Here is a 72,089-nt window from a genome sequence, read left to right as displayed (position 1 = left end):
ACCTTATTTCTGTTGCCTTTAGTCATTATTGTGTACTTTCACTACAGATAGATGACACACAAACCATGGAAATTACACACAAAAACTATGATTTAAATGAGAAGGTCAAAAGCTGAAAAAGACAGGAAATTCTAATGAGTACCACTGCCCACTTCACCCATACACTACCAAGGTTTTCTAGCAGACTGCTTTTTTGTACCCATCCTTTGCTTTAAACAGGTGTAGGATCTTAATTTGACCCAGTATGCTACAGCAGGAAAATAATCCTGCAGCAACAGGAAATGTGGATTATAATTCATGGACATTTTTTGTAGGGGTTGATACAGTTTAGAAGCCTTTTTAAACCTCAAATGCACTATAAGTTTGCATTTCCTGCTGTGCAGGAACATTCTCAGTAACAAAAGAGTAGCTGAGAATTTGACAGAAAATCACAGTGTCAAGAGTTTGACAGAAAAAAAACTATGCAGTATCAATTAACCCAAAAACAACACACACAAACAGTCCATTTCCCCCTTGACATGAATATCACATGAGTGTCTTTCCCACAATCACTTGGCTGTGCATGCTGGCACACATGCGAGAGATGTACTGCTTGGATTCTTTACCTACGATAGAAATAAGTTTAAACAATTTTATGTAATTAATTTCATTACTCTTTTGGCCGAATTTCATATTCACAAATGTAAATTTACAAACAAAACACCACATTTTCTTAACTTACACAAATAAATTGAACTATATTTTAAGAAAATGAAATATTCTACCAACAAAAAAGCTGTTAGAATTATAAGTGTGTGTATGTCCTTATGGTCCTTGTGTAATGTGATATTGTACCACCTAGCCCAAATGTCCTTTGTATATTCTTTATATATACTTGTGTTCCCCCATGTACTTTTTAAAAATGGATTTGTTGTTAATAACATTTTTAAAATGCTAGCACACATGCATATTTACAAATCAAATCTGCTTGCTGTTTAGAGCATAGTTCAGACGCCACCCTTATCTTTGACTGGCCCAGCAAATTGAGTGTGAAATCAAACCACTGTCACTGTCGGGAGGGACTTTGGCTACCCCTGATTTATATGTAAAAGTTGTCCAGCTACATCTTTGAGCAAACAATGGCACTGACACACACAAGGGAAAACCATATAGATTAAATTAATCTCACCATTAGATTCACTTAGCTATGCATGATGATACATAATGTTATTACCCCGAAACTTTCAACGGTGTTTTCCTGATACCGTTTTGTGTTTACTTTCACTTTCACTGGAGGAGGAGCTGGAGCGATTGTAGTCCAACCAGGTGCACCCTGCACCCTGTAAAGCCACATTAAACATTGGCCAACACGGTTGCATTTTTTAAACTAAAACAACAGAGTTGTTAGTTTTTGAACTATCCAACGGACTACGTTACCATGCCTCCCACAATGCATCCCTTGAAAACGGTTCCTAGCTGGAAATACTACTTTGCCGCACATCATCCAGACGTCCATTTACATCACCTAGCCTCACCTAGCTACAGATTGCTGCCATGGCTCGTGTTAAAAGTTGCCTTTCTGTTCTGCTGCTATTCCTTGCTGAGGGTGAGTTACATCAGTTTTCAGATGAACTACACTACATGTATAGGTGCATTATGCATCAGGTGTAACTGCAAATAGACCTTAAAGGTATACAATTAATTTGAAACATTGTTTGAAGCTAAGGTTCCTTTTTACTGGTGAATGGCTGGTCCGGTCACCATCAGTATACAAACATCATCATCTTCCTGTTCTATACTGTAAAAAAATGCAACTTAGAGTCCATGTAGCTTAAATATCTAAGTTGACTGGACATTTGAATTGGGAGATTGTTGAGCTGACATGGAATACTTCACTAACCCAATGATTTTTGCTCATTGTGAGTTGAATGAAACAATTTCAGTTTGCTGAAAATCTCAATTTAAAATACTGTGTTGGCTCAAAATACAAGTGCCTTATTAACATATATCCCAATTTGCCTCTCTGCATGATGTATTTTACTTTATTTTAGTACATTTACTTGTCAGGGACCAGTTTACAATTAAAATATATATTTCAGTAGCTGACATATGATGCATTACATCAGCTATAGCAAAAAAGTGGATTTGTTGTCAGAATACAAAAAGAACACTGCCCAGTCAATTAATTGGATAATAACTGAAACTGGAACGGAGTCAAGGGAGACTCTAAGTACAACATTAACATACTTGTCTCAAACTTAATACAAATATATCAACCTACAATTTTTTTTTATTAGGATCTCTTTTAGCCCACCAAGGGCTAGTCTTCCAAGAGTGCTTTGAAATGTACAAACATACAGAATGGGATTTCAACTGATTGATACAATGCTGCATATACCATTAAATATATTTATGTAGTTGTTTAATCCCTTCACAGTGTGCACTGCAGATTACTAAAATGTAACGCTAAATTAGATGTGTGTACTAACTAGCCTGTAACTGTCTTCATGCAGGGCTCTCTCAGCTGGTGAGAACACAGCAGGTTGTCACAGCAACCCTGGGAGAGGACGCTCACTTCAGCTGCAGGCTCATGAAACCCAAAGACGTGCTTCAAGTCACCTGGCAGAAAGTGACACCAGGGGCGATTGAAAATGTGGCCACCTACAACAAACGATTTGGACCAGTAGTCAACCCACCTTTTAAGGGGAAAGTGGAGTTTGAAGACGAGGGTCTGCAGAACTGCTCTATCATCATCAGAGGAGTGTCAAGAGGAGATGAGGGCTGCTACAAGTGTCTGTTTAACGCCTATCCAGATGGAGCTATCAGTGGCAGGACCTGTCTCCGAGTTAATGGTAAAATATGAGGGGTTAAAGGGACATTACACTCTAAAATCAAAATGGTATAATGTGGATTCACCTTAACACTAGACTACTTTTGAGGTCTTAAAACAATGTGTTATATCCCTTTAAAACAGGAATAATGGCCTCCAAATGCCTTCAATCCATTGTTCAACCTTGACCTGTGTGCAAATGATTAACCCAGGAACAATTCCCTCAAATCATCATGCATCCATTTGACCTTGATGTACATGAAAACATTATAGTATTTACATTCACTGTGATCTGTGTCTGTTGTTGTTCTGTAGAGCTGTATGGACCCTCACTCCTCATTACACAAACCAACAACAGTCACACCACTCTGTCCTGTTCTGCTACTGGACGACCTGCTCCTATAGTGACCTGGGAAGACTCAGAAATTCTAGAAAATTCCACAATTGCCGATGTCACCCATCCCAATGGAACTGTCACTGTCACCATAACTGCCGCGGTGGCAGCATTCAGTCTCCCTGACAAAGACACCATGGTTAGGTGTGTAGTGTCATCCGGCGGTGCCATCAAGCAGCGTTCCATGGTGATTCCAGCTAGGGATCAAGCTTCATTTGCAGGTGAGAAATGGTTAGGGTTTATACCACCATAATATATTGACATGATCAGGAACATGATGTCATGATGATGTACTGCCTGTGTTCATGATGAAGTACTGCCAGTGTTCATGGTGAAGTACTGCCGGTGTTCATGATGAAGTACTGCCTGTGTTCATGATGAAGTACTGCCTGTGTTCATGATGAAGTACTGCCTGTGTTCATGATGAAGTACTGTCTGTGTATTTCTATGTTAGGTCAATCTCAGGTTTCTGATGATGACTGGATCAGTGGTAAGTGGTTGTTATTCTAAAAATGACAAGTCATAGTCAACCTATTGTCTTTGCTCTTTTATGATTTAATTTTCAGGTGTAGTGTACCTGTGAATTTGACATACGTCTTCTCTTGTCATCTCTGTCATTCACAGATGCAGTGGCTGGTTCAGTGGTTGGTGCAGTGATGGGTTCAATGTGTCTCATTGCTGTATTCTGTGTAATACTGTGGTTTCTTAAGAGGAGAAAAGATACTTCGTCCAGGTAGAGATACAAATATTACCTTGAAACTGAAAACAGTTACTATGATTTTAATGTGATTTGACTGCCAGTTGTTTACCAGTTGATCTCTAATTTGATGTACAGAAAAGCCCCAGCGTCTGACCCTGAAATCAGTAGGACTCCCACAAAGACACCAACTGAATGGTGAGACTCATTCTAAAGAACCTTTAAGGGGTCAATAGGTCCATCAAATCTATTTGTAAGAACCTGAAACATGCTAATGTATTGTAAAAAAAAATGTGTGCCACACAGGTTAAAAAAAATTATTTGCTCATGTCAGTACATTGACATGTTTTATTTATTTCAGGGACACACCAACCTCCAGTCCACCAACCAGGGACACACCAACCTTCACTCCATCACAAATGTGAATATTTGTATAACTTTATTTTATTATCTTGATAAAGTGCTTGAAACAGGGGAGACAGAGAACGTTCCGAAAGATTTTAGGATAAATTACAATAACCCTAAAAACAAAACTGAAAAATGTACTTTTGTTAGTCTGCCAAGCGCAGGATGCAACCAGCTCAGGAGGCTGTAAAGAAGAAGGTTTCCATCTTCATTCTCTCACTGTCTGCTGTAGTCTCTCTTCTTCAGGAAGAAGCTCTGAAATGATGTACTGTTGTGGTGGTCATAGAGTGGTCATGTTGTCTGCATCATGCAGTCAGCTGCATGTTAGTATTTGTTCCGCTTTGTTACTCATCATGTCACTAATGCACTATATATTCTCTCAACTTGGGAAACTTGGGAAAGATGTGTGTTTCTGTGATCAAAGAGTGGTCATGTTTATTATGTCAGTGTTTACATCACTGTCTGCCCTTGGGGGCAAAACATTTTAGTGGCCCTCCTCTTGGCGGTAGAGAGAAAAATGTGCAGCTTAAAAGTTAATGTCCTGCAAATCAACAGTATGTTGAGACCCCGACTGACTTCCTAAAACATATGATATATACTGTATATAAAAACATTGTTTTGGTTGGGGGCCCCCTAGTGGCTGCGGGGCTCTAAGCAGCCACTTATGTCACTTACGTCTAGAAACGGCACTGACTGTCTGTTACCACAGATAATATGGTCCTTATCAACACATTGACGTCTTCATTTCTTTTCAGGACCACACCAACCTCCAGTCCATTCCAAATGTGAGTATTTGTACAGCCTTATTTTTATCATGCTGGTAGAGTGCTTGAAACAGAGATGATTGTGAATGTTATAATGTGTCACAATAACCCCAAAATTCAAAACATCACTCCAAAATGTACTTTTTGTGTTTCAGGTTACACTCCCTCAGCTCCTCAGCCAAGCGTAGGATGCAACAAGCACAAGATGTTGTAGAGAAGTAGGTTTAAGTCCTCTTTTATTTTATTCTCTCAACAAGAAGCTCTGGAATGATGTTCTGTGGTGGTAGTCATGGTGACTGAATACATGCAAATGAGTTGCATTTGTTGCATTGCTGCATTGTTGTTATGTTATGTAAATCATGTCACTAATATAGGATACTCCATTCAGTCGATATTTAAATTACCTTATTTTATACAGAATATTTCTTGAGAGACCAGATGACCTGCAATGTAGAAGGTGAGCTGAAATAATCATAAATAATTACAGAAGTATCTTTAAAAAAATAAAAAATATCTATGCCATTCTGTTGTATCTTATTTAGGTAAAGATCTTGGCATTGATTGATCCCTTATCAAATATCAGTGCTTGTTGCTGGATGTACAGTAGAATGATCACTTTAATTGTATTTTAAACACCTTGGTCAGCTATTTGTTTGTATTAGACCATAGCTGTCAACACTTGACCGTTTTTACTTTTCTATCTTAGGAAACTTTTAGAGGGTTACGAGAACTGAGTGACTACCACACTGCCTCACACACATCTGTGTGGTTCGGAGACCATTTCTATCCATAGGCATTATGGCTACTGAATAGTGGACTGAATGGATGACACACATAGATAGGCCTGCTGGTTACTGTATATGTAAATACAGTGTGTATGTAAATATATTTAGCAGTTGGGTAATGATGAAAAATGATAAATCCACACTAGACTTGTGTTTTGTTTTATTCTTCACTTTTTTAAATAAATCAAATGTTGTAATATTATAACCTACACAATGTCATCATGTAGACTACTTTCATGGTGTGTGTTATAATATTATAACCTACACAATGTCATCATGTAGACTACTTTCATGGTGTGTGTTGTAATATTATAACCTACACAATGTCATCATGTAGACTACTTTCATGGTGTGTGTTATAATATTATAACCTACACAATGTCATCATGTAGACTACTTTCATGGTGTGTGTTGTAATATTATAACCTACACAATGTCATCATGTAGACTACTTTCATGGTGTGTGTTATAATATTATAACCTACACAATGTCATCATGTAGACTACTTTCATGGTGTGTGTTATAATATTATAACCACAATGTCATCATGTAGACTACTTTCATGGTGTGTTATAATATTATAACCTACACAATGTCATCATGTAGACTACTGTCATGGTGTGTGTTAAAATATTATAATCTACACAATGTCATCATGTAGACTACTTTCATGGTGTGTGTTATAATATTATAACCTACACAATGTCATCATGTAGACTACTTTCATGGTGTGTGTTATAATATTATAACCTACACAATGTCATCATGTAGACTACTTTCATGGTGTGTGTGTGGTTCTCTTCTTTCTTCACTTTTTATAAATCAAATGATGTAAGATACACAATATTGTAATGTACTTTGTTTTTGTGTGTATTGTTTTTGTTCTACTTTTATAAATAAAATGTTTAAACAATGTTGTAATGTATGTTGTGACATTGCTTGTTATATGGTGTCATAAATCTGCTAGTGGCAATACTTCAAAAATGAATCGTCTTTGATTCTTCTACCAGTCAAGAGACCAGCCAAAGTTACAAACAATTGCCACTAGGGGTCATCTTAGGGAGAGAGGTGGTAGAGAAACGGTTTTGCTATTTTTGCAGTGCCCATGCAACTGCGCGCCACCGATTGTACACTCGATCCACAGTTGACTAGACAGACTCTCTGACGCCACTCATGAAGAGGCAGAACGCATCACACCCGGTGTGTTCAGGTGAAAGACTTTTGAAACATGGATTTGATATTCAGTGTACCAGATTATGTTTTACACCACACAGATGACTGAATTTAATAATTCTCACTAACTCCATGCACTGCTCAAGGGGTAAGTAGTTGTTATAGCAGTATTAATTTGTTAAAGGGCCCAGTTAAAATAAAGATGTATTATGTTGTATATTTAATATCAGCTAAATATAAAAAAGTTAATGATAACGTTGTCGATATTGTATTATTTTCTAAAGGTGAGACAAACCTATAGGGTTAGCCTATAGGTCCTACATTTATAATAATCAATGTTTGTATATTTTGGGAGGGGAATTGTATAGCCTACTTATAGAGATGGCTTCTTTTTGTAGGCACTAACTCCGCCATGGTTCGTTGGGCAAAGACTATGGGAAAATTAATGGAGTTTTTGTAGAGTTTTTTGATAAATGCTGAAAATAATGTCTGTGGTAAAAACAGGCTTAGGAGATCTGATACGTTTTGTTCTATGACATCATCTTCATCAGCTAACATCATTTTTTTTGTGATTTTTGAAGCATTTATGTAATAATAAAGAACACATAAAGCACATAAAGGCTTTATAATTCATAAAGGTCATGTTAACTGACTGATATTATCTCATAGAACAAAATGTATAATATCTCCTAAACCTGTGTTAACCTCAGACCTTATTTTCGGTGTTTATTCCAAAACCCTATTCTTTCTCCATTCATGTTCCCCATAGGAAGGGCTGAACGAACCAGAGGTAACACATGCATTCGGTTTTTAGGACTACAAGCTGGCGAGCTCTATAACCTGGAAAAACTCCAAACACTTACCTTTGACAGAAATACTGAAATGCAAAAGATGTGTTCCTCCATGATGTGAACACTCACAGGTGTAGTTCCCTTCATCAGATGGTTCACGAGTGCTGTCTGTACGTTTTGGGTCAGATCGATATGACACTCGACACTCATCACTCTATTTAAATTACATATAATTTGCGTAATGTAATTAAGTGTTTGGTTTTGGCAGATGAGAGTGATATCTGCTCCTCCTGTTCACAATGTTTTCACTTGAGTCTCTGCAAACAGGAAGGGAAGTGGATTGTGAGAGTGTTTTTTCATAGGAAAGGTTTGATTGAGCATTAGTAGCTATAGTGAAGTGAAAAGGAACGTTTATTCTTATTTACTAACTGCATTAAAACTGTAGTGAACAATTTGGTTACACTTTACAATACAGTGTGCTTATTACTGTGTAGGCCTAACTCCTGTAAGTACAGTGTAACAAGTACTGTCATTACTCGTTGTTACCCTGTACTTAGGGTTAGGGTACAAATTAAATAGATCATGCAATATATCTCTTACCTTCAACAGCTGTGAATAGACCCCACAGCACCAGAAGCAGAGCAAGTCTGGATACACTTCCACACATACTGACCAACTGCAGAACCAAACGTTGACCATCACTGCCTGCTCATATGGACTACAGATATGATGCATTTACTCAGTAGAGGAACACAAAACTTAAGCAAACCAAAGTGATGCTCCTTTGACTGGGTCCTCTTGCACAGGGGATTCTGAGAAAGATAACATATTATGTTCAGCTCAACAAATATTGTCTTGAAACAAATTAGTTTGTTTAATTCTGTCAACTGTAACATTTCACACTAGTTATTTTAGAGGCGTCTTCAGTGGACTAAGCAGTAGTTTGTAAATGTAGCACACTGGGGTCGCTGTTGAGTACATTTGAGGGATGAATGTAGCACATGGAGATGTGTGAAAAATCCTCCTCAGCAGGGTTATTGTGGGGTCAATTCCATTTAAAATCCAGATCAATTCATAAAGTAAACAAATTCCAATTCTAAATGTTCCTAATTGCAAGGCATTGAAGAGAATTGGAATTGGAATTTCAGTGTACTTCCTGAACTGACTGGAATTTAATTGGAATTGACCTCAACCCTGCGCCTCAGTTTTAATTGTCCCACTTGCGTCGCCTCATTAACTTTTGAGGTGGCGCGATCAGCTAAGATGCTTGAGGGAGGACGGTCACGTGTGCTAACAAGGCAGAGGTCCCGAGTTCGTGCCAGGTATGGGTCAGATGGGAGGGAAGCAGTACTCGCTAAACAAGCAGTATGCCGTCCTTTACGTAAACAAACAAAAACATTCCGAGTAGATAAAGATGTGACTGAAAGTCATGTTAAATATCATATTGGATGAGATCTATCCTGCTGAATAAACTCTGATGTTGTATTATTGCGCTATCACTATGCTTGTGATGTTATCTTTCTCGCTCAGTTTATGTGGCGGGGCTCCCACTGGGCTGAAACACAAACTCCAGATTGTAGCTTTATCAAGACAGTAGCACCCCCTACTGTTTACTTATTGAAAGACCAAAGAGAAGAGTGGAGTGTAGATCATGTTCACTTCTCTTACAAAATATCAAATCAAATCAAACCACATGCGCCCAATACTACAGATGTAGACCTCACCGTGTAATGCTTACTTACGAGCCCTTAACCAACAATGCAGAGTTATAAAAAGTAAGTAAGAAAAATGTGCTTGGAAAAATTGTAACAATAAAATAACAATAAGAGGCTATATACAAGGGGTACCAGTACCAAGTCAATGTGCAGGGGTACTTATTTTCTGTGTCTGCAATACATGATCCTTCAATTATTCACCTCAACCCATTTCAAAATGATAGCAAGTGTTGCATTTTTGTTGAGGCAAGGTTTATTGGGTCTTGTGGTGATAAAAGTGATAAAATAATAGATGAAGTGGTGGAAAAAGTACTCAATTGACATACTTGAGTCAAAGTAAATATACCTTAATAAAAAATGGCTCAAGTAAAAGTTAAAAGTCACCCAGTAAAATACTAGTCTAAAAGTATCTGGTTTTAAATGTACTTAAGTACAGTGGTGGAAAATGTACTCAGTGTTCATACTTGAGTAAAAGTACAAAGTAAAAGTAAATGCTATACATCAAATTCCTTATATTAAGCAAACCAGATGGCACGATGTTCTTGTTTTTTAAATTTACTGACAGACAGGGGTACACTCCAACACTCAGACATCATTTACAAACGCAGTATTTGTGTTTAGTGAGTCTGCCAGATCAGAGGCAGTAGGGGTGACAACACGTTATATAGATAGGTGCTTGAATTGGACCATATTGCTGTCCTGCCTGAGCATTCAAAATATAAAGTGTACTTTTGGGTGTCAGGGAAAATGTAGTGGAGTAAAAGTAGTCAAAAATATAAATAGTAAAATACAGATACCCAAAAAAATTCCTTAAGTAGTACTTTAAAGCATTTTTCCTTAAGTACTTTACACCACCCCCATTTACTACTAATCATTAGTATTTTTGCGGTTCCTAATCTAAAGTGAGTGCTATTTATACTTTATAAATACTTATAAATGTTTTCAGTTACCAGTGTAATTTCTCACAAAAAGATGGGCTGGCCATTGGTAGACATTCTTTCAGTACCTGGTAATAGAACAAGCACACAACACAGGATGTTTAAGGAAATATATATTTACATGTGTGAATAACTACTTACTAACATTTATGTGGGAGTAATGATTAATAAAAGGTGAGCAAAAGGTTTGTAAATACCTTATAAAGGCCTTATAAATGGTTTATTATGGACCCTTCAAATAAAGTGTTACCCTAGGAGGATGCTGGGCCCAGACAGGCAGTGTGGTCCCCTGGTCTTCTGGTCCCAGTGATGCTAGGCTTAGCAGCACAGACAGCTCAGCTGCTGCTGCAGCAATTAAGGGGAGTGGATGTACAACGCACTGTGTGACCCATCCAGAACCAAGACACCCTCCGTGGGGATAGAAAAGAACGATATGCAAGTGAGTCTAGCACAAGACCCAGAAACAGAATGCGCTGAGATGGAGTCAGACAGCTATTTTTCTGGTTTCTTATGAAGCCTAGAGACTGAATACCGGACAGTAGCATTGATGTGTGTAACTGCTTGCTCCCTCAAATCTGCTGCCACCAGCCAATCAGCTGTAAAAGCCGGCGGCTCGTGAGCATTTTGAATTTGTAGACTCTGGACGTGCTTGCTGAGGGCACGATGTCTAGAATGGGACGCAAAGTCCCCGTCAGCTTCTTCGAACCAGGAAATACCAGCTGTACCAACCGTCCTGGATCTTCGACATAGGAACCATTCTGATTGCCTGCTTCTGGAGACGGGAGGATATTTCCTCCCTCAAACGGGCATGAAAAGCATTGAGCTGGAGACAGACAGCTCATGTTCGGAGTTCATACGAACCACAGAGACCGTGTGTGGGATAATAACCCTGCTCATTCCCTCAACTTCGCTACCAACAACCACTTGCGGGCATAGGGGGCTCCGGCAACGGCTGGCGTAGTACCCCGTTTGAACTGTAGCCAAACATAGGGGCACTGTTGCCACAGTAACGTTTTTGTGGAGGGGTGCATTGGTCGCACAGACCCGATGCCAAGGCCCTCGCTCTGGGGGTTACCCGATTCCAGAAATTGGAAATAGGAATTGGGTTGCCATAACGACGGGGAAAGCTAGGAAGTTTAGCATGATAGCCGACGTTAGCCAGGAGGCTTTTTTAGTGTAATTGAGACTAGCTAGCCTCTTTGACCGCAGTATGGTCCGGTTTAGAATAACCAAACAACTTAACACTACGTACACTAAACAAGAAAGCTAACCAAGCAACTCCACTGTGGGGAAGCGGGAATAGCTAGTAATAGCTAGTTCGCCTTTGCGAGTTAGTCAACATGGCTAGCACGCTATGCAAAAGGCTAGCCCGGTCTCAAAAGTCTACGTATGACCGGATCACAGAGCTGGGACCGGACCCTTCATCAACAAGTCTAGGAAGAAAGGCAATCGGTGCTTGCCCGAGACAGGCGCATACACAACGTCCAGGCAGACAAGACATTTGCTTCGACCAAAGACCCGATCCATCTCTGCATCCCGCCACTTGGACACAGCCAAGGTATCCGCACGAGGGAGAGGAAGTCACTATTGGAAACACCAAGGCCCCTCAAGAATGCTACGATTGTCAAGAGAACCTGTGCCCATTACTAGGGAAACAGTGCCCGCTGCGGGCAAGCCACTTTTACCAGCACCGTCCCCTAGTCCCGCACACAAACTGATTTGAGTGAGGGCAGCCAGAGCATGTACAGAGCCGAGACATACAAGGTTGCGACCCCGAACCCGGCTTGTTAGCCTTTTTCGTTGCAATTGCGTTAGCCATCTTACTCATTGCTACAGCCAGGCCAAGCAATCCGAAGAATAACTTAGTGGTTTGTAGTTAACCAGGAGAACAAATCCAAACTCCAGCACACAACGTCCAGGGGTGAGCGCTCTACCACAAAGGGACAGTTTAGTTGGTGCAGAAGGGACATTCTGAACTTTGAAGGCCGAGCCTAGGCGCTATGACGACAAGAGATTGACTTGACTTTACTTAATGGACCCCCAAGATTTACTCAACCAAACACACCATAAGTCAATTTTTTTCATCACTTTTTACTTTTTCAAGACCTCATACACCTTACATCAATATAAGTGCAACACGTCTACTATCATTTTGAAATGGATTGAGGTGAAATAAATGAAGGATCAAATATTCAGACAATATTTCCTAAGAGAAGTGAACATTATCTATAATACGTTCCACTCTTCTCTTTGGTCTTTCAATAAGTAAACGGCAGGTGTGCTGCTGTCTTCATATAGCCACAATCTGGAGTTTGTGTTTTAGCCCAGTGATAGCCACATTAGCTCAGGGATGGGGATGGAGATAGGTGACATTACAAGCATGGATACTGCAATAATACAAAAACAATGAATATATTTGCGGTCAAAACTACAAATGTGTACACATTGGCCGTTTCATTGTTGATTGAAACTAACCAATACCTGCATCTGTTCTACGCTTGATAAAAAGCACCTATAGCCATATGGTGGTGCAGAATCTATCATTGTTTGTGTCTAAAGAAGGAAGTGGACCTGTTGATGTGTCTGTGGTTGATCAAAAGACCTCTCTGTGGTGAGTGCTTTACAAAGACCTCAGTCACAAAGACCAAGATGCACTAGCATGATTAAGACAGGTAGAAGCTAGAAAACAGCAAGCTCTCAAGGTCCATTATAACTAGGTCAACCCAGTCAAAGGAGGGTCACTTTAGTTTGCATACGTTTTATTTTGTTCCTCTACTGAGTGAATAACGTTGCATTGACGTCATATCTGTAGTCAGTCTGATCAGGTAGTGTCGGGTCAACGTTTGGTTCTGCAGTTGGTCAGTATGTGTGGAAGTGTATCCAGACTTGCTCTGTTTCTGGTGCTTTGGGCTCTATTCACAGCTGTTGAAGGTAAGAGAGATATTGCATGATCTATTTAATTTGTACCCTAACCCTAAGTACAGGGTAACAATGAGTAATGACAATACTTGTTACACTGTACTTACAGGAGTTAGGCCTACACAGTAATAAGAACACTGTATTGTAAAGTGTAACCAAATTGTTCACTACCGTTTTAATGCAGTTAGTCAATAAAATAAACTTTCCTTTTTACTTCACTACCAGTAGCTACTCATACTCTTGATATTTGTATTTATTTATCACAAACAACAACACAAAAACAAAATGTCAACTATACAAAACATTCTCTAAGATGGTGAACATAACATTTCCAAATTCTGTCAAATATGTCTGGTTTATGTTTGATTTTCTAAGTCTAATGGGATGTAGCTAGATAGTTCAATCCTCCAGTTTGTTATTGAGGGTGGGTACGGGGCTTTCCAGTTGATGGCTTTTACATTTCTTTGCAGCAATTAGACCTAGATTACAAAACCTTCTCTGATATTGATCACCAATATTTACATTTCCCAACAAACATAATCGTGGAGATGAATGGATATGAATTGCTAGACCCAATGAATTGATAGCACATACATTATCCCAAAATGGTGTCAGTTTGTCACAGGACCACAGCATATGTAATAGGGTTCCTTTATGCTTTTTGCATCTCTAACAGAGATGTGACATTTCTGGGTGCATTACATGCATTCTGGCAGGAGTGTAGTAAGTCCTATGAATTATCTTAAATTGCAGTAGTTCATGTCTTAAGTTGTAGGAGCAGATATGAACATTTTCATATATTCTCATCAAGTTCTTCATTTAGATCTGTTTCCCATTTGTTCCTTATAGGTTCTGAGTCATCAGGTAGAATTTCAATCAACCCTTGATATAACTTGGCAATCAACTTCTTTGGCGTAGCAGCTACTTTCAGCATTTTTCTATGCTAGATGCCTTAGGTTCATCCAGATTTTGTTGAAGCGATTGAATATGATTTCTGAGTTGTGAGAACTTAAAGAAATCGGCCCTTGGATAATGTAATTGATTGAATGACAGTAGAGATCCATCATAGTAAACATGTTCAAAATTCATGATGCCACTTTGGGAGCAGAACTTAAAGGTGTCATCATTAAATGCTGGATTTAAGGTGGGGTTATTCCAAATGTGTGCCTGGCAATATTGGTTCTTTCCACCTCATGAATTTATATTGCCCCAAATACGAATGGAATTGAGACTCATTGCATTGTCTGTTTTTTCCTTCAATGTCTTGGACCCGAAGTAGTGAATATATTTTAGATCATCATACGGTTTTACATTTGTGGCTTCGATACTCTTCCATGCCACAAGGATATTCTGCTGTCTATTGTATTAGTGAACACAGTTGTGCAGCCCAGTAATACATCTTCATATGAGGTAGTCCAAGACCTCCAGCTTTATAGGGGAAGTGGAAACAGATCAATTTGGCTCTCAAGGTCTTTCCATTCCAAATAAAGTTGGAGAGCAGGCCATTTATTTTATTTAAAAGGTTGGATGGAATTGAAACGGGCAAGGCCTGGAATAAATACATCAACCTTGGTAATATAATCATTTTAAATATGTTGACCCTACCTAACATAGAGATAGGGAGAGATCTCCATCTCTGAACATCAGAATCAATCCTATCTATTAAAGGAGAGTAATTGATTGTATATACCTCCTCCAGACTGCATGGTATCAGTACACCCAGGTATTTCATACGTGTCTTTGCCCATTTCACTGTTCTGTATTAACAATGGATCATTCTCTTTCCTTTGAAGGAGGGTGATTGTAGCCAAACATAGTGACTGGGGAAGTTTATTTTTCTCTAGAGCTGCTGTGAGCATAAGTAACATAAGCTTTAGTAATTTGGGATGAAAGTGTCTATAAAATTCCACTGGGAATCTATCATTACTAGGAGATTTCCCAATCTGTAAATTATTGATTGCCTCCAACAGTTCACCAGGGGTAATATTTCTATCCATATTCATTTTCTCTGGTTCACTCATAATTGGTCAAATGGCCTTATTAAGGACATTGTCTATATATTTCTTTGAACTTTTGTTTTTGGATTGATACAGTTTGTGATAAAATATTTTAAAGACTGAGTTAATTTCAGAAGGATCTATTGTTATGCTACCATCTGGGGTTTCAATGCTATGGATGGTTCATTCCTCTTCCTCTTTCTTAATTTGCCAAGCAAGCATTTCCCTGCACTTTCACCTCGCTTAACATATTGTTGCTTGGATTTCATGGCAGCAATCTCTGCAGAGGGTGTATTTATTGTGTTATATTCAAGCTTCAAAGTGTTCAACTGTTAAAGGGTGTCAACATTTCTATCTAAACTGTGTTTTCTTTCTAAGTCGTGGATTTTCTGTTCTAGTATTTCTAATTCTTTATGGGTCTTCTTTTCTTCTGTGAAGAGTAAGACATGATACAACCTCTCATGTATGATTTAAGAGCTTCCCAGACAACAGTTGGGCATACTTCATTGTCTACATTGATTTCCAAAAACATGTCTATCTGTGTGTTGCGAAATGAGGTAAACTCCTTATCTCCAAGAAACATTGTGTTGGATCGCTAGGTCTTTGCTTTTGGCATAGGAGGTTTGACCTTAAACGTGAAAGAAAATGGGCTATTGTCCGTAATTATTCTAGGAAGGTATTTACATTCAGAAACACAGTCAATTAAAGCAAAGTTTACAATAAAAAAGTAAATGATTGAAAATGAGTTTTGGACGTGAGAGTAATAGGAGTATTGTCTTTCAGTTGGATATTTATATCTCCCCAGTTCACACAGACCATCTCTTTGATGTTGTGGTTTAATACCTTAGACATGTTAGGATGACGATATAGTTTAGTTGATGACTTGTCTAGAGTTGCATCCCGTACACAGTTAAACCCCCCCCCCCATTTAATATTACCTTTACATTGAGATAGTTTTAGTATAAGTTCATTAATGAACTTTGGGTCGTCATCATTTGGGCAATAACAGCTCAGTAAAGTTACTTTTTCTTGTGCGAGGTTTCCTTTTACCATTAAAAAACATCATTTTGGGTCTGTAGGAATTTCTGTAGACTGAAATGGGACTTTTTTATCAATGAGAATTGATACTACTACTCATGCTCAATCAAACCGATCTCATGAAACAATACACTCACAATCTGTTTCCCTTCCTGTTTACAGTGACTCAAGAGAAAACATTGGAGATCGGAGGAGCAGATGCCACTCTTCTCTGCCCAAACCAAACAATCACTAACATCCTTATTGTAGTATGTCACAAAAATAGAGTTATGAGTGAGGTTCATGACTGTAGAGTTTCACACGACGTTGAGACAAAACATACCAACAGCACTTGTGACCCCAGAGTCACACTACAGATAGAGAATAACAGAGTGTTTCTACACATCACCAACATACAACCATCTGATGAAGGGAACTACACCTGTTATTGTACATATGATGAAGGCAATGCTGAAATAAACATACATATTTCTGTCAATGGTAAGTGTTTAATCATTTTAAAATGAACTTCAGCATAATGTTATTACCACATATTTAGTGGAATGCACGTCATGTGCAAAAGTACCTTCAATATGTAATATGTATTTGGCTTACCTTTATGTTCTGTGAGTGTTCTGTTGTCTTGTTTTGTAACATCTGTCATAGAAGTTACATCTGACAGAACTGAGAGAATCTCTGTAGTCACAATATTGGATTTTCTCATCAACACATGTAATAATGTCTTTAAATGGAGACTGTGGACAACACAATGCCTTAATGTAAATGAACAAGATGGCGGAAGAGACACATGTAGGATCATAATATATATTTTTCCTTTCTCAGGAACCCAAGTGCAAGAGGCCACAGACAACAGTCTCTTCTATTTTGGGATGATAACAGGTGTTGCAGCATGTGTAGCTGTCCTGGTGTTTGGTGGCATAATCATGAGGAAAATTCATCTCAGGTAAGATAATATTAATAGCTTGGTATAAAAAGAGTTGCTGTCATCAGTATTTGTCAGCTTTTTGATATGTGAATAATTACTTGGAAGCACTGTAGTAAAAATGGTGCATTCAGAGTACTGAATTGGTGTCTAAGAAATACATGCAATGCTATGAGTTCAGGTGGGCCTTCACTCTTCAGCAAACAAAGGAAAGGAGGGGTGCTCAACAACAATGATGAAAAGCATGAAAAGGGCTGACCAAGAAAAACACCCAAAAGGACTAATTCCAGGCAGAAAGGAGTTGGAGCACTCAACAAGAAAGGGAGAAATGGATTGATTTTAGCTCACTTTAATCCATTGGATAGGATGAGAACTTGTGACTGTTCAGTGCTCCAACTCCTTTCTGCCTCGAATTAGTCCGTTTGGAAGTTGTTCTATATAAGCCCTTCACATGCAATGCTATATTCCTACTGAGACATTTTTAAATACCTAAACACCATGTATAACACACAGGCTACTTGACCTACTTTAAGTCTGACTCGATTCGTTTTGTACTGATCACTACCCAATAGGCAACATTTTGAATCAATGTTGTTTACACTTAATTTCAACAAAAAAATGTAATGTGATGACAACGTGGGACTGATTGGATTTGCAAAAAGTAATCAATCTAAGGGAATTTCGTATTTTTTTCACCCTACTTTTAACCTAAATCCAATAACATGGTGAAATGTTTGGCTGAATTCATATTGCATCACATTAGTTGACAACTCAACCAAAATGTAAATCGAAACTAGGCTAGATGTTCAACTTGATATGTGACCAGTGAGTACTTTCCAAAAACTGCACTTTGTTGTGGCTTCTCACTTCTCTATTTCCTGTCAAAAACAAGTGTGGTGAAAAAAACACATACACTGCACACACAATCATTTTGCTCTGAAAAATGTGCTGTGTAAAAAACATGTTTCATTTGGTGCTATGTTAATTAAATCTTGTTATTATTTGCTCAACAGGAGAACACAGCTACAAGTGTCTGGAACCGTCAACGAGGTGTCACAACACTACTTGCTGTTTCCTGTTAGTCAGATGAAGGCATCTGGGTCCTCATTTATAACTGTTGCGTACATTTCACACAAAATATCTGCGTGCGCCATTTCTGAAAAAGACTGCACACCGTACAAAAATATTGAGATTTATAAACGGAATGCCATACATACGCATGTTTCCCGTTATAAATCAGACCCATCCTGAACCTGTTCGCACATGAACGCAAAGCATTACAATCCGCCTGAAAAACGACCATCATTTACCTTTTTATGTTGACAATAACGCCCGTTTTAGCTGTGTACTGGAAGTATTGGAATTAAACCGTGGCAGTTTCTAAATAGCAATGGCGAGCTTTATCAAATGTCTCTGGCAGAATGTTGTAAACGTTTACAGTGACATTTGCTGTATCTGACCATTTCTGAAAGAAAAAAAACAATTGCAAATTGTTGTGAACATGTAAACAGATTGTTTGAATTCAATAATGTTTTGCATTAACTTTTTAATATGCTGCACTGCCCGTAATTCTGAAATATTGTCTATTCGGAAAAGAAATGACAACTACAGTATACGCCTGCTTACAGTGGTAGCCTACACACTTCAATACAAAAAAATCAACTGTCTGTTCTTCTGTTAAATTCAACTGTTATAAACGCGTGTCCTTTCAGTTGCATAGAGCAACAACTTGATATTATAGCCTAATAGGCACAAGTAAATGGTAATTTATGTTATGGCTACTTTGGGAATATGAACTCATCATGGCCAAAAAAGGTAAGGAATCTATTCTACAATGGTTATGATACATGTATTATGTTTATAAATTAAATATTGTCTACTCGAGAAATTTGACAGTGCAGTATTCAGACAAACGTCAATGGAAAAGGTGAACCGAAAAGGTGAACCGTCTGTCCTACTGTTAAACTGCACTTCGGATCGGATCGCATAGAGCAAAATAGTTGAAATAACTTATCTATTTACTACTGTGAAGTGGGTCTAATTACATTTATGTTTTAGTCATTTAGCAGACGCTCTTATCCAGAGCGACTTACCGTAGTGAGTGCATACATTTTCATACTGCTCCCCCGTGGGAATCGAACCCACAACCCTACCAACTGAGCTACACATGACTTAAATAACAGATGGCATTAATGGTAGCCTATCTTAACTTGTTGTAGGCCTATAGGCTATGAAACCATCACGGTCAGAAAAGGTGAGGAGATTATTCTGCAATGACCATGGAAATTAGATAAATAGGAAAAATATGTATTTTTCTAACTAGAAAAGGACATTTACTGAAGTAAATGTGGTGTGCTTGCTAGTCTTGAAGTATTTATGCTTGTGAAATAGTAGTAGTAGTGACAGCAGTAGTAATGTTAGTAGTAGCAATGGTAGTCATAGGGTTTTCATAGGCTCTGTGTTAGTTATAGTGACCTACTTTGGGGGTGGTTTGTAGGTGTGGAGTTATTCTAGTGGGTTATAGTGGGCTAGCATTGTAGGCTAGAGTGAGTACTATATAATCATAAGCCATATAATGGGTTTTAAAGCTCTCAAAATGTTTTAGTTTGAACATTCTGAAAGTTTTGTGGCAGTGATTTCAGTTTTGAGTGCTGAAGCCTGCATTCCCCAATTTTATAGCTTTATAGTTTTATGAAGTAAGAATGATATCAAAAATCTGTGTTGAAGGCACCTCGTTTTTGTCAGTCTGCACATGTCATCGTTGGGGTGGTGTTTGTAGCTGAGGTCAGTAGTTGTGGTCAGTAGTTGTGTGGTTGTGTTGTAGGTTATTTTGGCCCTACAAGTATGGATGTGGTCAGTAGTTGTGGTCAGTAGTTGTAGTCAGTAGTTGTGTGGTTGTGGTCAGTAGTTGTTGTCAGTAGTTATGTGGTCAGCAGTTGTGTTGGTCTGTTGCTGGTTCTTTGGGCCCTACAGTATGGATGTGGTCAGTAGTTGTGGTCAGTAGTTGTGTGGTTGTGGTCAGTAGTTGTTGTCAGTATTTATGTGGTCAGTAGTTGTGTGGTTGTGGTCAGCAGTTGTGTTGTTCTGTTGCTGGTTCTTTGGGCCCTACAGTATGGATGTGGTCAGTAGTTGTGGTCAGTAGTTTTGTGGTTGTGGTCAGTAGTTTTGTGGTTGTGGTAAGTAGTTGTGGTTCAATAGTTGTGGTAAGTAGTGGTCAGTAGTTGTGGTCAATCGGTTTGGTCAGTAGTTGTGTGGTTGTGTTGTAGGTTCTTTGGGCCCTACAGTATGGATGTGATCAGTAGTTGTGATCAGTAGTTGTTGTGTGGTTGTGGTCAGTAGTTGTTATCAGTAGTTATGTGGTCAGTAGTTGTGTGGTTGTGGTCAGTAGTTGTGTTGTTCTGTTGCTGGTTCTTTGGGCCCTACAGTATGGACGTGGTCAATAGTTGTGGTCAATCGCTTTGGTCGGTAGTTGTGTGTTTGTGGTCATTAGTTGTGTGGTCAGTAGTTATCTGGTTGTGGTCAGTTGTTGTGGTCAGTAGTTGTGGTCAATCATTTTCTGGGTGTGGTCAGTAGCTGTGGTCAGTATTTATGGTCAGTAGTTGTGTGGTCAGTAGTCAGTCATTGTGGTCAGTAGTTGTGGTCAGTAACTGTATGGTTGTGGTCAGTAGTTGTGTGGTCTGTAGTTGGGTGGTTGTGGTCAGTAGTTGTGGTCAGTCGTTTTCTCGGTGTGGTCAGTAGCTGTGGTCAGTAGGTGTGGTCAGCAGTTGTGGTCAGTAGTTGTGGTCAGTGGCTGTGTGGTTGTGGTCAGTAGTCGTGTGGTCAGTAGTTCTGAGGTTGTAGTCAATAGTTATAGTCAGTAGCTGTGTGGTTGTGGTCAGTAGTTGTGTGGTTCAGTAGTTGTGTGGTCAGTAGTTGTGGTCAGTGGCTGTGTGGTTGTGGTCAGTAGTTGTGGTCAGTAGTTGTGTGGCCAGTAGTTCTGAGGTTGTAGTCAATAGTTATAGTCAGTAGCTGTGTGGTTGTGGTCAGTAGTTGTGGCAAGTAGCTGTGTGGTTTTGGTCAGTATTTGTGTGGTCAGTAGTTGTGTGGTTGTGGTCAGTAGTTGTGTGGTTGTGGTCAGTAGTTGTGTGGTCAGTAGGTGTGTGGTCAGTAGTTGTGTGGTCAGTAGTTGTGTGGTCAGTAGTTGGGGTCAATACTGGTCAGTCGTTTTGTGGTTGTGGTCAGTAGCTGTGGTCAGTAGTTGTGGTCTGTAGTTTGGGGTTGTGATCAGTAGCAGTGGTCAGTAGTTGTGGTCAGTAGTTGTGGTCAGTGTTCTGTGATTGTGATCAGTGTTCTGTGATTGTGGTCAGTAGTTGTGGTCAGTCGTCATGGTCAGCAGTTGGGGTCAATACTGGTCAGTAGTTTTGTGGTTGTGGTAAGTAGTTGTGGTTCAATAGTTGTGGTAAGTAGTGGTCAGTAGTTGTGGTCAATCGGTTTGGTCAGTAGTTGTGTGGTCAGTAGTTGTGTGGTTGTGTTGTAGGTTCTTTGGGCCCTACAGTATGGATGTGATCAGTAGTTGTGATCAGTAGTTGTTGTGTGGTTGTGGTCAGTAGTTGTTATCAGTAGTTATGTGGTCAGTAGTTGTGTGGTTGTGGTCAGTAGTTGTGTTGTTCTGTTGCTGGTTCTTTGGGCCCTACAGTATGGACGTGGTCAATAGTTGTGGTCAATCGTTTTGGTCAGTAGTTGTGTGTTTGTGGTCATTAGTTGTGTGGTCAGTAGTTATCTGGTTGTGGTCAGTTGTTGTGGTCGGTAGTTGTGGTCAATCATTTTCTGGGTGTGGTCAGTAGCTGTGGTCAGTATTTATGGTCAGTAGTTGTGTGGTCAGTAGTCAGTCATTGTGGTCAGTAGTTGTGGTCAGTAACTGTATGGTTGTGGTCAGTAGTTGTGTGGTCTGTAGTTGGGTGGTTGTGGTCAGTAGTTGTGGTCAGTCGTTTTTCTGTGTGGTCAGTAGCTGTGGTCAGTAGTTGTGGTCAGCAGTTGTGGTCCAGTAGTTGTGGTCAGTGGCTGTGTGGTTGTGGTCATTAGTTGTGGTCAGTAGTCGTGTGGTCAGTAGTTCTGAGGTTGTAGTCAATAGTTATAGTCAGTAGCTGTGTGGTTGTGGTCAGTAGTTGTGTGGTTTTCAGTAGTTGTGTGGTCAGTAGTTGTGGTCAGTGGCTGTGTGGTTGTGGTCGAGTAGTTGTGGTCAGTAGTCGTGTGGCCAGTAGTTCTGAGGTTGTAGTCAATAGTTATAGTCAGTAGCTGTGTGGTTGTGGTCAGTAGTTGTGGCAAGTAGCTGTGTGGTTTTGGTCAGTATTTGTGTGGTCAGTAGTTGTGGTCAGTAGTTGTGTGGTTGTGGTCAGTAGTTGTGTGGTCAGTAGGTGTGTGGTCAGTAGTTGTGTGGTCAGTAGTTGTGGTCAGTAGTTGTCTGGTTGTGGTCAGTAGTTGTGTGGTTGTGGTCAGTAGTTGTGTGGTCAGTAGGTGTGTGGTCAGTAGTTGTGTGGTCAGTAGTTGTGTGGTCAGTAGTTGGAGTCAATACTGGTCAGTCGTTTTGTGGTTGTGGTCAGTAGCTGTGGTCAGTAGTTGTGGTCTGTAGTTTGGGGTTGTGATCAGTAGCAGTGGTCAGTAGTTGTGGTCAGTAGTTGTGGTCAGTAGTTGTGCTCAGTAGCTGTGTGGTTGTGGTCAGAGGTTTTGTGGTTGTGGTCAGTTGCTGTGATCAGTGTTCTGTGATTGTGGTCAGTAGTTGTGGTCAGTCGTCGTGGTCAGTAGTTGTGCTCAGTAGCTGTGTGGTTGTGGTCAGAGGTTTTGTGGTTGTGGTCAGTTGCTGTGGTCAGTAGTTGTGTGGTTGTGGTTAGTAGCTGTGTGGTTGTGGTCAGTAGTTGTGGTCAGTATTCTGCGGTTGTGGCCAGTAGCTGTGTGGTTGTGATCAGTGGTTGTGTGGTTCAGTAGTTATGTGGTCAGTAGTTGTGTGGTTCAGTAGTTGTGGTCATTTGCTGGTCAGTGACTGTGGTCCGTAGTTGTGGTCAGTAGTTGTGTGGTTGTGGTCGGTAGTTGTGTGGTCATGGTCAGTTGTTGTGTGGTTGTGGTCAGTAGTTGTGCTCAGTAGTTGTGGTCAGTAGCTGCGTTCTCAATATCACAAAGGGGTCGATTTTGGGCCCTTGTTTTGATTAATCTTGTTGTATTTACTGTATTGATATTATTTATTGTATGTCCACAGGGCTCCCTTGAAAATGAGACCCTGGTCTCAATGCTGACCCACCCTGTATAAATAAAAGTAATAAATAAATAAAAATATATTGATTGCTATGGTTCTCATTCAAACCTGTGTTAATTAATGAAAATGTTAAATGGTTATAGCTCAAAAAGTATACACAGCATCAAAAATCCTTTGACAAGCAATCTAAGTTGGGGCAGTCTGGAAGTTGGTTTCTTTTTAATAGCTTAAATCGTTTAAACTCTAGAGCGAGCGATATAAATATAATAATAATAGTAATAATAATTCTAATAAGAGTATGTAAGAAATCTAGAGTTGTGCTTTGCTTGGCAAGCACACCTAATTATTTTAGAATGCAAATATAAAATAAATAGATTTTCGCGCTTCTAACTAACTGCAAATGGTTGCATCTTGTTATTATATTTTGCTACCCATTTTATTATTCTGAATCAGAGTGTCATCATATATTCCTCCACAAGGCTACTAGTACAAGTCTCCCGAGTGGCGCAGTGGTCTAAGGCACTGCATCGCAGTGCTAGCTGTGCCACTAAGAGATCTTGGTTAGAATCCAGGGTCTGTCGATAGCGACGCGACCAGGAGACCCATGGGGCGGCGCGCAATTGGCCCAGCGTCTAGGGTAGGGAGGGGGAATGGCCGGCAGGGATGTAGCTCAGTTGATAGAGCATGGCGTTTGCAACGCCAGGGTTGTGGGTTCGATTCCCACAGGGGTAGGAAAAAATAAATGTATGCATTCACTAACTGCTTAAGTCACTCTGGATAAGAGCTCTGCTAAATGACTAAAATGTAAATGTAAGCTACATATGCTTCTTGCAATGCAGTACCTCAACCACTAGAAACTGTGTGTACGCATGGTCTAAAGTTAGCGGGAGAACTCCACATTCTCACGTGAAGATCAGTTTTTATAAACGGAAACTGGCGCATGTGTGTTTTGGGGGATATTTTGTGCGTACGCAACGTTTATAAATGAGGCCCCTGCAGACTAGGCTCTTTTACATTTTCAATTGAATTTTCCACAGCCCCCTGTGTAATATGGTGACTATTGTTAATGTCTTTGTAGGAGGAGCAACAGGACATTGAGCCCTACAGCACGTTCACAGGGAGAGACAATGGGCTGTACTCAACTCTCCAGCTGCCTCATCCTAACCTCTGTCCCTCAGGCACCGTTGACCAATGACCACATGACATTAGACACCTTCTAGTAACAGCTAGCTATAAAGCTCTATGGTAGAGTGGTAGATATACATTTACTGTGAATATTTTGATTACTGAAAATGCAAAAACAAATCCCTGTCTGACTTGCCATATATCAGCCTCTCCTTTACTGTAGATCTTCTGTGGTTGTTGTAAATATCAACACTGTACATGCAGCTGCACATCTGTTATGGAAATACAATTGTATTATACATGTCTCAAAATTATAGCTGTTCTGTTGTTGTTTTCAGGATAGAACAAAAGCTGTTTCTGTGGAGATCACCTGATCCCAAAATCATAAACTTTTCCACCAGGTGTCAGTATACTGTTGTAAAAGACTAACATTTTCCTGTCATAAACATTAATGGAGAAATCAGTAAAAGTCCCAACTGCCACTGTATTCAAACTGTAACTTTAGAAAACAGAATATTAATGTAGACCTGTTTTATAGTTTTCTGTTTACTATATAGGCCTGGCTACATGAATTAGGCTACATGTTTAAGTGGATATGTTAATAAATTAATTAATTAGAACTGTTTTTCCAACAAACAAAAAAAGTGGAAAAAAACATGTATGCATGCTGTAGCCTATGTACTTCTGTGGATGCAAGGCCAGTCTATTAAAAGCATGAGATAACTGTTTCATGGTGGCAGCTCCTTTGTTTCCTTCCTGCACATCACAGTTAGCCTGACTACCCATCCACATCACAGTTAGCCTGACTACCCATCCACATCACAGTTAGCCTGACTCCCCATCCATATCACAGTTAGCCTGACTACCCATCCACATCAGTTAGCCTGACTACCCATCCACATCACAGTTAGCCTGACTACCCATCCACATCACAGTTAGCCTGACTACCCATCCACATCACAGTTAGCCTGACTACCCATCCACATCACAGTTAGCCTGACTACCCATCCACATCACAGTTAGCCTGACTACCCATCCACATCAGTTAGCCTGACTACCCATCCACATCACAGTTAGCCTGACTACCCACCCACATCACAATTAGCCTGACTACCCATTCACATCACAGTTAGCCTGACTACCCATTCACATCACAGTTAGCCTGACTACCCATCCACACCACAGTTAGCCTGACTACCCATCCACATCACGGTTAGCCTGACTACCCATCCACATCAGTTAGCCTGACTACCCATCCACATCACAGTTAGCCTGACTACCCATCCACATCACAGTTAGCCTGACTACCCATCCACATCACAGTTAGCCTGACTACCCATCCACATCGATCCGGCCAAACACAACGCCCACTAGCGTTTCTTCTCCACCATGAGTCTGGATTTGCTTTCCTCCCCGACGTCTTAAGAATGTGAAAACATTCTGACAATTCTGATTGGTCCCAGAAACTGATGTGTTGGGACAGAGCTAGCCTACATGAATCACGTCATTGGCTTTGATACTCTGATTGGCTAGAGAAGTTCCAATTGCTGGTTAATTTATTTTGTACAATACCCCTCATTTTGACGTCAGCACAAATTATTTCTAGTATGGCAGTTTCAGACTGAATGTATGGAGCGATCGATAGAGCAGCGGAATTAAATGCACGAAATGTCGTCAGGCAACATCTCATGAATAATAATGCAGCCCTTACCTTTTTGAATTATTTAACAAAAGTATTTAGCAAAAGTGAAATTTCAAAAACATAGCCAATGTAGACAACTAAAACATATACAAATTATTAATACAACATTTAAATAAACAAAAAACACTTATACCAGCAGCTGAGACTAATATGAAAAGGGCCCAGCCAGGGATGAACCCTATTAAGCTAAGGCTCAAGTAAAGAGAGTGTGACAGACAGAATAGAATAGAATAGAATGAGGGTTGCAAAGTTACCGGAATCTTCAATAATTTTTGTAATTAACAGGTAATCTATGGCAATCAATGGTAATTTTGGTAATTTATACTTGAATAACGTCTAAAAAAATTATTCACATATAGTATTCGTTTTTTATATCTGTGTCCATATTGTTCATGAGTGTCTAGTGGATAGACCATATGGTTCAAGAGAAAATAGCCTAATTAATGAGAAAAGCATCTAATCAACAACTGCATTATTTTTTATTAACTCTGCAACTATTCCAGCTGTTGACTTTTTTCACAACTGACACCAGTTTGGCGCCAAAACATTTTACAACAAAGACAGATTGTAAAATACATTAAAATGTGTAAAAATATATGAAGGATATCTCATCCTGAAACCCTCATATTAAACACCAATGGTATTCACTAAGGTGATGGTTTATATTTAGGAGAATGTTTTACAGCGTTTCTTCTATTTGTTATATATTGGATATATTTTACATGTGATAAGGCCACACAGAGGGCCAGAGATAATTACAGTGATAAGGCTACACAGAGGGCCAGAGATAATTACAGTGATAAGGCTACACAGAGGGCCAGAGATAATTACAGTGATAAGGCCACACAGAGGGCCAGAGATAATTACAGTGATAAGCAGAGGTGGGTAGAGTAGCCAAAAATTGTACTCAAGTAAAAGTACTGTTACTTCAGAATAATATGACTCAAGTAAAAGTAAAAAGTTGTCATCCAAATAATTACTTGAGTAAGAGTAAAAAAGTACTTGGTGAAAAAACTACTCAAGTACTGAGTAACTGTTGAGTAACGTCTGATTTATTTTTTAACACAAGACAACAATCAGACAGACAAAAATACAAAATAATCATCTTTAATGAATTACAAAATAGCTTAAATTAAAATAATTCAGGTAAATTCAAGTATTAAAAATAAAATAATAATAAATAAAAAATAAATAAGCACAAGTAACACAAATTTCCAAACCTTTATACTTTTTTTACCAGGCAGAACTAGAACGAGGCAGCCCATAAACTCTCATAAACTGTGTGTGTGTGTGTCTCCACAGTGACAGAACAACAGAAGGAAACACACAAACATTTCATACCAGGCATGCTGAACAGAAAACTGCACACCAGAAGGAAGCGGTCAACGTAAAATAATCAATAGGTGTTGATTAGGCCTACTCAGTACCTTTGTATTGCATGGCAAGCAACAGCCCTTTTTCTGTGTGCCTAGAAATGAATACTCTGATCTGTGATTAGGCCACACTGCACATCTCACTGAGCAGAGGAAAAGAGCAGCAGTACACATCAACTGAAAAAGCACCAGTCCATGATAGATGGCCAAATAAAACAATATTGCAGGCCTAGTATCCCAGAACACAAATTAAGCTGAATGCATGTTCTCTAAAAAGGGCATTAGAGGAGAGTGATGTAGTTGTAGATCGGGCATTATGTTTACTTCCAGTTCCAATATCTAACAAGAAAAGTCAGCAAAAAAAGTCACACTAACTATATTGCCACCCTGTGGTTTGTCACTGACACACTATAATCCTAAATGACAGTAACATTATACAGAGTTATATAGGTCAATGTCTACTGGTTCACATTTGAATTGATAAACAAGTATATTTACCAGCATTTAAGATGTTCTCCTCTGTGGTCCAGGATGTTCTGAATCTTGGTAGGAGTATTGCTGCTGCAATCAGCTCAGGCTCTTTCATGACGTCTCCAAAAGCGTTTCTGGATCCCTTGCTGCAGGGCGTGAACAAGAGGTGTACACATTTTGCAAGTTGACTCCAACTTCTTCAGCTTGTCCCGCAACTGGTAAAGTGTTGGCAGCAGGAGGCCCATATGCACAGATGATTCCCCTTGGAGGATATTAAGGGCCATGGCAACAGGCTTCATCACAGCAGCATACTTCGACCAAAAACCCATTTTCAGCTGGATTGAACCTATAAAAGATGTAACGATAAAACAATTACTTATAGCTATTTCTGGTACAATGTCTTTATTATGCATTGTACATGTTAAATACAAAATATATATATATATATATATATATATATATATATATATATATATATATATATATATATATATATAAAAGTATTTAGTCAGCCACCAATTGTGCAAGTTCTCCCACTTAAAAATATGAGAGAGGCCTGTAATTTTCATCATAGGTACACGTCAACTATGACAGACAAATTGAGAAAAGATTGAGAAAAGAAAATCCAGAAAATCACATTGTAGGATTTTTTATGAATTGATTTGCAAATTATGGTGGAAAATAAGTATTTGGTCAATAACAAAAGTTTCTCAATACATTGTTATATACCCTTTGTTGGCAATGACACAGGTCAAACGTTTTCTGTAAGTCTTCACAAGGTTTTCACACACTGTTGCTGGTATTTTGGCCCATTCCTCCATGCAGATCTCCTCTAGTGCAGTGATGTTTTGGGGCTGTCGCTGGGCAACACGGACTTTCAACTCCCTCCAAAGATTTTCTATGGGGTTGAGATCTGGATACTGGCTAGGCCACTCCAGGACCTTGAAAAGCTTCTTCGAAGCCACTCCTTCATTGCCTGGGCGGTGTGTTTGGGATCATTGTCATGCTGAAAGACCCAGCCACGTTTCATCTTCAATGCCCTTGCTGATGGAAGGAGGTTTTCACTCAAAATCTCACGATACATGGCCCCATTCATTCTTTCCTTTACACGGATCAGTCGTCCTGGTCCCTTTGCAGAAAAACAGCCCCAAAGCATGATGTTTCCACCCCCATGCTTCACAGTAGGTATGGTGTTCTTTGAATGCAACTCAGCATTCTTTGTTCTCCAAACACGACGAGTTGAGTTTTTACCAAAAAGTTATATTTTGTTTTCATCTGACCATATGACATTCTCCCAATCCTCTTCTAGATCATCCAAATGCACTCTAGCAAACTTCAGACGGGCCTGGACATGTACTGGCTTAAGCAGGGGGGACACGTCTGGCACTGCAGGATTTCAGTCCCTGGCGGCGTAGTGTTACTGATGGTAGGCTTTGTTACTTTGGTCCCAGCTCTCTGCAGGTCATTCACTAGGTCCCCCCGTGTGGTTCTGGGATTTTTTGCTCACCGTTCTTGTGATCATTTTGATTCCCACGGGGTGAGATCTTGCGTGGAGTCCCAGATCGAGGGAGATTATCAGTGGTCTTGTATGTCTTCCATTTCCTAATAATTGCTCCCACAGTTGATTTCTTCAAACCAAGCTGTTTACCTATTGCAGATTCAGTCTTCCCAGCCTGGTGCAGGTCTACAATTTTGTTTCTGGTGTCCTTTGACAGCTCTTTGGTCTTGGCCATAGTGGAGTTTGGAGTGTGACTGTTTGAGGTTGTGGACAGGTGTCTTTTATACTGATAACAAGTTCAAACAGGTGCCATTAATACAGGTAACGAGTGGAGGACAGAGGAGCATCTTAAAGAAGAAGTTACAGGTCTGTGAGAGCCAGAAATCTTGCTTGTTTGTAGGTGACCAAATACTTATTTTCCACCATAATTTGCAAATAAATTCATTAAAAATCCTACAATGTGATTTTCTGAAAAAAAAATGCTCAATTTGTCTGTCATAGTTGACGTGTAGCTATGATGAAAATTACAGGCCTCTCATCTTTTTAAGTGGGAGAACTTGCACAATTGGTGGCTGACTAAATACTTTTTTTCCCCACTGTGTGTGTGTGTGTGTGTGTGTGTGTGTGTATATATATAAACACAAAAGTTCCACCTCTGACTCACTCTGATCTTCTGTTGCATCATCAAGGGTGGAGTCACTCTCCTCTTGTACATTGATGGCTTCCTCCTCTTTCTCCTCACCATATAATCGAAAGGAAGTTTGAGCCACTGTCTGTTGTCGTCCTGGTCACTTTTTCCCTGATGTGGTACTCAGAATGTATTTCCTCTAATGCAGCAGCAAGGACATCAAACGTGTGCGAGCCTTTGACAGGTCTACAAGCCAATGTGGAGTGCCTCTCCAGTGAGGTGTTGTCTATCCAGTGACAGGTGACACCTAAGTAGCTACGTTAGCAACATAGTTCACAGCACTCAGCTTTTTGATGATTATGCTCTTCTTGTGTTTTGCAGCTTCTTGTATTCTTGTGCATAACGTTTTCCTTGTCATTACTGTATGAGGTTGCAAGGTTTCTATCAAAGTATTGAAGGATGGCGTCTCAACCACAGAAAATGGTTGGTTGGCCTCACATACAAAATGTAGCATCAGCTTGTCAAGCGTTGCTTGTGTTACCCGCCCTGGGGCAGCAAAGGCTGTGATTTTTGCATTTTTCACAAGAGTATCACTGGAAGAGGAGGACTTACGCTTTCTGTGGTTCTCTAGTAAGTCTGTGTACTTTGCCAGTTTGTTGGGGTGAATCCTCTGTGGACAAAAAAAAAAATCTGTGAGGCTACAGGGAGATCAAAACAAGAGACTTATTATCACATCAAATGTGGATATATATATATATATATATATATATATATATATATATATAGAAAATGTTTAAAACATATGTAACCTAAAAGACAAACATTCGCCTATCCACAGCAAAAAAACGAATTTAGGAAACTTACCGCTGCATGTTTCCTCAAGTTAGATGTTGAGTTCTTGAATGCTGAAATGTCCGTTTGTTTTGGTAGACACAGAAGACACCGCATAATGTAGCTGTTCTTTCGCACTTTTACTAAGGTAAACATGCTTTCAATATGAGGCCAGGGGTGCGGGTGTTCCTCCTCGTCTGTGTCTGCATTGCCGACGGCTAATTCTGACATTTTTGTGTTGCTATGACTGTAAAGCCAACCCGTCCCGCCACTGAGATTGAGTATGGTAAAGTGAATCCTCTGTGACGAGACTGCACAACTACGTTTGATTGGTGAAACACAGTCACGTGGTAGAGCCTTAGCGGAAGTCTCTCTCTCTGTCAAAATAAAACATTAAAATAAGGCATATGCGGGGGGATAAAGACAATGACGCGTAGAACACCAAAGAGGTAAAAAGAAAAGTAACGACCTCATTGTAGCCTAATGTAGCGGAGTAAGAGTACAGTTTCTTCTTCACAAATCTACTCAAGTAAAAGTAAAAAGTATAGTGATTTAAAACTACTCCTAGAAGTATATTTTTTTCAAAAACTTACTCAAGTAAATGTAACGGAGTAAATGTAACTCGTTACTACCCACCTCTGGTGATAAGGCTACACAGAGGGCCAGAGATAATTACAGTGATAAGGCCACACAGAGGGCCAGAGATAATTACAGTGATAAGGCCACACAGAGGGCCAGAGATAATTACAGTGATAAGGCCACACAGAGGGCTAGAGATAATTACAGTGATAAGGCCACACAGAGGGCCAGAGATATTTACAGTGATAAGGCCACACAGAGGGCCAGAGATATTTACAGTGATAAGGCCACACAGAGGGCCAGAGATAATTACAGTGATAAGGCCACACAGAGGGCCAGAGATAATTACAGTGATAAGGCCACACAGAGGGCCAGAGATAATTACAGACATGTGATAATCAGAAATACCCAAAAAGCTCATTAGATGTCATCTTATAAAATTCCCCCCCAAAACTTGAAATTTACCAAAATTCTGGTAGTTTACTGGTAAATGTCGAAAGTTTCCAGTAATATACCCTTCGTTTGAAACCTTAAATAGACTAGAATATAAAAAAATTACATTTTTTCCAGAAGGAACTTCAGTTGTGGCACATCACATAAGATAAAGATTTAAAGTAAACATATAAACAGCAACACACATGACAGATACCAATGCTTACAAGCAGGGACGGCTTGTTCAATAGGGCGATATGGGCGACGCACTGCCAAACGGGAAAAGGAAGGGATTTTTTTTCTAATCAATTATATCACGGCAACAGCAGTTATCAGTGTTCACGTCTGATCTGCCAGCCACTAAATGTCAAATCAGGCTAAAGTCGTGCTTCAAATGGCCCCGCCCGTTTTTGGGTCGATTTCAGTCAAGTTGAAAATCGCCCAGAAGTCTCTCATAGCCTGTCATGTAAAATCTATTTTTTTCACATTTCAAAGCTTTCAATACATTCTCTATGGGTGTCTGTGGGCTTGCACTTACGCTTTCGTCATACGTGACGTAACGTTGAACGTAACTAAGACAATGGCGGCTAGAAGCGTCTCTGTTGCGACCTGCAGTGCGGCGTTATTTTATGTTTTTAATTTGTAGACTTAGTTTACAAACATTCTGCCAACCATGGATTTCCAGTGGTTGGTTTTGGACTGATCTTGTTGATCGTGTACATACCCGCTACGAACGGACTAAATAATGAAAACGCTGCTGGCAGCTGAATCCCTAATACAGCTGGGAGACTTGGCTGGATGAGTCCCGGACAGAGAAGTGGAGCCGGCCACCTTCACCCTGGTCAGAGCGGACCGCGATCCTGGTAAGAGAGCGACTCTGTACCCCGACATTGAACTGCTTTCTGTGTCATTGCGACCTTACTATCAATTCAATTCAATTTAAGGGCTTTATTGGCATGGGAAACGTGTGTTAACATTGCCAAAGCAAGGGAAGTAGATAGTAAACAAAAGTGAAATAAACAATAAATATTAACAGTAAACATTACACTCAGAAGTTTCAAAAGAATAAAGACATTTCAAATGTCATATTATGTATATATACAGTGTTGTTACAATGTGCAAATAGTTAAAGTACAAATGGGAAAATAAATAAACATAAATATGGGTTGTATTTACAATGGTGTTTGTTCTTCACTGGTTGCCCTTTTCTTGTGGCAACAGGTCACAAATCTTGCAGCTGTGATGGCACACTGTGGTTTTTCACCCAGTAGATAAGGGAGTTTATCAAAATTGGGTTTGTTTTCGAATTCTTTGTGGATCGCTGTAATCTGAGGGAAATATGTGTCTCTAATATGGTCATACATTTGGCAGGAGGTTAGGAAGTGCAGCTCAGTTTCCACCTCATTTTGTGGGCAGTGTGCACATAGCCTGTCTTCTCTTGAGAGCCAGGTCTGCCTACGGCGGCCTTTCTCAATAGCAAGGCTATGGTCACTGAGTCTGTACATAGTCAAAGCTTTCATTAAGTTTGGGTCAGTCACAGTGGTCAGGTATTCTGCCACTGTGTACTCTCTGTTTAGGGCCAAATAGCATTCTAGTTTGCTCTGTTTTTTTGTTTGTTCTTTCCAATGTGTCAAGTAATTCTCTTTTTGTTTTCTCATGATTTGGTTGGGTCTAATTGTGTTGTTGTTGTTGTTGTTGTTGTTGTCCTGGGGCTGTGTGGGGTCTGTTTGTGTTTGTGAACAGAGGCCCAGGACAAGCTTACTTAGGGGACTCTTCTCCAAGTTCATCTCTCTGTAGGTGATGGCTTTGTTATGGAAGGTTTGGGAATCGCTTCCTTTTTAAGTGGTTACTATCTGCCCCGTGAGTTCCCCCAATTGTTTGTTACCGTTGTGTACTGTTGATAATCACAAGTTTACTGGAGAACTGAGACCAAGTAGAGACTTTGGACAGGGTGGATATGGTATAATAAAGGCAGTTTATTCAGAGGTAAAGATATCTGGAATCGCGTGCACGGACTCGTGCACGTGTGTAGGTCACCTAAATCATCAGAAAAATTGCCCCTCCTGAGAATTTTTTCAGGAGCCGCCACTGCTTACAAGGTATATACAAGATAAACATGAGTAAAAAATACATAATGTCATTTAAAAGATGTACTGATGCCGTCTCTCTTGGTTTTAAGAGGTCAAAACCTGATTCTGTTACCTGATGGCAGTACTGCATATTGATTGTTCAGTGGAAGTGTCCAATAAGATTGATTTTCCCCTCGTACGTGTGTGATCTTTGTAAATGTCTCAGAGAGCCTTATGGTTTCTCCCTACAATCTTTAAACTGACCTGCACAACTCTCCCTAGGCCCTAGAGTATCATGACCTGAGCCAAACCAGGCAACTAAGCTAACTGTTATGACAGGCTCAATACAACATCTTTAAAAAAGGACTGCTTTTAAAATACGGATTGATTGTCACAGACTTTTAAAGATAAAATAACATGAACCAGATTAGTCAATAATGATAAGGTGTGTGTGTGGCAGTGTGAGTAGTCACTCAGTAGTCATTGGAAAGGTTCCTGAGAGAGAAAAGAGGGGGAAAGAAAATTGTCATATTTCAATTGGATGAATACACTGGTCATTATGAGGTAGAGGTTTTCTTCTGTACACAGTCCAGTAATAAGATGGTCTGACAGCCATTGTGACAAAACACAGCAGAACAGGTATTAACATGCAGCTGAGTGCATAGATGCAGACAACATGACCACCACAACAGTACATCATTTCAGAGCTTCTTCCTGAAGAAGAGAGACTACAGCAGACAGTGAGAGAATGAAGATGTAAACCTACCTCTTTACAGCCTCCTGAGCTGGTTGCATCCTGCGCTTGTCTGACGAGCTGAGGGATTGTATGCTGAAACAAAAGAGGACATTTTTGAGTTATGTTTCAATTTTTGTTTTTTTTGTAATTTATACTAAAAGCTTTTGTAACATTCTCAATATCGTCTGTTTCACGCTTTCTATCGGGATAATCAAATAAAGTTGTAAAAATACTCACATGTGTGACGGACTGGAGCTTGGTGTGAAAGAGATCAAAACAGACAATGTACCGGCAGGAAACATACACCACAGAAGTACATTTCCAAGTTTCATTCCAAAGTTTCTTTCTCAATGAGAGAGATTACAGAAGACATGAAGAGGCTATGAAAGTATGAGAAGGTCAACCTACTTCTTAGTCGTCCTACGCTTGGTTGGTGAGCTGGTTGGTGAGCTGGTTGACGAGTTTGACCTGAAAAAACAAAATTTATGTTTTTTAGTTATAATTATTTTTTACCTTAAAAAGCTTTTAAAATGTGGAAGAGATACTCACAATTGTGATGGACTGGAGGTTGGTGTGACATTGAAATAAATCAAAATGTACAATGTACTAACAAGAACCACATAATCGGATTCATTATTATTTTATTACAATTATTTAATCTTGAAGAATGCGTTTAAACCAGCATAGCACAGTCCAGAAAATGTAATTGTCATGTTTCATGTTTTCTTTCAAAAAGGTTTCAATCATGACCCCTTAAATGTTCTTTAGAATGATCATCTTACTGTTTGGATGGTGGTGGTGTCTTTAAGGGAGTTCTGCTGGTTTCAGGATCAGTTACTGGGGGTTTTCTACATCAAATTAGATATCAACTGGTAAACATCTGGCAGACAAATCACATATTATATTCATAGTAACTGTTTTCATTTTCAAGGTAATATTTTGTATCTCTACCTGGACGAGGTCTCTTTTATCCTCTTTAGCAGCAACACTAATACACAGATTACAGCAATGAGACACACTGAACCAACCACTGAACCAGCCACTGCATCTGTGAATGACAGAGATGACAAGAGAAGACAGAGGTCAAATTCACAGGTACACTACACCTGAAAGTTAAATCATAAAAGATCAAAAATAGTAGGTTGACTATGACTTGTCATTATTAGAATAACAGCCATTTACCACTGATCCAGTCATCATCAGAGACCTGAGATTGACCTAGTATAGAAATACACAGACAGTACTTCATCATGAACACAGGAAGTACTTCATCATGAACACAGGAAGTACTTCATAATGAACACAGGCAATACTTCATCATGAACACAGGCAGTACTTCATCATGAACACTGGCAGTACTTCATCATGAACACTGGCAGTACTTCATCATGAACACAGGCAGTACTTCAAATCAAATCAAATCAAATGTATTGTCACATACACGTGTTAAGCAGATGTTATTGCGGGTGTAGCGAAATGCTTGTGTTTCTAGCTCCGACAGTGCAGTAATATCTATCAACTAATATCTAACAATTTCACAACATTTACCCAATACACACAAATCTAAGTAAGGAATGGAATTAAGAATATATAAATAAATATATGGACAAGCAATGTCAGAACGGCATAGACTAAGATACTTCATCATCACATCATGTTCCTGATCATGTACACACTGATCATATTACACATTGATCTATATACATTTCTCACCAGTAATTGAAGCTTGATCACTAGCTGGAATCACCATGGAAGCATTCTTGGTGACATCACTGAAGGACAGTGACACAACACACCTAACCTCTTTGTCAGTTAGACTGGACACTGCCACTGTTGCAGTAGTTGTCACAGTGATAGTTCCATTGGGATGGGTGACATCGACCGTGGTAGAATGTTCTATCATCATGTCATCCCAGGTCACTATAGGAGCAGGTCGTCCAGTAGCAGAACAGGACAGAGTGGTGTGACTGTTGTTGGTTTGTGTGATGAGGAGTGAGGGTCCATACAGCTCTATAGAACAACAACAGACACAGATCACAGTGAATGTAAATACTATAATGTTTTCATTTACATGATTTACTAAATGATTCCATTTTGATAAATGTTTGCAAGACTTTGGATGTATGATCTGATGAAATGGCTGCCTGAAGTTCTGAAGAAGTTGTTCTGGGTCAATCATTTACAGTACATTATGTTATCAGTTTTTACCATTGACTTGGAGGCAGGTCGTTCCGCTGATAGGTCCATCTGGAAAGGTGTTAAACAGACACTTGTAGCAGGACTCGTCTCCTCTTGACACTCCTCTGATGATGATAGAGCAGTTCTGCAGTCCCTCGTCTTCAAACTCCACTTTCCCCTTAAAATGTAGGTTGACATCAGGACCGTATTTGCTGTAGGAGGCCACATTTTCAATCGCCCCTGGTGTCACTTTTTGCCAGGTGACTTGCCGCACGTCTTTGGTTTTCATGAGCTCACAGTTTAAGACTGCATCTTCTCCCAGGGTTGCTGTGACAACCTGCTGTGTTCTCACCGACTGAGAGAGCCCTGCATTAAGACAGACACAATAGTTCTTAGACACTAATAGTACTCGGAATGGTCAGAAGGGGGAGTACGGAGGTAAGGGAAGTCCAGTCTAGGAGGGAGGAAGTGATGGCACCTGTTGTAAAACGATCAATTTCAGGATAGAATATACATGATATGTGCATAAGGGCACAGCACACATCAACATTAAAGTACCCATTAGAGCGACATCAATCATTGTATACAGTAAGAGTATTGAGCTGCAGATTCAATATGAAATCATGCATTTACTGTAGTGAAATGAACTGCTTTGTCAACAGTTAACACACAATTCGCATGCACACACTGACAGACTGACAGACAGTTATGTATATAAACACTAGATGTGTTTCCTCCGAAGAGGGAGGGTGATGGATTGGACTACTTCTATTTATAAATAAAAACATGAGACTAGGTGATGTTTTGAAGCCACTGCGCCGCCATTTTTGTACTCCTCGACCACTGTTTAAAACGTTTTGGAAGATATAGAAATGCATTTATTAATGTCTAGATTTGTTTACAGACACCTTAATGCATTGCTCAATGATTTACAAGTATGTCATACACTCTTGTTTTTATGTATATGTTGAATTAGTCAACTTTACCGATCAAATCTGATCAAACACTGTATAGCCTCATAACATTTATTTTTATTATCATAGATGGTAGGTCCTTGCTTCCATATCTCTGTCTATGAATTTCAGAGTGGTTACATTAGCCTCAGTCTAGTAGTACCCTCTAGTGGCTTGAAGCCTGTAATAGTGCGTCAATTCAAATCTGGTATTGGAATGAAAGACATCATTGTAGTTATTGCAAATCAAGCTAAGTTTATTAAATGCAAATGTATAAATGATAAGTATGAGGGTTCGTATACGGGCTCACTGATGCACCACGCAGGGAGATCAGAGAACTGGCGGCTGTCTCACATGTTCTTCCTTAAATACCCTTGACAGAGATAGTTCCTGTTTCTGAACAGGCCTGTCAGAGAAGAGGCTGGGCGTGGTTTAGACTTGCCGCCTGTTCAGTTGGCGCGCCGGTTGGTCCCAACCCCCTAGGCGCTGAATTGCCAGGCGTAGTTCTGTCTCTGGTAGATGTCCTCAAATTGATGTCCTTAATCAGCCCTGTTTCATAGCAACTTTACTCCTTGTTCTGTTCTTTTTAGTAAAACCACAGAGATACGGCCTATCGTGACTTAACAGCTGATAACTCCACTGACAGTTAGTCACACTCACCGCTTCCTTGAGTAGAATATCTATACTCTGGGTATCTGATATTGAAACACCAACAGTTTCTGTCCAAAGGTTAAATTGTTGTATTTCAACAAACAAGTTATCTGATATTGAGACACCAATTTCCATCCAAAGGTTAAATTCTTGTATTTCAACAATCAAATTAAATCCCAACAATCCCCCTTTTCACACCTGCTAGGTGTGATTAGCAAGCTTTAAAAAAGTGGGAACTTTTAGAGTCCCCCTTTTGACACCCCCAAAGGTGTCACATACCAAAAATCATCACAAAAATGAGGAAAAAATATAACACACCAATTCAATTAAAAATCTGTAAGTAGTAGAAAACCATCAAGTCCTCCCCTACACCTAACATGTACTGAGTTGGCTACCAGCCACCCAGGAATCCTTTACCTTCACATCAGGAGGAACAACAATTACAGTGGAAAAAATATAAAAATGTTTACTTTGTATCAGCCAAACAGTGATATATGTTTTTAGGCAAACCATGGATCGTTCAGCTTGGTCTCAGGGTCAGCAGCAGACTCTTCTTCGTGGGCCTGTAGCAATGGCATCATGCCCGAAGCCTGCACGACGTCTACTACTGACTTCCTGAGGCAAGGGGACTGATACAAGCAGAACAGCACATTAACAGTAAAAACACAAGTATTAGGGTCAGGAATCCAGTAACCACCATAGATGTATACTCACCGAACCAGCCACCCATCCAGGAGAACAGCCCACCACTCCCTACACCAGCCATACCTGTCATTTCAGCTGACAGTTTGTCCAGGCCAACCAGGGCCTTCGTGATGCTTCCATCAGGACTAGTATTGTTAGGAATAAACGTACAGCATTGTTCCCCAAACATTATACATACTCCTCCCTGGTTGGCAAGCATCATATCAAGCGCTAACCTGTTCTGTCTGGCAACCCTGGAAGTGGCTTCTAGTTGTTCTGACATTCCAGTCAGGGTGATGCGGGTGTAGTTAACAAAACGCTGTTGATTATAGTAAATGTAATTTATCCAAGACCGTTGTTTGGCAGCATCAATAGCAGGACCTATAATAGGCAATAAGTGCCATAAGCCATCATTCCTGTTAAGTGCCTGAAATTGTAATGGCACTCCCACGGGCACACCCAGTATATTGGTGCCAATATCCTCTCCTGCTGACCATGGAGCACTACGCCTTACTCTTCTCGACTCCCTGTTGGGAGTTTTTTTGAGAAATACCCAAAAGCTGGTCTGAGGAAACATCAATAATGGTCAGAGGTACAATTAAATTTGCCAGTGCACATGTGCCTTCCAATCCCCCTCTAGGATTGGAGTCAGCCCTTCTATTAGGGCCACAGATCCACCAGACATCAGCTACTCCCTTTGTCTGGTTCTTGCCTTCTACAGGCCACGTGCTGTTCATAGTTATGTTTACTACACAGTCCCCAGGTGGCAGCCTACCATAATTCTTTCCCGCACCTGTCCCCGTGATACAACTGTAATTACCCCCATAAGCTTTAACACCTGCCGGTGCTTTCTGTGGGGAACCTCAGGAAAATTAAACTTAAGGTCTTGCAAAGGGTTGTGTTTGGCGCTGAGTGATAGAACTCTTCTAATATGCACTGCCATCCTTCCCCTTCTCCTAAGGCGAATGGGTGGGTTGCCAACCCAGGTCTCGCATGACCACAAACAACACAATCCTGTCTTCCCAATGTCCTAGCAGTATACCTCATGTATGCCAACCAGGTGTTATCATTCCCTCCATAGCCAGTCTCTGTTCCCAGCTGATCGCTGTCCGTTATATCCCTAACATTAATTACCTGTACAGGATCTGATTCCCTAGTGGGCCGAGTCTGAGTCGGTTCTGGAGTGGTGGTGCCGTTCAACTGGGTCTGTTTGTCCCTCCTCGCAGGTTTAGGCGTAACTGCAAGGGTGAACACCCCCATGGTGTCTGGTCCGGATCGCACTGCTGCTAGGGTGTACACCCCTGCATCTGTAAGTTTAATGTCTTGGATGGTTAGCAGAATTTCATCGCCTTTACAAGCACCCCTCTGGGTCTCTGCACACCCTTTATTATTGAAAACCTTCCCGCTTTAGAAGCGTCTTTTAATGCATATGGATAACCCCTTCTCCATTCCCAAAATGTGCCAACATTTGTGACCACATAATCCCAGTATGGACACCATTTACCTTCACATAGATAAATGTCCCTTTGCAATACATATGGATATAGTTTGTTGCAGTTATCCTTCTGATTGTAAATGCAACCTATGTCCCCAGTTCCACTAGCCCTATTTCTCCATGACCAAATTTTACATGGTTCCAGGGACACCACTTGAGATTCCCCTTCCTGTAAGGTAATGACTATGTTATGGTACTGGGTGGGGGCTGTGAACACTACTTCCCCTAAGCTCAACCCCCACTACTAACCACAACATCAACTCCCCTTCTGTTGCTAAGTCCTGTTGTACCTGATCTAGAGTTCTCCCCGGAGTTATATCTTTAGCACAATGTGTCCTGTGATACCATACGTCTTTCTTGTCTGTGTTTACCCTCAGTGAGTGGCTTGATACCCCCATTTATGGAGTTATCAATACCAGAGTTCTCAAACAGTTCGTTCGCCAGCGTGGTGATGGTCACTCAAGCGCTTTGGTCACGGGCCCGTCCGGTGCTATGTTGTTGGAGATGAAAGTACAGCACATATATCCAAACAGAACACAAACCCCGTACCGCTCAGCCAAAAGCATATCTAAAGCTATTCTATTCTGCCATGTCATTAAGCTAGTTACCGCTGTCTGCTCAGCTAATCCCTTTATTGCATCACGAGTGTGGTTTATAAATCTTTATAATTTATCAAATCTACGTTTTTATTAATTGTTGACCACCAGAAAATATTTGATTCAAACTCAACTGCGATCTGATTCCTAGCTTTGAATTTTTCTGGAACCCCCTCGAGGTGCTCCTATCCCATCACAGGATCCTTTCATCAAAGGATCCCAGGAGGAGGTCTTACTTTCTACGTGACAACTCACCAGTCTCTGACATGTTTGATTGTTTTGCGTATGTAGGTGAGTTCACAATCAGTTATCACCACACATCCATCAGATGTCAGCACGGGCCTGGTTTTGGCTCCTAAAATCCTCTGGCTGCAACAAAGAGGAGAGATTAGTCATGGTCTCTTTTAGTTGTGACATTCTCTGTGTGGGAGCAGGAGCTAAGAGGCCCTACCCTGTATCCTATCTTACTAGTCCTAGAAAACAATTAGAATCCCCTGAGACTTCAAACTGAGGCAACCCAGGTTGGGATGACTTTGTTATCGGGGGATACAGATAGTGCAAGTTACCATAAGACTCTTCCACCACATTCCCAGGTGGCTTGCATGGAGGATAAACCTGACACAGAGTTAAAGCCTGTCAAGGGGAACGGAGTAGTTGTTAACCTTGGTTTGGCTGTCCTACAGGCATAACAGTCCTCTTTAGACCGTATACTGAATTCATTCCAACCACAGGTTAAAATCTATTTACTCCGTCTCCATCTGTACTACTTCCTTCAGGTCTATAGTTTGCACTGTCTCCTACCTCCCTCAGAGAGATTTACTCTATAGGGTGCCCCAGTTGAAGAAGATATCTCACTTGTCAGGTCTGTAATCTGTTTTAGCATAATTCAGACTTTCAGACAGTACCTACCCTTATATGGGTCGCACTGCCATTTCTGATAATTCCCTACTTTCGCAATACTACACCTGTCCCTAAACTGTGTATGGAGATTGGTGATGTCCTTCCCTAAGGTCCCTAGTATTTCCCCTTTCCCTACGTCTAGCTGTCTCCTATGCCTTTTAAACTTGTGTTAGGTTAACTACCACTTCTGGCTGAAACAGGAGGGTCCGTGTGTGTTAGGAATATGGCCCCCACAATCAGACAGCTACCTGCCGTCAGGAGACCTGTGAATCCCCACCCTCGCCCTGAGAACATGTCAGACGCCAACCCATTGCTTCACCTTCTACCGAACTCACACAGGGATGATCAGACAGGGTAAGGGAATCTTCGTTAAGGAGCCAACCCCGAGCCCTAGTGGTGATCGGTTCTTTCTCCTAACTCTGTGTTTGTTCATCAGGTGTAACTGGGTTTACCTTTTTGCAGTGTGTGACATGCACCCAGGTGGATCTAATAGGACTTGATAGGGCCCTTCCCAACAGGCCTGCTTCCGGACTGGATCCACACCCAGTCCCCTGGTGAGATAGAGTGGGTCACCTTCTCTTTTAGTTCACCTGTGGGGCACAAAACCTCTGACATACGGGTGTGGTTTAATAAACTATCTTCACACATACATGTTGAGCTCTCAATTTCTATAGTTGTTTTTTTATTTTTATTTAATCCTATCATTATTATTTAATCCTATCACTCCCCCTTTTTGACACATGATTTGCCCATGTGTCAATATTACCACCTTTCTAAACCATCCTTATGTAATTTATCATCCAATTGCCATGCCTATCATTTTTGAGATTGTCTTTTGCTTCTTTATTGCTCCTCCCACTTCCTTAGTCTTTTATGGCAGCTAAATTCAACTTTCATCCAGTTCAGAATCAATTAGTAATCCAATCAATCAATCTCTTATCTTGTAAAAACACTTATGTTTAGTTCAAACTCTGTTCTACCCAGGCTCTCCCCGGGCTTGACCTGAAGACTAATTGTTGGACATGACAAGTCTATTTCTAGTTCACCTAAGTCTTCTGTCTAGCAACAAAGAATAAAAACCTCTATGTTCAAGATTAACCCAGTTATATCTAATAGCCCACCAAAAAACCCTCATCATCTGTAAATCACTACCAATGTCATATCCCTCGTTACTCTCTACCATTTGGATAACATCCCTGATGTATGTGTGCCTCCTTAGAGTTCCAAATTACTTTACCATGGGCTGCCATTGCCTTCCCATAGATAAGATCACTTAATTTACCCGTATGCAAGTACATAATGGAGTACCCAAGCTTTTACAGGAGTTTATCATTACCAAAAAAGCTCATCATTTGTTTTTTTGTTTTAACGGTTTAGGCGCTTCAAATATAGCAGTTTTCCTGGATGAGTTTAGCATTCGCCCCTCCTGTGTTATAGTGTGTCCTAGGTAAATGACCTCAGCTCTGCCAAAGTTGAAGTTTCTTTTTGCTCACTTTGTGTCCCTGTTCTGCCAGGAAGGTTAACAATTGGATTGTATCCTTCTTACATCCCTCCTGAGTGGGATTAGCCAATAGAATATCATCTACATAAACTAACATTTGCTTCCTTCCCTAGGTTCAAACTTTCCCAAATTCCTAGTTATAGCCTGGGCTAAGATTGTAAGACTTTCCAGTAGCCTTGAGGCATCCTAACCTAAGTCCATTTCCTTCCCTGAAAAGTAAGCCAAACCACCCCTGACTATCCGGATGAACTGGGATACTAAAGAAAGCATTAGCTAAATCTATCACTGTAAAATAGAGTTCTCTGGTACACATGGAACTCTGGGAATGATATTTCTATTAATCCCCCTGCAAGTCCATGACCATCCTCCAGTCGGGCGCTAGGTGCCTCCTTTCTAACAGGAAATGCTCGAGAGTTTCATTGTACCTCATCTACAGGAATTATCACCCCTCCTTTAAGTAAATGCTCAAATGTAGGTGTTATCCCTGTAGCTCAGGTGGTCCTCTGTAGCTCAGCTGGCAGAGCACGGCGCTTGCAACGCCAGGGCAGTGGGCTCGATCCCCGGGACCACCCATACACAAAAATGTATGCACACATGACTGCAAGTCGCCTTGGATAAAAGCGTCTGCTAAATGGCACATTACTATTATTATTATTATCCCTTTTATTGCTTCTGGTTTCATAGTATATTGCTTTTGGTATGGTCTATTATCGAATCGAGGAATCACTTGTACTGGAGCTACCCCCTTAATTAGTCCTACATCTGCTGTCCTTGTGACCATAATTTGAACGGAATTGCTGCTAACTCAGCCTCCTGTTCCTGAGTTAAGAAAATCTCTTCCTGTCATCCGTTAAAACTTATCTCCAGGTGGACTCTGGGCTGGGTTTTTGCTCTCCAATTCAACTTTCTTCTATATCTCCCAGTGGAGTGGCCATACTGATCCCCATTTGGTGTATTCTGCCAGTCAGTAATGTTTTTTTTCTCTTCCCTGTTTTATCCATTTACCTAGTGATAACCATTCCTCTGAATGTTCTTTCACTAGGGCAACATGGGGCTCGTCCTTTCTCTGTACAGCCTCTGGCTCTGTGAACCCATTTTAACCCAATTTGAAAAAACAACAATCACAAATAGCCAGGCCTCACTCAATTTGATAGCTCACTTTTTTATGACCTAAATACTGCCTAACTGAGATGAGCTAATCTCTTTCTCCTGGTTATAATCTAGAGATGGTGATACACACAAAACATGATATCCCCAGTCTTAACCCATCAATAATTGTTTGTATCATTCTAATTCCTCACATCTAATTCATTAAACCACTCAAAATTCCTCGAGTATACAATGATTATTTAATTGATTACCCTATCTCTGCTACATGTGATCTCATCTCAAATGATCCATTATCAATTATTTACTCAATCCCCTAGGAAAATCTGTCTCCCCTTATATTGTTCCTGTCCTCACTGTACTACGTTAGCTCTTCCATGATAATTAGTTCAATTTAACCCTCTATTTGCTTTGTACTATATTATACATTACGTCTAAAAACAACATTACTTATGGTCAGTTTATTCCGCCATCATATTATCCAACAACGCCACAATCTTAAACTCATATGGGGCGGCTGGCAGTTTAGTGACCAATAGCGCCAGGCCAACAACCGAGAGGTCGCCGGTTACAATCCCCGAGCCGACCAGGCGAAAAATCTGCCGATGTGCCCCTCGAGCAAGGTGCTCCAACCCCAATTGCTCCCATAAATCGCTCTGGACAAGAGCGTCTGCCAAATTACCAAAAATGCAAATGTAAATATTCTCTACTTTCTCACCCATGACGCACGCTCTGCGTTCGTGAGCAAGTTTAGAACATTCTCTCGTCAGATACCCACATGCGTTCCCAGCCAACTGCCAGTCTTTCTGGCTCCAAAAGCCACACTTTCGCTCTCTCCAGCCCCTCCCTCTGTCTCCCTTCCTCTTCTATTTTATTCAGTTCTTCTCGTCGTTTCTCCTCTTCTTATAGTAGACAAGCCTCCCCATTCTTCTTCTCTTCTCTCTTCATTGGTACTTTCTCTCTCTTCTTCACCTTCTTCTTACCTTCCGCTCCACTTCCCTTCAGTCGGCTCAATTCCGACACTCCTTTATTCAGATCAGCTACTGCTTCCAATAGAGCACTTACTTCCTCCCTTCTATCACTCTCGATTCACCCACACCCCTTTCTCTCCTTTATCTGTTCGGTGTTGATAGCTGATTTTTCCAGCAACATTGATCACGGGTGCCATTGTTTTTAGGGGCACCTCATAAGGTGGTGGAGCCGTGGGAAGTGCGGGATATAGTCGTGAACAGCCTCTTTCATCTGACATTTTCTTCAGTTTTTCAAGCATCGCCAGTCCGATTCTCTCTTTTATTCGGGCTTTCTCCATTGCGTCTTTGGTCTTCCACTCCTGGATTCTCCTCCACTTTTCCAGTCCTCTTCTGTTTTTCGTATCTTTCTTCTCATTGCTTCTAATATTGCTTTTGGTTCCCCCTGCATAGGGATACCGTCCCTTGCATGTATCGAACCAACAGTCAGCCATTTTTTGTACAATTTTTCTCCTCTTCTTTTCCACTCCTTACCATTCTTTCCCCCATTAACTTCTAAGGTTGATTTTAAAAATGTCAATGTTGTTTCCGCCATTCTTATTAGTGTTTGTTATGCGTAATTAAATTCACGCCACTAGACTATGTAATCGTTCGTTTTGTCTGTAGGATATATGTTAATTTTTATATTACAAATTTTAGTCACTTATCACAATTCTATACAGTAATAACATTCAACACATACAATATATGAACACAGTTATTATTCCTAATTATTTTGCACGCTTATTGGGTAGTCCCAATAGACAGCGTATTATACTGGCTAAACCACATATAATTTCCAATTCAGTTTATATAGGCTCCAACCATATGTAAACTAATTTTGATCGTCTATATAACCACAGGGCTCCAACCCTTGTGAGTTAAACTTAATCACATACATAAACAGTTATTTCTCTCGTGTTGGCTCCAACCACACACGGTAACTTCTAAAAACTACAGGGCTTCAACCCCTTTTTTTCTCTCGTGCTGGCTACAACCATACACGGTAAAAGCATTAATTATACAGGCTACAACCATATATAATTAGGCCATGGCTTTAACCCACATATTTATCAACCAATTTGCATTTGTCAATTAGTATAATACATTTAGTTAATTTTAATGTATTAAATAGAATTCACTTACATCAAACAGGTGTTTCACAAAATAATTTGGATAATGCCAATATGCAGATTTCAGTTGTATAACAATAGGTATCTGCTAACCTTTTTATAGAAGACCGTCTCTTTGTGAAACACACCGTCCGACGACAGCGATGTCCAATGGGCTGGACGAATCCCAGCGAAGTTCCGCTACCAGATCACAGTCGGGGTCACCAATTGTAATAGTGCGTCAATTCAAATCTGGTATTGGAATGAAAGACATCATTGTAGTTATTGCAAATCAAGCTAAGTTTATTAAATGCAAATGTATAAATGATAAGTATGAGGGTTCGTATACGGGCTCACTGATGCACCACGCAGGGAGATCAGAGAACTGGCGGCTGTCTCACATGTTCTTCCTTAAATACCCTTGACAGAGATAGTTCCTGTTTCTGAACAGGCCTGTCAGAGAAGAGGCTGGGCGTGGTTTAGACTTGCCGCCTGTTCGTTGGCGCGCGGGTTGGTCCCAACCCCCTAGGCGCTGAATTGCCAGGCGTAGTTCTGTCTCTGGTAGATGTCCTCAAATTGATGTCCTTAATCAGCCCTGTTTCATAGCAACTTTACTCCTTGTTCTGTTCTTTTTTAGTAAAACCACAGAGATACGGCCTATCGTGACTTAACAGCTGATAACTCCACTGACAGTTAGTCACACTCACCGCTTCCTTGAGTAGAATATCTATACTCTGGGTATCTGATATTGAAACACCAACAGTTTCTGTCCAAAGGTTAAATTGTTGTATTTCAACAAACAAGTTATCTGATATTGAGACACCAATTTCCATCCAAAGGTTAAATTCTTGTATTTCAACAATCAAATTAAATCCCAACAAGCCTCGTGTATCTTGTTCTAGTTCTGTGAAACCAAAACGCGTCGTGCTGTGCCCAGCCTTTGTCTTACTACTTTTTGCTAATAAATACAAATTATTTAACAATTCAGAGTTTGTAGCTATTTACCCATGCAACAAGAAGATTGATTTACAGCTTCAATATGACATGTATTTAGTGTTGTGAAATAAACAGGTTTGTCAACAGTTGTGAAAGCACAATTAGATCAAGAAAGTGGCACTAACAATATTGTGCGACTTTCAAAGTGGTAGTCAAATGCGGTATTATCATGCATAAAACTGATATAACTCACCTTTAGGGAGGATTATCAGCAGAATAAACAGGGAGCTGTAGAGTGCCGCAGACATGGTGAAAATGTGATTTACTACGACAGTATTGAGATAAAGAGAAAAAGAGCGGGAAATTCCTTCTTCCTGTCACATGCTCCACATGCTGTTTATGCCCTCTTGCCAACTCCTCATGGAATTGCCATGGCAACATTTTTTTGCTTGGCAATGACAATGGAGTAGGCAAAAGCACAAACAGATCTGGGACCAGGCTACCTCCTGCATGAAAGTGAAAGTAAACCTGCTCTACAGTCATAGTTCAGCTCAATCAATTAAGCCTCCTGTATATCTGTCCCCCCTTTTATTATTACCTGTTATTACATTTATATTATTTCTCTATTTTCTTTCTCTCTGCATTGTTGGAAAGGGCCGTAAGTATGTGACATATGTATGTATGTGAAGTATGTGACATATAACATTTGATTTGAATTTGAAGTTGTGTATGCATTGTACTGACAGAGGAATCATAGGTGAGATCGGACAACAATGTAGAGGCAATAATACATGATGTAGGACAAGTTTATAAAAATGCATTGGAGAGATGAGAACATGAGAACATACACAATATCTGAAGACAGTGGGACAGGCTTCAGCTTGTTTCACTCCTCTGTGGTGTAGGCCTAGGTAAATCAACAATGTTGTCATGGCAACATTTCCAGATAATGAAAACGTGTTTGATGCCATTCCATTTGCTCCGTTCCAGCTATTTTTATGAGCCGTCCTCCCTTCAGCAGCCTCCACTGCATGCAGTGCACTCCCTAGACTGAAGGGTCAGACAAATAGGAATGTGCTAGACCCTCTGTTAAATTACACATTTCCCGAGGTAGGAATATCGCAATAATATGATCAATGGCTCATTCGAGAGAAGACAACCTCCCGCGTTATGACATTGGCCAATATTTAAATCTGACATGTATGATGGACGCTTTTGCAATCTAAAGGTCGTAATCCTATTAACTTCCAGTGTAGTGAGAGCGGCTTTATCGCAATACTAACACACCGACCGAATTTCTGCCTGCTTGAACGGCAATAGCTCAGATACACATGAAAACATGACATGACCCGGGGAATCAATAGAACATCACTCAGAGATGCACAAAAACAATATAACCTTCAAGTTCTACGCTTGATATAAAGCACCCTTCAGCCTTGTGGTGGTGCAGAATCTATCATTGTTTGTGTCTAAAGAAGGAAGTGGATCTGTTGATGTGTCTGTGTTTGATCATTAGACCTCTCTGTGGTGAGTGCTCTGCAAAGACCCCAGTTACATAGACCAAGATGCACTAGCAGAGGGCCAAGTGTTCCTGTGAAACAGTAAGGGTGGGTTGCACCAACATGGATTAACTCTTAAACTGGGTTAAATCAAGGTTTATCTATTAATCTTGTTGCACCAAATTTTAAACCTAGGTTTTAAATAAATCATAGTTAAATTAAATCCTTCCTCTAATCTAAGTTTAGTTTTCACTTTAAACCTATATTCATTTTGTGACACTCTGGCTCTATGGACTTTTATTTTGAGCCAGGGTTGTTATTTTTCACTTGGGTGTATTTCTATGTTGGTTAGTCTAGGTATTTGTTTTCTATGTTTGGTCATTGACTCCCAATCGGAGGTAACGAGTGTCAGCTGTCGGCTCGTTATCTCTGATTGGGAGCCATATTTATACTGTGTGTTTTCACCTTGGGGTTGTGGGTTTTTGTTCCATGTTTCTGTCAGTGTTACAGAGGACTTCACTATCGTCATTTGTTGTTTTTTTTCGTGGTTGCTTTATGAAATAAAGTCATTATGTTCACTCCACGCTGCGTATTGGTCCGCTCCTTTAGACGATCGTGACAGAAAAACCCACCATAGAAGGACCAAGCAGCGTGTCCAGGAGCAAGACAGCTGGACATGGGAGGAAGCGCCTGGTAAGGAGATCGAGAGGCTGGCGATGGCCCAGGTGGGCAAATCGTGGTCCTGGGAGGACATGCTCAGGGGGCAAGGGACCTTGGGGGAAGATCAAGGCCCTGGCGAGAGGAGCAACGGCGTCAGCAGGGCCATCATCGTTGGAAGGACGAGAGGCAACCCCAAAAAGTTTTTGGGGGGCACATGGCTTAGGCGGCTGGGCAGCAGGAGGCTGCCACAGGGAGACGTGGAGAGAAGGCTATCGGATTACGGGAGCCATTGGCGAGTAGAGAAGGGAAGTTGTTGCGGCACGGCGTGAGAGACTGATGTGTGTTACCAGTCCGGTCCGGCCCGTTCCTGATCCCCCAGTTAAAGCCAGTGGTGTGTGTTCCCAGTACGGACCGGCCTGTTCCTACTCACGCATCAAGCCCACGGTGTGCGTCGCCAGCCCAGCCCGGCCTGTTCCTGCTCCACGCACAGAGGATACGGTGTGCGTCGACAGCCCTGCCCGGCCTGTTCCTGCTCCACGCACCAAGGATACGGTGTGCGTCGACAGCCCTGCCCGGCCTGTTCCTGCTCCACGCACCAAGGATACGGTGTGCGTCGACAGCCCTGCCCGGCCTGTTCCTGCTCCACGCACCAAGGATACGGTGTGCGTCGACAGCCCGGCCCGGCCTGTTCCGCCACTCGCACTCAGGGATACGGTGCGCGTCGCCAGCCGGTCCGGCCTGTTCCTGCCACCCGCACCAAGTCTACGGTGCGCGTCGCCAGCCCGACCCGGCCTGTTCCTGCCACCCGCACCAAGTCTACGGTGCGCGTCGCCAACCCGACCTGGCCTGTTCCTGCCACTCGCACCAAACTGACGGTGCGCCGTCGCCAGCCCGTCCGGCCTGTTCCTGCCACCCGCACCAAGTCTACGGTGCGCGTCGCCAGCCCGGTCCGGCCTGTTCCTGCTCCCCGCACTAGCCCTGAGATGCGTGTCCTCAGCCTGGGACCACCAGTTCCGGCACCACGCATCAGGCCTACGGTGCGTCCCCAGGGCCCAGCATGCCCTGTTCCTTCTCCCCGCACTAGCCCTGAGATGCGTGTCCTCAGCCCGGTACCTCCAGTTCCGGCACCACGCACCAGGCCTACGGTGCGCCTCAGACGGCCAGAATCTGCCGTCTGCCCAACGGGCCTGAACTGCCCCGTCTGCCCAAGCGCCTGAACTGCCCGTCTGCCCAACGGCGCCTGAACTGCCCGTCTGCCCAACGGCGCTTGAACTACCCGTCTGCCCCTACGGCGCTAAAGCCGCCCGTCTGTACTGAGCCTGCAAAGCCGCCCGTCTGCCATGAGCCTTCAGAGCCGTCCGCCAGATCGGGCCGCTAGAGCCTTCCGCCAGACAGGAGCCGCTAGAGCCTTCCGCCAGACAGGAGCCAGAGCCGTCCGCCAGACAGGATCAGCCAGAGCCTTCCGCCAGACAGGATCAGCCAGAGCCTTCCGCCAGACAGGATCAGCCAGAGCCTTCCGCCAGACAGGATCAGCCAGATCCGTCAGCCAGCCATGAGCAGCCAGATCCTTCAGCCAGCCATGAGCAGCCAGATCCGTCAGCCAGCCATGAGCAGCCAGATCCTTCAGCCAGCCGCGAGCAGCCAGATCCGTCAGCCAGCCATGAGCAGCCAGATCCGTCAGACAGCCATGAGCCGTCCAGCCAGAATCCGCCAGAGCCGTCCAGCCAGGATCCGCCAGAGCCGTCCAGCCAGGATCCGCCAGCCAGCCAGGATCCGCCAGAGCCAGCCAGCCAGGATCCGCCATTTATCCTGGTGCTGTCCCTTATCCTGTTGCTGCCCCTTATCCTGGTGCTGTCCCTTAGTCCGGTGCTGCCCCTTAGTCCGGTGCTGCCCCTTAGTCCGTGCTGCCCCTTTAGTCCGGTGCTGCCCCTTAGTCCGGTGCTGCCCCTGAGTCCGGTGCTGCCCCTTAGGCCGGTGCTGCCCCTTAGCCCGGTACTGCCCCTTAGCCCGGTGCTGCCCCTTAGTCCGGTGCTGCCCCTGAGTCCGGTGCTGCCCCCTGAGTCCGGTGCTGCCCCTAGCCCGGTGCTGCCCCGTAGTCCGGTGCTGCCCCTTAGTCCGGTGCTGCCCCTGAGTCCGGTGCTGCCTCTTAGTCCAGTGCTGCCCCTTAATCCTGTGGGGTTTAGTTGGGGGGTGGTCATGGAGGAGGTTACTAAAGCGGGTAGTGACTATGGTGGGGGTGGGGACCACGACCAGTGCCTGAGCCGCCACCATGGACAGACGCCCACCCAGACCCTCCCCTAGACTGTATGCTGGTGCGCCCGGAGTTCGCACCTTTAGGGGGTACTGTGACACTCTGGCTCTATGGACTTTTATTTTGAGCCAGGGTTGTTATTTTTCACTTGGGTGTATTTCTATGTTGGTTAGTCTAGGTATTTGTTTTCTATGTTTGGTCATTGACTCCCAATCGGAGGTAACGAGTGTCAGCTGTCGGCTCGTTATCTCTGATTGGGAGCCATATTTATACTGTGTGTTTTCACCTTGGGGTTGTGGGTTTTTTTGTTCCATGTTTCTGTCAGTGTTACAGAGGACTTCACTATCGTCATTTGTTGTTTTTTCGTGGTTGCTTTATGAAATAAAGTCATTATGTTCACTCCACGCGCTGCGTATTGGTCCGCTCCTTTAGACGATCGTGACACATTTTAAGCCTGTTGCTCAATTAAAAAAAGAAAGAACATAAATTTAGATTGGAGATGAATTCTAAACTGCCACTTGAGGTGGGTTAACTGATAAAATGGCAGCATATCTACTGTGGAGAGACCAAAACGACAGAGTTCCTCAGAGAATAATTAGAGACATGTTGAATTTTATGATAATGATGAGTTTTCAAGGCGATACCGCTTCTCCAAGGACTCTGTAATGCAACTGGAAAGAAAGGTTGGACCAACCATTAAGCATGGGAGTGATAGGAACGAATGGACATTCCTCTGTATTGCACCACCTGTTTCTGGTTTTTCACTGACAGCTCCCATTGTTTTAAAAGCCAGTCAGTTGTGTTTGCTGGAAGAGACTATTTCCGTATGTGAGTATGGATACATTTACATTTTAGTCATTTAGCAGACGCTCTTATCCAGAGCGACTTACATGAGCAATTAGGGTTAAGTGCCTTGCTCAAGGGCACATCGACAGACTTTTTACCTAGTCGGCTCGGGGATTAGAACCAGCGACCTTTCGGTTACTGGCACAACGCTCTTAACCACTAAGCTACCTGGATACTGTGGTGTCCTGTGTTTTGTGTACTCACTCATTTGCTGGTTACTCTGTTTGGTAACTTTGTTGTATGTTTCTGGGAAAAGGGATTTAAGCAAGTTGCCCATGGGCATACATTACCCGTAGGAAGAAAATTGTCTAAAAACACTAGTTAGACCTGAGCGGACCACCCACTATAATATTTGTATGATTAGCAGTAGCTTAGCGGTTCTTGAGGCAGGCAAGATCAGTTTAGTTTTTTTTACATTATTATTTCATTTCTTGGGTCCTGCTCAGACCTTTTTCCCAAACCTTTACTGTGTGTTCAAAATAAACATCTTGTGTTTGACGGTAGTTTATGGTTGTCGGTGTAGTTTTTGTTCTCACTGTTTCCATGTCATGATTCTAATTTGCATGAATTATGTTACAGGTCTCTGTTCCATCCACCCTAGACTTTTAAAGCCACAGGGTTCGTAACAGTGTGGCAGACTTTTGAACACACTTTCACCTCATCCTGTCAATCAGATCAAAAATGGGATATTTATGGAAATCAAAGCATATTATCAAGAAAATAAAATACTTTTCCCAAACAGATGAAATGGAGCGCAATCAGACGGAGGGCTGGAGGAAAAACACAGGAAGTAAATATAGGAAGTGCTTACCTCCCATGAGTCCCAGGAAACCGCCTTCCCGTGAGGCAATAAGAGACGAGACCAGATGAGATAAGAGAATGCTGATGTGTTACCATGGCAATTATCAAAACTAGGAACTACACTAGGGAAGACCTTCATAAACTTTATATAAAAGGTTTCAGCTAAACACCTTTTAACCACCAGACTAGGATGGAATATTTTCCCGGTATTTTACAAATGTTCCATCCCGAGAATAAATCACTTTTCTCCCGAGAATAAATCACTTTTCAGCAATCTGTAAATAGTACTGCACAAAATTCTAAAATCACCCCATCAGTGTCATACCATGTACAATATAGGGAAAGATCTAGGAAACAGGGACTGTCTAATTTAATATTGCGGACATTCAGAGATGCAGAGAATTAAATTGGGTTACTTCTAAGTAAGTCGCTCTTAAAATTTGTAAGTCGCTCTGGATAAGAGCGTCTGCTAAATGACGTAAATGTCAATGTAAATGTAAATGTAAGTAACTTTGGCTTACTCCTAAGTCATCATCTCCAACATGTGACCTTCCATTATAGAGCTTTGCTTTGGTGTGGATTGAGGCCTATACATTCATATCAGGTGTGTTCCTCCATTGTATTCAGCTTTCCTTATTTCTATTGTGGATTGCGTTTCTGTACGCCAATGGAAAGTCTACAAAACTGTGAGCAAACCAGCCTATGTATTGAATACATGGAATTGGATTGTGATGACTCCAATGAATGAATCATGCACACAATATGCTTAGTTTATTATTATTTTTTTTTTATCAGGAATCAAATTTGATGTGTATGAAAATGTTTGGTTAAATATGCATAAAAGGAGAGTAATTACCCATAATTCTGCACCTTTGGATCATTGTACATCCAGTTTTGATCATCGGGATTTAGTGACTGCAAAGAACATTTATGGATCTACTGGGATTTTTAAAAGACAGACTAACTTTCTGTTTTGTCTGCTTGCACTCAAGAGATAAGTATAGTTGTGTTAATCTTTTTGCAGGCAGTCGTGTTATTTTGATGAATGTATTTGCAATTTTAACGGTATAATATTTTTTATGAATTATGTTTTAAAAAGACAACTACATTTTAAAAAAGCATTTACTGTTATGCAAAAGTTGTGTGTCTTGTGGACTCTGCTTTGGAAATCGACAAAATTGTTCCAAAATATGCTTGTAGGCGATGGAGAGAAACTGTAATAAATAAAGACAGTTGCTCCCATATTAAATAGTAGAAGAGTACACCATGCTGGACAGAAATGATTACAGCACCTGGTATTCCCAGGCAGTGTACCAACCAAGTACTAAACAGGCCCGACCCTGCTTAGCTTCCGAGACTGGGCGTATTGCTACTGGTATGGCCGTAAGCCAACGACTGTATTGTATTTATGATATGTACTGTATATATGATATGTACTGTATACATGCCGTAAACGAAGGAATAACTCTTGGTACACTAAATAAAGTTTGTCACTCGGAAAAGGTGCAGTGTGAAATCATAGAAATAGAATCAATGGGATGAATAGCCATAGTTACTTTGTAACACAGGAAGACGGATTACAAACCATGTATACATTTCAAGGGCATATATTTGAGTATTGTGAAATAGCAGGCCTATCAAATAATGACTTCAGACAAACACATCAGATAACGTTATCCCCGAGCCGACTAGGTGAAAAATCTGTCGATGTGCCCTTGAGCAAGGCACTTAACCCTAATTGCTCCTGTAAGTCGCTCTGGATAAGAGCGTCTGCTAAATGACTAAAATGTAAAATGTACATCAGATAACTTTACCGGTATGTGAGGCAGTCCATGTTACCAGTACATGACTTTAGCACATTTCATAGTTTATACTGTATAGTCTTCTAGTGTATATATTTCTAATCATAACAATTGTCTTCTTTTTGTTAAACTACTTTATTACTTAGCTATTTGTGTATATTTTTGATAATGTGTATTGCACTGTTGAGGAGAGCTTGCAAGTAAGCCTCACTGTACTGTGGAGGTGACGAATAAACTTTGATTAGAAGATTAATGCACCATTGATATCAGCTATCATAGTCAAGATAACGGTGACCGACTTGACCAGCACTCTCTAGCCATCATTGACGTTGAGCTGAACTGGTTCAAATGTGAAAATACAATACACATCATGATCCTAACAAATTCAAACTGAGCAACTGCGTTAACTTTCACAATGAAGTTTATATTTATCTCCACAATGACAGGGGGTGCACCGTTCCTGGAGGTACTGCAATACCAGGTCGATGCGTGGAGTGGACGGAGCAAGCCCTATTCCATCTCCCTATTCCAAAAATCAATTTAATATATGGTCCCCAGATAGGGGACGTATCAGATATTAAACTGATAAGAACAGATTTTTTTTTTTTTTTTTTTGGAAAAATAATTTTTATTTTCATTTCACATTCAAATACAAGTACAAATTCAGTGCATAACGTTGTACATAACATGGATTTACAAAAACAGTACCTTAACCGTATAAAAATAGCAAAACTCCTAAAAAAAGTGCTGTTCTGAGGAACCTGACCAGCTAAAGGCCTACATTCAAGAGAAGCATGTAAACCACTGCCTCTAACAATCTCCCAAAGCTGATCTTTCAAAGGAATAAAAACTATTATAGAAATAAAATCATACACATATACCAAAGGGAACTCTGAATAAACCTCAGTGTATATCAAATATTTACAAAGGCTTAGCCTACATTTCAATTTACATGACAGAATACAGTTATACATAGGCCTATATATAGGCTACAAAAAAAAACATTTACAAAGAAGGGTATATCCCTTTCCATCTATGTTTAACAGATGTGATGCCCCACTTATCTATTTCGAATTGTATTTTTTCCAAATTTCTTGTTTTATAAATTTAACCAATCCCGTCGGTGACCACTTGAGGGTGTCATTGACCGCACCACATCTGGCCTCCCAAAGTTTAGTCTTGATAAGGGACACCAGAGTCACTAATTCTAATAATTGCACCTTTTCCACATTTTTTAGTTCAAATTTGGCTACCCCTTCATAATCAATGTTTTTAAAATATTAAAATCTATTTTAATTTTCTTCCAAACTATTTGAGCAAAAGAGCATTCCCATAAAACATGGGGAATTGTTTCAATTGCGAAACAGTTGTCCCTGGGACAAAATTTATTCAGGGTCAAATTATGATCATATAATGTTGAACGGACCGGAAGACGTCTGTGTAAAACAAGCCAATTAAAATCTTTCAGTCTGTTGTCTAAACCTTTTAATTGTGCCCGTAGCCAGGTGGAAGGTGATATTGGTAATCGGTCTCTAGGACGACAATTTTCTATTAATTTCACATATAGCAGTCTGTGGTTGATTACATTTTCTTTTACTTTGCAGACTGGGTTTTTCCTTGCCCATTCAACAATTTTCTTAAAATGTAATGGGATAATTTCAGCTTTTGGCTTACTGTTATCCCACTCCACCATAAACCTTAACGGTATGGACAGCCAGAATTTGATTAATATATTACATTTGTGTACAGAAGACGACAAAAGACAACAAACGTTTGAGTAGAACAACGCATCTAGTTTGAGAGGAATATGAGGAAATTCCTTCCACCAGCCTCTATAGGCTGGTACATCCGATCTCTCCGGATGTACTCATATCCCCCCCAAAAGAAATTAAACAGTACACGTATGAACATTTTCCTTAGAGACACCGGCATGGGAAACACATATGCAAGGTGGAGTAATGAAGGCAGAATGTCCGCCTTCAGCACTAACACCTTGCCACTAAAAGATAGTCGCCTCACTTTCCACAGTCCCAATCTTTTATTAAGCGAAAGTAGTTTTTCTTTCCAATTAACCATGTCATCTTTAATTTGATTTCCGAAAGATGTCCCGAGCACTACCATTGGTCCTGTGCACACAGTCAAACCACATAACTGATCAGATCTCCATTTCCACTGTCCCATATATTTTATTTCTGTTTTATTCTTGTTAATCCTAGACCCGGAGGCAACAGAGAACTCATCAATGACTTTGATAACCTCTTTCAAGCTCAGGTCATCTTGTAAATATAAAATGGTGTCGTCCTGCGTATTGTGAAATTTTTAGAATATCCCCTCCAGGTAATATAATGCCTTTGATGTTGTAATTTGTCCTAATTGCACATGCGAAAGGTTCAATATATAAAACATACAATAGCGCAGAGAGGGGTCCCCCCTGTCTGACACCTCGTAATTGCTTGATTACATTTCCAATATTCCCATTAATATTTACTCTGCTTCCCACATTACTATAAAGAATTTTTACCCATTTCATAAAATTATTTCCAAAACCACATTTTTTCAGAACTCTAAACAAAAACTCATGGTTTACCATGTCAAAGGCTTTTTCCTGGTCCAAATTTACAGTAATAGCTGGCAGGTGCCTTTCCTCTAAATATGCTTGAACGTCTCTGTGCAATTGCAAGTTCCAGGTTAACTTTCTCCCTACCACACCACATGTTTGGTCTAAACCAACAACATATGCCATGGCAGAAGACAGACGATTAGTTATGGCTTTACTTAATACTTTATAGTCTACACACAACATTGTTAAAGGTCTCCAATTTGCTAGTGTCTTGGGGTCTCCCTTTTTTGTAAAGTAGCGAGATTACCCCCTCGCACATTGAACCTCCCATATGCTCCAAACCAAAAATAACTCTAAATACTTCCAAAAGATGACATCCAATTAAATCCCAAAAAACTATGTAAAACTCTTTAGAGAGCCCATCCACTCCTGGTACTTTGTTATCTTTCATGCTCTTCAGTGCCATATAGCCTATAGTTCATCTAAATTCAATTCCCCTTCTAATTGGTCTCTAATATCTAAAGGTATCTGCACATCCACACATTTTAAAAAAGTAGTCCCCTTCTCATAATTAATTGTTTGCTTTTGGAATAGCTGAGAAAAGTGCTGGGTAGCGACACCAAGCATGCCATCTCCATCCTCAACCATCTCCCCGTCTTCGATTCAATAAAGCCGAAATGGTCCTCCTCTTTCCCCGTGACTTAATTTGTTTGAAAAAAATATGCAGAGCACTTCTCATCATTATCCCATTTATCTTGTTGACTTTTAAACATGAAATCTCGAGCTTTCTTTTCAAAAAAGGCCTGCTGCTTTTTTCTGCAGGTTACACAATGTGTCTTTATCTAAACCACCACCATTCAAATTACCTTGGATGTGCAGATCTTCTAGTTTGTTCTGCAACTTATAAAAATCTTTGTATTTATTACGTGCTTTATCTTTGCAATAATTCTGAATAAAAATCTTGATTCGTAATTTTGTGCTCTCCCACCAGTCTATGACAGTAGAATAAAGGGATTTCATGGTTACACAGCCCTGGAAAAAATACCTAAATCTAGTCTCAAATGTTTTGTCATGTAAAATACCATTATTAATTTTCCAATATCCTTTTCCAAATTCAATTGTTTTTAATTCTACTGTCACAGACAGGCAACTGTGGTCAGAATAAAAAACCGGAGTGACGCGTGCAGAGGACACACCGAGTCCACGCGGAACAAACACATAATCTATGCGGCTCCTCGCGCCCCTGCTGTTTCCCCAGGTGAAACCGGGATCATTTGCATGCGCCACTCTATAAGTATCAACCAAATTATATTTCTCTATTAGATTTTTACAAGATGCCCGCCCAGATTACCCCGGTCATATGATACATTAAAATCTCCCCATTATAACCTGTCTGTTTGTCATAAAAATAGCGTCTAGGTTGTTCAGCATTTCCCTCCTTTCCTTGGGTGTCGATGGTGCATATACATTAATTAACCGAAGACATTTGCCCCTCAATCAATATCTACTATTAAAACCCTCCGTGTACTGCCGAAAAACTTCCCACTATTTTTTAAATCCCTATTTCCACATAGGACACCAACCCCTGTAGAATGCACCCCGCCAACACTCCACCTTGACTCTCCCTGAACCCATTCCCTAGTAAATCTCTCCACACATCATTTTGATCTTTTAAATGTACTTCTTGTAAAAAAACACAGAGAAGCAAATGGAGGACAAATGGGAAAAAACAGTCGCCCTTTTAACGGGGTTCCTAAGCCCTCTAGCGTTTTGCTAGCTATGTTAAAAAGGGACGACATGGGGAAAAGGAGGAAGCAGACAACAATCTAAATATGACATTAATTTCAGACTCACTTTAAGTACAGTTCCTCGTTAGGAGGCCTGTCTGGGAAAACGGTGGTCCCCAGGGGGAGGACTGTCCACAAAGATAGGGTCGGGAAAACCCTTTCCTCCTCAGTCAGTGTGGGTGCTGGAACACCGCTGGGTGCGAGACCGCTGCTGTCGGAAGAGCTCGCGCCTGACAGGGAAAGCAGAGTCTCCTCTTGCGCTGCCCGGTTTTCGCGCTTTTCTCCTCAGACTCCCCGCTTGCAAAACAACTGAAACGATTCCCCCCAGGGCGGACTCCTCCGTCGCCTCCATGCGGATGAGTGGGAAACAGGGCTCATCTGCTTCCTCTTGACAGAGCTCTTCCTCCTCTCTCCCACCGTGGTCCAGCTCTCCGGACGGAGGGCGCGGTGGGCTCTCCCATAGCCTCCTCCATTTGCTTGCTCCAACTCCTGTCTCCCGCTCCGCTCTCCTCATGAGGTGATGATGGCGCCTCACTCCCGCTCTCCTCAGACTCTCGCAGTTCTCTCTCCATCACTAGCTCCTTTTCCACGACCTCCTCAATAGCGCGTAGCTCTATAACTTTTCCCTCATCTGCTCTTTTCCCGCTCACCGCTCTGGCGTAGGAGGGGCTGCCTTTGGGAGTGACGGAACAGGTGCTCCTCTGAGCTGCACAGACTGCAGCGCTAGGCAACGGTGCAATCCCCATTACATGGCCGAGGGCCCCACGGTTTCTGCACCTTGTCTGGGTGCAGGCATCCAGGTCCCGTACGTGCTGCACTTCCTGCAAAAACGAGGCTGCCCAGCATACATGAGGTAACCCCTGTCTGCACCGATAGAAAAAGGCGGGAGGATGGAGGTGCCATCATGGCCGCTCTCGTCTTCCTTTAGCAGGGCCTGCGAAACTGCCTCTTCCCTGTCCAGATGCCTAGGGCGTCCTTAATGTCTCTCACTCCTGGCAAGATGGTCACTACCGGCTGAGGTAGCACACTAGCGTTTCTTCTGTGACCAGGGGTTGAACATGTGCACCGTTAGCACCCTCAGATTGTGCCTGCACAGGGACTCAACTTTGAAAGCTACTGAGGGCGGGTGCTGTCGGGTTCGCTCGGAAGAGCCCTCTCACCTCCTCCAGCCTGGTGATGGTGTAGAAAGACACATCATAAAACTTCTCCGGTGTGTTTTGTTGCAGACAGTGCACATCGTCTGCTGTAAGCGTAGAGGTCCAAAAAGAACGTCCTTTCCAAAAATAACTCTTTCCATCAACTTTTCTTTTCCAGTCCATTGAAAACGCATGCGTGTTCTTCCAGTCGCGGCTGCCGACTGTGGCGTGGACGATGGCACATCGCTCCACCTTCGGATCTCCTTGGTACTGCAAACTTGATCTTGATCTTAGCCAAAGGCCAAGCGATACCGCAATGCTTTCGGGAGGAAGGGGCCGTTCTCCGACACGTCAAATTCGACTATGGTTACACCAAATGAGCTCGGTAAGCTTTCCCCAAATATCAAAGATAATGCTTTTAGAAAATGGTGGCATAGATTGGGAGTTGATCAACGTCGGGAATAACCACGCTTGACTGTTACAAAGTAACAAGTTGGTAGGTTCTAAAGTCCTTGATCCGCCCTCCAATCGGAAATGAGGAAGCGTTGTTAAATTAAAACCAGATAAACAGCTCAATTAGAATAATAATATATCAACGGGTGGGGGGGGACAATTTGGAGATAATAATATTGACATAACATTTGATCTTGTATCAAATATCTCTGAACATTGCTGCCACAACGGAACTGAAGCAATTGTCCACTTGGTGGCACCAGAGTTCCATCGACCGTCGCTTTTTCCAATCTGTCCTGTGTGGTACATCAAACTGCATTTGAATGTTGAACCACTTGACTTCAATACATCATCAATGCAAATAATGTGAACAATAAAAATAGCCTATGTCTTTTTATTATTAAAATCTTTCTGTAGAGCCTTGTTTGATAAGGACATTGTGAGGAGGCCTTCATAAAGTTGCACTCCTAAATTACTAGAGGCCAAACTTCAACGATGTCCATGGCACTGGACTGCATTGCGAGCTGGGCCGGAGCGGTCCTGGCGTATGGTCCTGGCTGCCTAAATGTGTCCTCCACTTATAAACTGTACAAACATGGCACTTTTGAGGGCTTACTTTTACAATTAGGCTTACTCAGTCACTACAAGAAATGTCGTATCATGGACATAAAATACCATTAGGCCTAATGAAGGTACAGTATATGTAAGTTACTTGATTGGTGACTTGTGAATCAATCTGTATGCGCATTAGGTTCAATATTTTCCCGGTATTTTACAAATGTTCCATCCCGAGAATAAATGTATTTCCTCCCAGGTAACCCAGTATTAACCGGGAATAAATCACTTTTCTCCGCAAAAACCGAAAGTGTCATTCAAAAGCATTGTAAAATTGTAAAGCATATACATGTCTGGATTTGATTAGAGCTGTCAGCATGAACATTCAAACCTGATTCTAACTGAGCCTGATGAGCCATATATTAAATATATTTTATGAGCACTACATTAACGACATTTAATGAACCCAAGCCCCCAAAAAGCCCAAATGATTTAGCCATTATCCAATAGGCTACATACATGATACACTGTAGGCACATTACGACTTTTCATGCTACAAAAAAGGGTCAATTTGTCAGCAAGGCACATCAATTAACGTAGTCCCAATCAATGGCAATTGCTGAACTTCATTAGGCAACATTTTAGGTGTTTTTAACAGATGTCTATTTCCATTCATCAAATGGCGCTAATAGGTTATACATGCAGTTTGGATGCTGAAATAATTTTGGAGTGGAAGAACATGCACAGAAGTAGCCTACATTTTGAATTGATTTGTTTGACAAATCAGATGAAAATATCATGACTGGTTGTGTTTATGCCACAATAAAAAAGGTAATTCATTTTTACCGTAATGTTTAATTGACTACTTTATTATTAGGCACATTAAATATGTTTTCGTGCGCGCTCAATAGAGACCCCGAATGCACTCTGTTTTCATCAGAACATAAATGTGTGTAATTAGTTCATTGAACCCATTCCCTCGTAAATCGCTCCACATCATTTTGATCTTTTAAATGTACTTCTTGTAAAAAACACACAGAGAAGCAAATGGACGACAAATGGGGAAGAAACAGTCGCACTTTTAACAGGGTTCCCTAAACCCCTCTAGCGTTTATACTAGCTATGTTAAAAATGGACGACATGGGGAAAGAGGGAAGCGGACAAACTATCTAACTATGACATTAATTTTCAGACTCACTTTAAGTCCTCGTTGGGAGGCCTGTCTGGAACGGTGGTCCCGGGCGGGAGGACTGTCCACAAAGATAGGGTTCGGAAAACACGTTCCTCCTCAAAATGTTCCTCCTCAGTCAGTGTGGGTGCTGGAACACCGCTGGGTGCCAGACCGCTGCTGTCGGTAGAGCTTGCGCCTGACCGGGAAAGCAGAGTCTCCTCTGCGCTGCCCGGGTTTCTCGCGCTTTTCTCCTCAGACTACCCGCTTGCAAAACAACTGAAACGATTCCCCCCCCCCAATGGCGGACTTCTCCGTCGCCTCCATGTGGATGAGTGAGGAAACAGGGCTCATCTGCTTCCTCTTGACAGAGCACTTCCTCCTCTCTCCCACCTTGGTCCAGCTCTCCGGAGCAGAGGGCGCGGTGGGCTCTCCTGTAGCCTCCTCCATTTGCTTGCCCCAACTCCTGTCCCCCGCTCCGTTCTCCTCATGAGGTGATGATGGTGCCTCACTGCCGCTCCCTCAGACTCTGCAGTTCTCTCTCCATCACTAGCTCCCTCCACGACCTCCTCAATAGCGCGTAGCTCTATAACTTCTCCCTCATCTGCTCTTTTTCCCGCTCACCGCTCTGGCGTAAGAGGACTGCCTTTGAGCAGTGACCGGAACAGGTGCTCCTCTGAGCTGCACAGACTGCAGCGCTTAGGCACGGTGCAATCCCCCTCATTACATGGCCGAGGGTCCCACAGTTTCTGCACCTTGTCTGGGTGCAGGCATCAGCCTGAGGTGCCCGTAGACGTGCTGCACTTCCTGCAGAAGCGAGCTGCCCAGCATACATGAGGTAGCCCCTGTCTGCACCGATTGAAAAAGACGCGGGAGGATGGAGGTAACCATCATGGCCGCTCTCGTACTCCTTTAGCACGCGAAACTGCCTCTTCCCTGTCCAGATGCCTAGGGCGTCCTTAATATCTCTCACTCCTGGCAAGATGGTCACGTACCGGCTGAGGTAGCACACTAGTGTTTCTTCAGTGGCCCAGGGGTTGAACATGTGCACGGTTAGCACCCTCAGTGCCTGCACAGGGACTCAACTTGAAAACTACTGGGGTGGGTGCTATCGCTTCGTTCAGAAGAGCCCCTCTCACCTCCTCCTGCCTGGTGATGGTGTAGAAACACACATCATAGAACTTCTCGGGTGTGTTTTGTTGCAGACAGTGCACATCATCTGCTGTCAGCCGTAGAGGTCCAAAAATAACTTATTTTCCTAAACGAAATCTCTCCATCAAACATTATTTTCCAGTCCATTGAAACGAGTGTTCTTCAGTCCAGCTGCTACCGATGTGAAGTGGCAGATGACGACATCACTCCACCTTCAGGATCGCCTGGGTACTGCACTTTCGATCTTGATCTTAGCCAAAAGGCGAAGCTATAAGTAATGCTTTCAGCAGGAAGGGGCCGATCACTTCAAATTCAACGATGGTTCTACACCAAATGAGCTCGGTAACTTTCCACCAAATAACAAGATAATGCTTTTAGAAAATGGTCGCATAGAATGGAGTTGATCAATGTTGGGAATAACCACATTTGACTGTTACAAAGAAACAAGTTGTTAGGTTCTAAAGTCACATGGTGATCCGCCCTCCAATCGGAGCATTGTTAAATTAAAACCAGATTAACAGCTCAATTAGAATAATAATATATCACGGGTGGGGGGAAACAATTTGGAGATAATAATATTGACATAACATTTGATCTTGTATTAAATATCTCTGGTAGCATTGCTGCCACAACTGAACTGAAGCAATTGTCCACTTGATGGAGTTCCACCAACCTTTGCTTTTTCCAATCTGTCCTGTGTGGTACATCAAACTGCATTTGAATGTTGAACCACTTGACTTCAATACATCATCAATGCAAATAATGTGAACAATAAAAATAGCCTAAGTCTTTTTTTATTATTAAAATCTATAATTTAACAGATTCCTGTGTTCGTATTCCAATAACTCTGTGTTAGTATTACTTATTATCCTCTCAGGGTTTTGTTTATATTATGATAGCATCCAATAATAGAGCATCAATCTCCCTTTGGTTCACTGGAACAAATGTTCATGAATAACTGAATGTTTGTCCTTTCTAAAGTCCAGTCCAGTGGCCTGCCTGTTGGTAATGCTGCAATGATGGATCGTATTCCATCTCGGTGGTTGGACTGAAGAGACACACTGACTGCACCCTGTCTGTCTGTCTGTCTGTACCCTGTCTTCCAGTACCCTGTTTGTGTCAGTCGGTACCCTCGGTCTTACTGCCATGTGAGGAAGGCTGTCAGTTCATCCCTTGCATGCGTTGAGTGAACCCATGCATAGCATGCAAAGACTGTGCACTGAACCAGGGGAAGGGTTCAAACCACCAGACCACAAGCCTGTGTCTGACTGACCCTGAACCTTGACCTGGTGACCTTGCTGCTTGACCAATAGGAGACACACCAACCTTGGGTGCCGGAGATGTGGCGGCCTGCAATAGTCACATCCAGGTCCATATGGAGCAGGTTAATAACCCCTGCTGGGGCCAAACACTGCCACACACACACACACAAGGAAAGAGATAAGCACTGGGATTACTGGGATATGTTACTAGGAAGGTCTTGGAGATGACTGGCGAGTGTTACCGGTTGTAATGGTTGCAGAGATATGGATAGGCAGGTGAAAAGGTAGGTGGAGGATGGATGAAGAGGGTGATGAGGGTGATGAGAAAGGAGAGGATGGATGAAGAGGGTGTGGGGGTGAGGAGAAAGGGAGAAGATGGATGAAGAGGGTGATGGACTTACCAGAGAATGAGAGAGGAGGTGGGAGATTGTCAGAAAGGGGGTGGCTGGAGTGATGGATGGATGGATGGATGGGGAAAGAAAATAAAGAAAGGCAAGCAGAAAACAAGGGGGAGAGGAGGTTGGAGACCAGACCATCCCTAGGAAAACAAGGGGGAGAGGAGGTTGGAGACCGGGCACCATCCCTAGGAAAACAAGGGGAGAGGAGGTCGGAGACCAGACCATCCCTAGGAAAACAAGGGGGGAGAGGAGGTTGGAGACCAGACCATCCCTAGGAAAACAAGGGGAGAGGAGGTTGGAGACCAGACCATCCCTAGGAAAACAAGGGGGAGAGGGAGGTTGGAGACCAGACCATGCCTAGGAAAACAAGGGGGAGAGGAGGTTGGAGACCAGACCATGCCTAGGAAAACAAGGGGAGAGGAGGTTGGAGTCAACGAGGTCTGTGGCTGGGGGCGAAACTGTAAGACAGGTAGAATCTAGACAACAGCACCACTTCCTCCTATTCAATTCTCAAGGTCCATTATAACTAAGTGAACCCAGTCAAAGGAGCATCACTTTGGTTTGCTTAAGTTTTATTTTGTTCCTCTACTGAGTAAATAACGTTGCATTGTAGTCCAGTGTCAGTCAATGCCATTTAAGATGAGGGAGGACGATTTTTATTTATTCATGAGCATGGCCTAATTTCTATTACAGCATATTGGATGACTGTCACTCATATTCCATTCACCCAGTTCAATGTAACATCTATAGGTTAAGGCTACTACATGATACTCACATTTTTCCCTATACCCAGCATGAGGTTGCTACAACCGAGCCTATAAATGTAAGTTTGCAATGTTGGTGCACACTGGTCGAGAGAAAAATGTGAGGGGTGACAGAGACAGTGACACATTGACAGACAGTGACACATTCTATTCCGCCTTGCACACTCTTCATATCAAATAAAATTGTATTTGTCACATACACGTGTTTAGCAGATGTTATTGCGGGTGAAGCAAAATACTTGTGCTTCTAGCTCCGACAGTGCAGTAAAATCTAACAAGTAATATCTAACAATTTCACAACATATACCCAATACACACAAATCTAAGTAGTTTTTCCCGGCTGTATGTAATGAATATAAAACACTTTCTGAGCTAATCATGTAAAACATAATACATTTTTAAAAAATAGAGCAAGTTTCCTAAGAGCTGGTCGGCGCCAGGTACATCCATCTCTTGCCTGCATCTAGCTGATATAGTGTGTAATCATTAGTCCAACAGTTGCATAGAAGAGTTTCCATTGGACAAATTCAGGTATGTTTATCCCCATTTCGTTCCGTTTGCTTCCGTTTAAGAAAAGGTTTTCAACAGAATCCGGTGGAATGAATACACCCTGATCACGCAGTAAACACAGTTCACTTTCATAGCAGCCACGTTGTATTCCTTCTTGCGTCTATGCGATCTCCTCCTCTCACCTTTTCCTTTGCTTGTGGACACCAGCTGTATGTGACCAGAGGAAAAAACCTTTCCAAGCCAAACCATACTAACCACTACACTACGGCCTACATCGTTGTCACCATATTAGCTAAAGTAATGTCATAGCTAATTATTAAAACCAAAAGCTTACCTTGACTTGGAAGAGTTCCAGTGTTGTGTTGGATAGGTCATAGCCAGCTAGCTAACATAGCGTCCCTCTGTTTGAGCTGGGTGTTTGAGTAGTCTAAACTTTAGCTAGCTGCATTTGCTGGCTGTGAAAGTGAAAGTGAAAATAAAAATGACGAAATATCTCTCTCTCTCTCTCCTTCATTTTTGAAGAAATTAATTTGTTCAAACTGTTCAACTATTGTATTTTTTCTCTCTTTGAGTCAACTACTCCACCACATTTCATGCACTGCAGTGCTAGCTAGCTGTAGCTTATGCTTTCAGTACTAGATTAATTATCTGATCCTTTGATTGGGTGGACAACATGTCAGTTCATGCTGCAAAGAACTCTGATAGGTTAGAGGACATCCTCCGGAAGTTGTGATAATTACTGTGTGAAGTCTATGGAAGGGGTGAGAATCCACTGAGCCTCCCCCTAGGTTTTGTATTGAAGTCAATGTACCCAGAGGAGGAAGGAAGATAGCTGTCCTCCGGCTACACCACATGGTGCTACCCCGTGAGTGCTGTTGAGGCTACTTTAGCCCTTCATTGCAAAACAGTGTATTTTAATCAATTATTTGGTGACGTGAATATATTTAGTATTGTTTTATCTAAAAGGAAAACGTTTTAAATGTTTCACTATTTGTATTTTATGAAATTGCCTGAAGATGGTCCTCCCCTTCCTCCTCTGAGGAGCCTCCACTGTTTTAGTCATATCTGTAGTCGGTCTGAGCAGGCAGTGTTGGGTCAACGTTTGGTTCTGCAGTTGGTCAGTATGTGTGGGAAGTATATCCAGACTTGCTCTGTTTCTGGTGCTGTGGGCTTTATTCTACAGCTGTTGAAGGTAAGAGAGATATTACTGATCTATTTAATTTGTACCCTAACCTAAGTACAGGGTAACAATGAGTAATGACAATACTTGTTACAATGTACTTACAGGAGTTAGACCTACACAGTAATAAGCACACTGTATTGTAAAGTGTAACCAAATTGTTCACTACAGTTTTAATAGTCACGTAAGAATAAACGTTCCTTTTACTTCACTACCAGTAGCTACTAATGCTCAATCAAACCTATCTCATGAAACAATAGACTCACAATCTGTTTTCTTCCTGTTTGACAGAGACTCAAGAGAAAACATTGAGAACAGGAGGAGCAGATGCCACTCTTCTCTTCCCAAACCAAACACTTACAGTGCATTCGGAAAGTATTCGGAAGTATTCAGACCCATTGACTTTTTCCACATTTTGTTACATTACAGCCTTATTCTAAAATGGATTAAATAATTTTCCCCCTCATCAATCTACACACAATACCCCATAAGACAAAACAAAACAGGTTTTTAGAAATGTTTGCAAATGTATTTTACTTCAGCCACACCAGAGTTGCTACACTCACCAATGAGTTCAAAACTGCCTCTGGAAGCAACTTCAGCACAAGAACTGTTCGTCGGGAGCTTCATGAAATGGGTTTCCATGGACCGGAAAGCAGCCACACACAAGCATAAGATCACCATGTGCAATGCCGAGCGTTGGCTTGAGTGGTGTAAAGCTTCGCCGCCATTGGACTCTGGAGCAGTGGAAACGCTGTTTTCTGGAGTGATGAATCACGCTCACCATCTGTAGTCTGACGGACGAATCTGGGTTTGGCCGGATGCAAGGAGAAACGCTAACTGTGCCAACTGTGAAGTTTGGTGGGAGGAGGAATAATGGTCTGGGGTTGTTTTTCATGGTTCGGGCTCCTTAGTTCCAGTGAAGGGAAATCTTAACGCCTTTACACAGCATACAATTACATTCTAGACGATTCTGTGCTTCCAACTTTGTGGCAACAGTTTGGGAAGGCCCTTTCTTGTTTCAGCATGACAATTCTCCCGTGCACAAAGTGAGGTCCATACAGAAATGGTTTGTCGAGATCGGTGTGGGAAGAACTTGACCGGCCTGCACTGAGCCCTGACTTCAACCCCCATCGAACACCTTTGGGATGAATTGACGCCGAGAGCCAGGCCTATTATCGCCCAAAATCAATGTCCAACCTCATTAATGCTCTTGTAGCTTGAATGGAAGAAACCCAGCAGCAATGTTCCAACATCTAGTGGAAAGCCTTCCCAGAAGGGTGGGATATTATAGCAGCAAAGGCGGGATCAACTCCATATTAATGTCACACCTGATCTGTTTCACCTGTCTTTGTGATTGTCTCCACCCCCCTCCAGGTGTCGCCCATCTTCCCCATTATCCCCGTGTATTTATGACCTGTAATTCTCTGTTTGTCTGTTGCCAGTTCGTTTTGTTTCGTCAAGCCTACCAGCGGTTTTCTCCTTGCGCCTGTCTTGCTCAAGTTCCTGTTTTCAAGTTTTCCCGGTTTTGACCATTCTGCCTGCCCTGAACCTGAGATTGCCTGCCGTTCTGTACCTTTTGGACTCTGATCTGGATTACTGACCCCTGCCTGCCCCTGACCTGTCGTTTGCCTGCCTTGTTTTTGTTATAAACTTTTTGTTACTTCAATACTGTCTGCATCTGGGTCTTCTCCTGAAACAATATAATTAATGCCCATGGTATTGGAATGAGATGTTCGACGAGCAGGTGCCCACATACTTTTGGTCATGTATTGTAAGTGTTTGGAGTTGTTCCAGGTTATAAATAGGCTATATAATTTCCCCCAAAAAATATATAAACATTGATTATTATAAATGTAGGGCCTATAGGTTTGTCTCATCTTTCAAAAGAATGCAATATAGACAACGTTATTATGAACGTTTAACAGGTTTTTATTTTAACTGGGCCCTATAACAAATACATACTGCTTTAACAACTACTTACCCGTTGAGCAGTGGATGGAGTTAGTGAGAATCACTCAATTCTGTTCTCTGTATAGTACCAAACATAATCTGCTACACTGACTATCAAATCCCGTGTATTTAAACTGAACAGACCGGGTGTGATATGTTCCGCCTCTTCATGAGTGACGTCAGAGAGAGATCAGTCAAGTCAACTGTGCATCGAGTTGACCGTTGGTGGTGCGCAGTTGCATGAGCGCTGCAAAACTACAGTATCAACCCAGTTTCTCTACGACCTCTCTCCCTAAAATTATATTTAGGCGACCCCTAGTGGCAATTGTTTTGTAACTTTGGTTGGTCTCTTGAGTAGCAGAAGAATCAAGACGATTCACTTTTAAAGCATTACCAGCAGAAATGTATGACATATTTAATAAAAACGCACATTACAATATTGTTTTAACATTTTATTTATAAAAGTAGAAAACACACACACACACAACCAAGTACATTACAATATTGTGTATCTTACAGCATTTGATGTATAAAAAGTGAAGAAAGAAAACAACACACAAAGGAAAGTAGTCTACATGATGACATTGTGTAGGTTATAATATTATAACACACACCATGAAAGTAGTCTACATGATGACATTGTGTAGGTTATAATATTATAACACACACCATGAAAGTAGTCTACATGATGACATTGTGTAGGTTATAATATTATAACACACACCATGAAAGTAGTCTACATGATGACATTGTGTAGATTATAATATTATAACACACGACCATGAAAGTAGTCTACATGATGACATTGTGTAGGTTATAATATTATAACACACACCCATGAAAGTAGTCTACATGATGACATTGGTTGGTTATAATATTATACACACACCATGAAAGTAGTCTACATGATGACATTGTGTAGGTTATAATATTATAACACACACCATGAAAGTAGTCTACATGATGACATTTGTGTAGGTTATAATATTATAACACACACCATGAAAGTAGTCTACATGATGACTTGTGTAGGTTATAATATCATAACACACACCATGACAGTAGTCTACATGATGACATTGTGTAGATTATAATATTACAACATTTGATTTATATTAAAGGGAAGAATAAAACAAGTCTAGTGTGGATTTATCATGTTTCATCATTAACCAACTGCTAAATATATTTACATACATACATACATACTGTATTTA

General features: G+C 41.5%; 2 protein-coding genes and 1 non-coding gene across 4 annotated transcripts; 1 reads left to right on the top strand and 2 right to left on the bottom strand.

Moving 5' to 3' along the window:
• Positions 1 to 1,414: 1,414 nt before the first annotated feature.
• On the top strand, positions 1,415 to 6,070 carry LOC121558985 (nectin-4). 2 transcript variants are annotated; one of them, XM_041872279.2, is made up of 11 exons: positions 1,418 to 1,585; positions 2,493 to 2,831; positions 3,125 to 3,424; positions 3,658 to 3,693; positions 3,828 to 3,936; positions 4,039 to 4,098; positions 4,262 to 4,321; positions 5,061 to 5,090; positions 5,225 to 5,287; positions 5,488 to 5,526; positions 5,776 to 6,070. In XM_041872279.2, the coding sequence occupies exons 1-11, from the start codon at positions 1,534 to 1,536 to the stop codon at positions 5,801 to 5,803; spliced, it is 1,116 nt and encodes a 371-aa protein (XP_041728213.2). In that variant the 5' UTR covers positions 1,418 to 1,533; the 3' UTR covers positions 5,804 to 6,070. The 2 variants fall into 2 exon arrangements, 1 of the variants encoding a protein (XP_041728213.2); XR_005998638.2 differs by lacking the exons at positions 5,225 to 5,287; positions 5,488 to 5,526; positions 5,776 to 6,070 and having other exon boundaries at positions 1,415 to 1,585; positions 4,039 to 4,153.
• A 28,285-nt stretch (positions 6,071 to 34,355) lies between these two features.
• On the bottom strand, positions 34,356 to 48,473 carry LOC121563347 (OX-2 membrane glycoprotein-like). Its single transcript, XM_045216447.1, has 10 exons — positions 48,392 to 48,473; positions 37,227 to 37,562; positions 36,732 to 37,028; positions 36,201 to 36,236; positions 35,970 to 36,066; positions 35,801 to 35,866; positions 35,427 to 35,486; positions 35,256 to 35,273; positions 35,049 to 35,111; positions 34,356 to 34,777 (listed from the first exon to the last, which is right to left on the bottom strand). The coding sequence occupies exons 1-10, from the start codon at positions 48,444 to 48,446 to the stop codon at positions 34,756 to 34,758; spliced, it is 1,050 nt and encodes a 349-aa protein (XP_045072382.1). The 5' UTR covers positions 48,447 to 48,473; the 3' UTR covers positions 34,356 to 34,755.
• Positions 48,474 to 56,441: 7,968 nt separating this feature from the next.
• On the bottom strand, positions 56,442 to 56,623 carry LOC123485502. Its single transcript, XR_006659029.1, has one exon. It is a non-coding gene; the product is annotated as a U2 spliceosomal RNA (small nuclear RNA).
• Between the last annotated feature and the right edge of the window lie 15,466 nt (positions 56,624 to 72,089).

The sequence above is a fragment of the Coregonus clupeaformis genome, unplaced genomic scaffold (genome assembly GCF_020615455.1).
Source record: "Coregonus clupeaformis isolate EN_2021a unplaced genomic scaffold, ASM2061545v1 scaf0713, whole genome shotgun sequence".
Lineage (NCBI taxonomy): Eukaryota > Metazoa > Chordata > Actinopteri > Salmoniformes > Salmonidae > Coregonus > Coregonus clupeaformis.
This window is presented reverse-complemented; position numbering and strand designations above follow the sequence as displayed.

Bases quoted from the DNA above. Each gene is read 5' to 3' on its own strand.
- LOC121558985 (XM_041872279.2), top strand. From the start codon at position 1,534: ATGGCTCGTGTTAAAAGTTGCCTTTCTGTTCTGCTGCTATTCCTTGCT. The intron at 2,832-3,124 runs GTAAAATATGAG...GTTGTTCTGTAG, and splicing joins GACCTGTCTCCGAGTTAATG to AGCTGTATGGACCCTCACTC. The intron at 4,322-5,060 runs GTGAATATTTGT...ATTTCTTTTCAG, and splicing joins ACCTTCACTCCATCACAAAT to GACCACACCAACCTCCAGTC.
- LOC121563347 (XM_045216447.1), bottom strand. From the start codon at position 48,446: ATGTCTGCGGCACTCTACAGCTCCCTGTTTATTCTGCTGATAATCCTC. The intron at 37,563-48,391 runs GTGAGTTATATC...GTCTTAATGCAG, and splicing joins GCTGATAATCCTCCCTAAAG to GGCTCTCTCAGTCGGTGAGA. The intron at 34,778-35,048 runs GTAGGTTTACAT...TTTCTCTCTCAG, and splicing joins GCTCAGGAGGCTGTAAAGAG to GAACCTTTCCAATGACTACT.